Source organism: Bactrocera latifrons, unplaced genomic scaffold (genome assembly GCF_001853355.1).
Source record: "Bactrocera latifrons isolate USDA-ARS-PBARC rearing strain unplaced genomic scaffold, ASM185335v1 scaffold_233, whole genome shotgun sequence".
Classification (NCBI taxonomy): Eukaryota; Metazoa; Arthropoda; class Insecta; order Diptera; family Tephritidae; genus Bactrocera; species Bactrocera latifrons.
The window spans coordinates 234075-294504 of record NW_017535886.1 but is presented as its reverse complement, the minus strand read 5'-3'; the positions used below and the strand labels follow the sequence as shown (position 1 = coordinate 294504).

The following is a 60430-nucleotide window of genomic DNA, read 5'->3' as shown; positions in this document are numbered from 1 at the left end:
ACTATAAGTACAATAAAGTTTAAGTACTTTCTTTTAATTTTGTGAAACTTTTTTTTCCGATTTATCAATAAAATTCAACTTTTATGAATTTGTACACCATARCGTTTATGTGGCTTAATTGTGTGAGCACAAGTGTACATACATACAACAAAAAAATTAAAATAATTAATTTTTATCAACCAACCACTTCAACGGCAATTTTTGGAGTTTACATGAATTGATGGTAGCACTTGAAAAAAAACTTCAATTCTTACATATACAGATACACACAAATGTGCGTTCACTTCATCTTACTAAAATATTTTATACATACACATATACGTATATGGTGTAAAGTCAACCAGAAGTTTGAAAATCCTTACTTTCGAAAATGAAAGGATAAATACGGGACCTATTATATCTATTTTTAATATACATATCTTTAATACGAGGAATGCAAGCTGAAAACTTAATTTCATTAAGATACAGATTGATGCATTTATATTCGTAAACTGAAAGAACCAGAATTTAATTTGGTTGAAATGAGTCGAGTACTTGCTGAGGATTCACTATTGTCATTGTCTTGTCGTGTCATCTTCATTGTAAAATCGACTATAATATTATATTTTGATATACATACATATGTACACATGTATGTTTATACTTAGAAAAATACAAAGAATAATAGTTCTGAAAAGATAAATAAAATTAGTTCTCAGCGCAATTCTAATGTTACGGGTAATATGTGGAGATTTTAGAAACTCCCCTACGTTCATATGTTACAAAACTATATTACTCTATTGCGACATGTTGCAGGAGTATAAAAAGTCTGGATTGAAGGAGTTTAGACCTCATCTAAAACGTAACTTTAGTTGAAACCACTCAAGCTCTTCTTTCTCGTTGGGTGGTAGATTTGACTTTCATGATGTAATTCACTGGTAGAGAATTAAAGAATCTATAAGTTTGTATGTACATATATTATCGTTTTAGAAATCTGGAAACTGAAGTTTGTTCGCGTTTTCAAGAAGCTTTTAGATATACATACATATCTATAACTTTTTTCTTTAAGAAAACTCGTCGGCTTAACTGCATTAAATTATCACACATTTTGACCAACCTAAACTGTTTAAAGTCAGATAGAAAGCCGGAAATCATTATATAGGTTTTATTTACATAGGCAGGAGAAGATTAATTCGAAATTTCTCAGGTATACTTGAGAACTTATTTTCATGTAATTTTTCTTCACTGGCGCAAACACCGCTTATACGGTTTTAAATTCCCTTCCGAGGCTTCCGAGACGCCTTCTCACTTTAACTCGCCTTCAAACGAATGTTCTTTGGCTACCCAGAGGAAACTTGGTCTAATATCGGAAGTTGTGAGCTGCTTGAGCCACGAGTCTTAAATAATCGTATCTGGCCACTCCCAAGTGAATGGCAATCAGAGAATTTTCCTCACTTGCGTTGAACTTCTACACATGACTCCATCCTCCTATATTCATATTAATGAAGTGAATTCAGCGGGATTCAGTTCAATGGGGCCAAGGCGAGTTTTCGACTGATTTTATGAATTTTAGGTATACATGTGGTATAAAGTGAACAGGAAGTTCGAAAATCTTTTTATTATTATATGGATCCAGATTCAACCCATTTTTGACACAATTTTATTATTATTATCCCTTCGTTGCATGATTTAATTTCCGTGAGATTTTTAATGTGGGCTATTATAAGATGACAAATTTGCAATTTTATGATTGTCGTGTTTCTAGCAACAGAGTTACGTAACATTGCACATATGCAATATCATGCAGCACATATGTATATGCAATGCTATGCAACGAAGGGTTATAAGAAACATTTTATCCGAATTTCAATAATATAGTAATCTCACAAATTGGCCGATCTTTTTGGCAAAAGTCAACTAAATTCACTGCGTTTCAAATATTCGGACAGTTATGGCATACTTGTACTTCAAAGGTACTATTTGTTCATAGTCTTATCCGAATATATTCTTTGATGCTTGATTTCTGTTCGACTTTATCCATTGCCACACTGTCAACTGCAGTTCTCATAAAATTTGTCCTATGTGAATTCGGTTATTTTAGCTTTAATTGTTTAGTAGATATGTACATTAAACCTATTAAGCAGGAACACGCCCATTTTTTCAAAATTGATTGCCTACAGGTGCTATCCATTTTACCAATTTACAGTCTTAGGTATAAATTTAGTACTTAGTTGCGACATTTTACAAGTTTTCAATGAATGGCCTTTTGTGGGCGTGGCAGTGATCTGATCCCGCGTGTTAAAAATGGTAAAACTTAGGTTAAATAGCCTAAATTGTCTAAAAATATAAAAAATTTTGAATTGCGATGTGATACAAAAGCTGCTAACATTATGGTTGCCTCTGTAAGTGACACCTAAGTTCATAATATTGTACGAGCAGTTAAGAAAACGCCGAAGAGTAGTGCTGTTAAAATACCAGTTTTTCTCAAAAATGAAGTAGAACCGTGTCTCCGCTATATAGTGCGCTGGAACAGTAGTATGTTTAGTAACAAAAATAAGTTATACATATTTAGCACATAAAGCCGTGGTAAGTTCTGAAGAACACAAAACTGCTTCCACAAAATCTTGTTTCAACAATTAGCATAAGTGAGGCACCATAGGTATTTCATCAAGACAACGACACGAAGCATATACATATGTAGCTAAAGTTTTCAAAGATTGGCTTATGTATAACACCACAAATTCTTTAAATGTACATCTGAATCAATAATACAAGAATTTCATACTCTGTAGTCCGTTACAATTAAATTATATGAGAATGATTTGTTTAGGAAACGACACATCTTGTCTGAAGACGAGCCGGAAAACAGAACAATTAGCAGCGGGATAAGAGTTGCTCAAGATACATTGGCTGCATTGCATAGGGTATATGTCAAAAGTCTTAACAGGTAACAAGATGCCACCATTCAATTTATTTATTACATATAACTACTTTTTTTGTACGAGAACTTACCATAAGAAATACTCTTTTAAGATTTAAAATCCCTAAAAGCGTATAATAAAAGAAATTTTAAGTATATATGTTTTAACATTTTATTAAAATTCTAATACAAATTTTAATTATATTCAGACTACATAACTTAATTCTAAAAACCTGCTGAAAGATTATCAACGATCTTCTGATTTCCACTTTTTTCCATATGTAACTTTAATCTCTCATTTCACCCTCCTCATCCTCATCGTCTACGCCTTTTATATATAATACGTTATTACAACGTATAAGAACTTCCCCTAGATTTCCTGCAATAAAAAATTATAATCTGCATTAATATGCATATATGTATACTTTAATAAGTGTTTCATGTAATTATAAAAATAGAAAACAAAAAATTGAATAGTTTATTATATACATATGTACATATTCTAAAACTTCTTTTTCCTTAGAACAATTCTGAAGTAACAACTTTTTTGTGGAACTTTTGGATATTTTCTCTAACTTTTTTCATACTTTCTATTGCGGCTATTCTATTTTCAAAAGCAATGTGGATATATACATACATTTACTTTTGGTATTTTAGTAAACAAATTTTAAGCTCCGTACGTTTAGCTGCAACCGAAACCATTGGTTTTCGGAAAAAGCAAAAGAACAGCTAGTACGACCAAGAGTGCCGTGTAGCAGCGGAGAGAAAACAGACTGCTTACCTCGCAACGTTACGATCGAATACACCCATCCCGTGCGTTGAAGAGGGCAGCGAGACGCATTTGCAGACTGAAAAAGATACGAGGACAAAATGCATGAGTGAGAAGAAAATGAATGCTGGCCGACCAGGGTAATGCTCGAAAAAATGCGGCGACTAACAGAAGGTTTCAAGACAGGAGCATACTCTTGTGATCTGCCCAATCCACAAAAAGGGAGACACCACAAATGCGCCAACCGCCGTGGGATAAGTCTCCTCAACATCGCATGTAAGGTATTGTGTGAAAGATTAAAGCCCACCGTCAACAAACTGATTGGATCTTATCAGTGTGGACTTGGAAAATCAACAACCGACCAGTTATGCACCATGCTCCAAATTTTGGAAAAGACCCGTGAAAAGAGAATCGACACACATCACCTTCTCCTTCGATTTCAAAGCTGCTTTTGACAGCACGAAAAGGAATTGCYTTTATGMYGCGATGTCYGAATTYGGTATCCTCGCAAAACTAATACGGTTGTGTAAGCTGACGTTGAACAATACCAAAAGCTGCGTCAGGACGGGAAGAAGCTCTCCGAACCATTCGATACCAAACGAGGTTTTAGGCAAGGTGTCTCCCTTGGCTCTCAAATCACTGTTGACAGTCACAACCTTGAAGTCGTAGATAATTTCAGAATAACTCTTGCCAACAGGTGCTACTTCTATAAGTCACTCATTATTCCCGTCTTGCTATACGTTGCAGAGATATGAGGCGAAAGATTTGTGCTCCTTTGCGCGTTGTAGACGGCGAATATCGCATTCGATGAAATGATGAGCTGTATGAGATATAAGACGACATTGGCAAAGTTCACCAAATTAAAAGGCAGCGCATACGCTGGCTTGGACCTAGCTTTGCTTGTAATCTCCAATTGGATTCACGTAGCCAAAGGAAGAAAGGTTGTTAACTCGGTAAGCGGTGTCTACGCCAGTAAAGAATAAGTATCATTAAAAAATAAAGCATTCATTTCAGTGCATAGCTAGTTTTACAATTAAAATAATTTGTCGTTTTTAAGTTGAAAAAATGCTTCGCGTAATGATCAAGTCTATAAAACTGCAGTCATAAAATTGCAACAAATTATTTAAGGAAATAGCTGCGATTTAGAATAGCATCCCCGGATTTCGGCGTTAAAATGGGTACGTACGGATAGAGGAGGTCTTCCAGATCAAGAATATATATAAATTGCCGCTGACTTATGGTTTTTGAGATATTTGCATTTAAAATTAAAAAAATCAACTTTTTAAAATGCGTGTTTCTCCAATTTGTAATGCTTTTTACACTTATATTTTTTATTTTTATATCCACTAACACTACACTATTTCGGGCACGATTCCGATTACTTTGGCGGAGGGGTAAAAAAAACCGAATTTCCGTATAAATGGGGTATGTCCGGATAGGGGAGCTTCTCCAGAGGAAGAATATTAAAAAATAATATAAAAATTACTTATATTTTTTAAAATATTCACGATTAAAAGTTCAAAAATATGAACTAATAACACAAGGTATTTCTCTATCTGCCATTAAATTTAGTCACATTTTTCACTTTGTATATTTAAATAAACATTCTCTTTATTGAAATAAGTTCACATTTCAATTTACTTTGTAATATTTCCGCTAAATTTATTAATTTAAAAATCACTTAGCGAACTCGGCTTTGCAAAGGTTAGATTGTTTACAATTATGAGGAAAACGAGCGTTGCCACATCTTAAACACCAAATATGTAGGATTCTTAACGATTTTTCTTTATTTTTTCTACATTAATTATATTAAAAAATACTTTCTAACATTTTTTAAGTTATAAATGAGTTGTGAAAACTTTTTCCACATATTATACATTTTACATATATATGTACATATATGTATAATATGTGATTTATATTTAATAAACACATATAATTAAAACTCTATGATAATATAGTATTATAAAATTTATATAATATCATGTCGGGATGACTGAAGTACTTTCGCGGAGTACTCCTTTCTGCGTTAAAAATAAAAAAATATATTGAGTTTTTGTTATAAAGTGGTTAAAGTGGTTATATTTGTAGGTTACCATGCACTCATATTGAAATAAAATTTTAATTTTCGCTATAAAATGGATAAAATGTAGTTATTATATCTGACAGCGATTTCCATTTATTGTTGATTATACATTGTTTTGTATTTTAGGTGACGATACATCAATTTTTATATTTAAAATATGAGTTTCGGATATAAAGTGGTAATATTTGTTGGTTACCATGCACTCATATTAAAATAAAAAAGAAAATATCCATATGCATGAATAGAGGAATTTTTGCGAAAAAGAGGAATTTCAGCGAATTGCCTTATCATCACATGGCAGCGCTCCATTTCATCGTAACTTTTGGTAAACAAATGGGGTTAAAACGAGTGTAAAATGTAATTTTTAAAATGCAGATTTTTTAGGAAAAAAAACCTGCTAAAAGTGTAAGATATGGAGTTATTTACAAGTTTATAGAGTAATTTAATTCATTTGAAGTGAAAAACGTGAATAAAGTGTGTTTAATGTGGTGAAATAGCGTCTTGAAATGTACGAATTTTGCGAATTTTTGAACTTTRAGGTCGAATATCTCCTAAACTAAGCGTTTGCGGTACCTATAACCCTTTTTTTAATCAGAAAGACTTCCTCTTTCCAACGGTACCTTCARATCGCGGCGCCAAAGAAATCGGAATTGTGCCCTATTTCGTTTCTAATAATTTATTTTATATTAAATAGTGCAAAAATAACTTTAATTCCATATCAAACTTTAGTTAAAATCCATTTATTCATAAAATAAGAAAGTGGTTGTAAACAAGCAAAAAATTAGTGTTAGCGTATTTTGTAAAGGAATAGAAATAAGAAAAAAAAGATAATGACGTCATAACTAAATTCATTATCGTGTGATGAGTAATGTAAAATCTTTCAGAATTCTCATTATCTTGATAAATCCCGGTGTTAGAGCGGGCAAAAAGAAGTTCAACGCAAAAAAACTGAGCACGCCCAGGTGTTGGTCCAACCGTGGGTTATTTTTTTGAAGCGCGGCTGAAGGCCGCCAAAGCAGAAAGGAATTCTAATAACTAATATGTTATATATTTCCTGTCATTGGGGTATTATTTGCTTTCTTTATTTCTTTTGGGCGCTCTGTAAAATATGAACGTAAGGTAGCACGGATTATTAGTTAGAATGCAACCCTTTTGTTAATGTACAAACAAAAATAAACGAACAAAAGTTAAATGTTGAATAAAAGTTATTTTTGCTCTATTTAATATAAAATAAATGGTTAGAATCGATTTAGTGAAGTGTTAGTGGACATAAAAGTTAAATATATAACCATAAAATTCTTTATAAATAAGAAACACAAGCATTTTAAATAGCTGAATTTTTTAACTTTAAATGCACATATCTCAAAAACCATAAATCAGCGGCAACTATATGTATATATATATTTTCTTAATCTAGAGAACCTCCTCTATCCATACATACCCATTTTAACCCCTAAAACCGGGGATGCTATTCTAAAATTTACTCAAGCAAATTAACAGCTTAAAATTTTCAAACACAGATCCGAGATTAAATATTACAATATACACATTTGGTATATGTATTCATTACTCTGGGATAGAAACTTTTCAAATAATCTTGAGGTACCCTACATAGTTGTTAGACCGTTCCGATTCAGTAAAAGTTCGAAACGCTTGTTTTAAGAAATTATTACCTGTCACTTGACCATCCGCGGTATGTTCTTCGGTATTGGCCAACTGCATATTCATGTAGCCATCTACGGAAACCAAATATCCTTTATATTCGTGACCCCATTTTAATTTTATTATGACCGCTTTACCAGTCAAACCATTTAGAAATGGTTTTGGATTAATTGGCATAGCAGCTGACATGACTAAATTTTATATATACTTCTCAGTACAACAAAACACCGGTAATAAACACTCCACACGTTTATCAATAAGCATATGCTATGCTACACATTTACGAAAAGCGATTTGCTAATATTCAAGTTTATCGAGAAACTCAATTACAAATATAATTTATCGATAAGGTGTAAAAAGTTAAGCCTTAGGCCGTGTACCAAGCCGGTTCCTCTATGTAATGGTAGGGTGAAATTATTTCCTATTAGGGGTATTCACTTGCTCTTGGAAAACCCTTGCACGGTGCAAGAATTGCATATATTTCCTCATGATGCACCGGCACAACAACAAACACACGCAGAATTAATTGCAACGGCTGTAAAATATGTCAGACCACAAGCAATGTATATTTGCGCGCAATGTCAACCAAAAATTTAATTACAACCCTGTTTTACATGAAGACATATTAAGCTTAGTTAGCAGCTCTCAAGAAATGTAAAAACTTCATATATAAAAAAAGCTTAAGAAACGATCAAGAAACTTTCCTGCGATAAATTTACTTGTGCTAGTATACAGCTCTAAAGTAATCTAGTTCTTTTTTTTTTAATACTTGGCGAATGGCCGGCATGTACACAAAACAACGCAGTTGTGAATTTTGCATGTAAGTGAAAAAAAATGAAATTTTTAAGCAAAATATAAATAAATGAGTAAATTTATTTCTTTTAAATTATCAATTGTTATTGTAAATGATGTAACAGAGCAATTTTATGCTTTTATGTGTAAAATAACGTCGGGTTTGTTAGAGCTCTGAGTAATCTTACATTTTACATATAAGTGGCATCACCACTCTACCTCATCTCTCATTCTACTGTCGTCATACTGTCGTTGGCAAATATAGGATAAAATTGAAGTTAGCGAGAACGACAACTGTCGGCCTGCCGTCGTGTAGTCGTGCAGCTGTCAAAATAGGTCCGTCCATAAGAACGTGTGTATTTTAATATTTGACAGATGTCGTTTGCAGACTGTCGCGAGCATTGTGTTCCCCACATAATGTATTTTTTTCTTGAGCAATTACTTGAGAGCTGGATGCCAACCTTTACGTCGTTAAATTGTTTAGGAAGGTAAGTTTTAAATAGATTTTATAATTTCTACTTAAATTATAAGATTTTTTACAGTTTTTTTGTTAAAAATGTATGCAGAATTTGCGCCAATTCACAATAGCCTAGCATAATAGTCATTCACAATAAATTGATCGAATCAGCCGTTCATATACCACTATATTCTGCACTGCATGCTGCCCTCGTCCCCTGTTTATTTCGGTATAGTATTTTTGCAATCTGCAATCGTGCAAGAGCAAGAAAATACCCCTATTGTGTTAACAAGTTTTACATTTTGCTTGCCTAATGTAATATAAAATTTTGGCATTTGATATTAAAAAAAAATTAAATTGTTAAATATATTCGTAAGATTAAATTACGAACATTTACCATGCGATTCTGTACTGTACTGTATTTGAAATTTGACAGAGACAATTTTTGAGACTTGAGACGATTTTGCTATTCTGTAAGTGATAGTCACAAACTCTATTACATTTCATTATTCAGAGATGTTTTTATACTTGAAAGGAAATAAATATGTCGATAACAAATATTAAATTTTCTATAACATAGTCAAAAAACATAATTATCAGTAAAAACATAAATATATGTTCACTTTGTTTCATAATATTAACGAAATTTATGTAAAATTTATTTATTTTTAACTTTTTCGTGTTTGAGTTGCTTACAAAATATGGTTTTGTGACTTGCTAACTACCAGGTCTCAAATTTGAGGCAATATTTGAGACTAAAGCTAGAGACTATTTAGTGAATAGTAACTAGTCACAAATTGAGATTTTACCACAAAATGTCTCAAATAGAGACTAGAGACTTATTACAGGATCCCGCTATAAAAATAAATACTTTGATTTGCTACTGATAAATTTATATTAATATTTGCACAAAATCTTTTGCAAAATGCTTAAGGTTTAAATCATTAAAGTATATATTTCAGCAAACAGACAGAACAGAATTTTGCAAGTTCATCTCTTTTGAAAAGAAAAATTCAAACTTTTGATATTTTTATATAATAAAATTTGGAATTGCGTACTTCTCTTCACTGTGAATTTGATTGAATAGGTAATTTATAACATATATACATATGTATGTCTTAAAGTTGAGGTCACTGACTCCGAATTTCTGTAGAAAATGTTAACGTTTTTGGATCGTATATTCTTCCTCGATTAAATTGCAAACTTTACTAAAGAGAAATGTGAAAAGAGCGAGAAAAAATATTACGTCATTTGTTATCCCTATCGGTAGTTTTGTAGAGCCCTATTAAGTATAATAGGGTTAAAAAACCCTATATAAATATAATATATATGTACATATTGCATACAAATTTATGCAACGAAAAAATACTTTCGTTATTAAAATGTTATTAATTTTTGGTATTACTATTATATTCTTAAAAAAAAATTAAAATAGAAGACGTGGCAATCCTACTGTAGTGCAATCGTGCTGTGGTCTAAATAACTGTCCCCATAGATCGTGTATAATTAACGTTTGTCAAATGCCGCCTGTCGCTTGTCGTCAGCTTGAGGGCTACTTTAACGTCAAGTACGGAAAAGTATGGGAATGAAGTGGACTACGTAACGTAAAATTACGCTACAACAAAGCGTTGCGTAAGTAAACATAGATCAGCTGTTATTTACAACCGCCAATTATTGCGCTACATAATTCTAAGATTTTTGTTTGCCCAATAGATTTTGGTATTCTATTATACTTTTGCCTTTTGGCATTTGAATTGCCTCAGTTATAATCATACATTTAACTCAGTTGTCAGTTGCATACTTCTCCGTTACGAAATAAACGTACCCGTTTTGATTCGGCATAAGAAAACCCAGCATTTACCCCGTTTCATATATTTCGTTGCGCAAACCATAATCTGGTAACGTTTCTTGTGCTTTGAGAAGGATGAAGCTTTTATATCAGATGTTACTTTCGTTATTCACTTATTTTTAAACAGGCGCGAATTGCTACAAGGAATCTTGGAAATTTTAAAAAACTATAAATTTGTTAGAGACAATTCGACATAGCTTTGTAAAACAAATATGTCCTCTCAACTGCAACAAATAGCGGCGTTATGTCCAGAACTACGTTCTGATAAAACAGCTACTAGAAACAAAGCAATGGAACGCTTGGAGATAATTTTGGTGAATTCTAAGGATGACCTGATCCAAAGACTCCGTGGTAAACATATGGAAGACTTTACTTTGAATGAAATATTTTCCAGTGCTATTGATGCTGTTCTGAAGGTTTGTATAGACGTACTCATACAGCATTAATTTCATAGTTTTTTTTAGCATGCTTCTAAAGTTGTGGAGTTAACAGACCAAAAAAGCATTCAAGCTATGCTCAACAAAAATCATATATATCGTTCAGTTATTCATAAAATAATTGATTACAATTTGGAAAGTAAGTTTTTTATATTTATATTACAATAATTCTTAAATTAATGAATATTGTTTTATTTTTTATAGATGAAAATAACTTTCTAACAAAATCTTTAATCTACCATGCATTTTGTAGTGGATTTAGCACTACAAGTGCAGTAAAAATTTTTGGTAGCTTGTTCATTCAGATTGTGGAACGTGGAATATATAAATGTCCTTTATATGTTCGCGAATTGAAAATTGATGAATATAGCAGTAAGTGAATTATCTTATAGACCTTACAAATGTTAATATTCCTTACATCAGATATTCTTTCCAATTTGTTTGAAATAACAATTCCTGGTGATGAGATTCTTCATTTTGAAGTACTCTCCTGCATAGTTAAAACTATAGAATTAGCAGTTCAACATGTACATATACAAGACGAAATTGTAGATTACTTTCCAGAAATAATGCCTTTTGCCCGAAAAGCCAACGATGATCGCAAAAAGTCAGATGTTATCAAATTGTATTATTTTTTTATTTCACAGGTAATTAAAAACATTTCGATAAATTTTTTCGAATTGCTATTTTGTTGTCCAATTATTCCTCAGTTATCTATAGATTATCATCATACGATTTGCGAGTCCCTACAGGATGTATTACCAGTTTTGTGTGATATGTATAATTTACAGTTGAAGCCAGAAGTTAAAGTAAATGATTATAATTATCGCAATCTTTATAATTGTTAATATGTCCACTTATTTATATTTTGGTTTTTAGGAAAAATTTTGCGTATCAGTATACTTATCTGTACATGCTATATACCCAAATATTAATAATGGCAGTTTTAAAACGTTGAAAATTAACATTAAAGATAGTTGGCCGAAGACTCTGAACAAATTAAAATCTATAGTGGAATTGGAAATTAGAGAAAGAAGGGCAACGATTCAAAGGGCAAATCAATGTGGGCGTGAAAAATATATGGAGAACTTCATTGAAATGGCCAGTGATATTGTATATGTGGTATGTTTTATGTATAATAATTTAAGCTTGTTTAACTTTGTTCTTGTATTCTTAGATATTTTGGCATATTAATTCTAATGCCGACCTTGCGAAGTTGGATGAACCTTTGAAAAAAGTCTCAAAAGTTTCGGACAATTTAGATATTGTGTTGCGGCTTATTCAGAATGACAATACTATTAATGAAACTTGGTACGTATTGCATGTCAAATATATGAAAGTATCCTTATTTTGTTTGTATGTACAGTTTTATTAAGCCTCTCGTCGGCAGAAATCAAATCAGTTCATGTTTGTAGAACTAAATGTCTAAGTTGGATTGATTGCAAATATGAAAACAGGTCATTAAAAAAATAATTTAAAAGAAATAATTAAAAGGGTTTTAAGAAAAGAAAAAAGTCAAAATTAGAGAAAATAAGCGATTAAGGTTTGCACACGTCACGTTTTCCTCCTTTTAGGACGGGAATCAAATTTTGACTACTCTTGCAGTATCTATTCTATCAGTATTTTGTAGTATCACGAATGATCGTGATTCCTTAGGTCGCTGTCGCTGAATATACATATGTATATTGTATGTATAACACTTTTATATTGCTAGATTTAGAATTACTTATGTTTTAAATAGTTAGTATAACCTTCCAATTCGATTCTAACATGTTATAAGGATATAAAACACAGTTCATTTATTTAGATGTGAATCTGGATGAGATTTTAACCAAAAACTTTGTATCTCTCACTTTACTTTCTAAATTTTTTATATTATTCAATTAGATTATCAAACAACTAAATAAATTACTCACATTTAAAAAATTTCAGGTTTGCAATAATGGCTGCCCTCCTTAGTAATCAAAGAAATGTTATAAACATATCAAATTACCAAGAACTGCTTCAATTTATTTCAAACGTGTTAAATATTTCAGCAAATGCGGTGATTTGGCGTAGTATACGACGTAGTCTGATAGCAATCTTAAAATTCGAAGACTATATGTCGTCAATTAACGACAAAATCTACATAAGTTATAGTGAGGGAACATGGAAAAAAATAACAAATGTCTTAATATCTGAGTCCTCCGAAAATAATGATATTATAACAGAGAAACAAATATTGTTACAAGAATTAATAAAATGCGGAAAACTCTCATTCGAATCAAGTAACAATCTGATTCAATCTATTATTAGTAATAGTATTTTAAGGCGATCTGAAGCATTTGAAACCATTCGTCAAATTTTAATACATTCAGATATTTGTGGTATAGATAAAAATTCCAACATTGTTGAAAAAATTGTAATATGGGCTTATGAAGTAAACGAGAAAATAAATGCTAGAAGTATGCTTTTAAATATTTCTCCCGTCGATATTACCCTTATAAATGATACATGCGCTATTGCGGTCATAAATTTCTTAAATGAAAATCAAATATTTCCAAAAACATGCGAAGTTGAAAATCAAATGAATTTTACTAATTTAAACATGCTCCAATACAAATACAATATGAAATTTGTGTGCTTGGAGGAACATGGTAGACCCCTAAAATCAAGCCAAAATGCGACCGATGCAGATGCCGTTTCTTCAAAAGAACTCGGAAATTGCCTATTTCAGAATACTTATGAGCTGCTGATGCGTACTCTCAATATAGAAATTTCAAAACAAACGACTTGTGTTAGTATCGTTTCGGATATGACATCACTAAATAAATTGGCAGATCTAATGAAAACATTCCTGCATTATGGAGTATTTACTAATCAAAATTTAGTGCAGTGCCCGCTAATAAAACGCATTGGATTTTATCTTAGTCATATGGAGGTATACTTTCTCACTTATAATGTTCTAAAATACTTACTTACATTTTAAAATGTTTACTAATATTTCTTCCACAGTTTCAACTAAAAAGTAATGATCCCAGAAATATAGAGCGAACAGAATTATTAGAAATTTTGCAGTATTTGGAATCATTTATAACAACTTTTACATCCAGTGTGGCACTAACTCAGTTTTTGGAAGCGCAACCATTGGAGGAGTTGATAAACTTTTTAGGAACAAGTTTGTCACATAGCGGTAAATTTAATAAAATAAAAGTTTGGCAATTATTGTCAATAAAAATTCTATAACTTTGTAGCTTCCCAACATTTACAAAGTAAGGCCAGGGACTGGGCGGAAATTCGCTTAATATCGCTTCGTATTCTGGCTGAACTATGTGCCAGTAACACTTACCAAAAAGATGCGTTTCATCATATATCACGATATGTTTTCAATATTCGCCATGATTTAGACATTCTTCTTCCACTGATAAAAGTATGTATATACATATTAATTAATTATATACAATGTCGATTGTAATTTCAATATTTTGTSTTTTGAAAAGCTTTTAAACGAATTGTAAACGTTGATGAAAAATAGAAACACCACATTTAGTTCACATATTAACAAAATCAAAAACAATTAAAATAATTTTGGCAATCAATATCATAATAATTGAGACATAATTTGTCGCGACGCCGATGATGGCGGAAGGCCACCGAGTTGCAAAGATTATGTGAAGTTGCATAATTTATTAATATAGAATACTGTTTACAAACATTGGCCATTTCGTTCCGTGTCGTGGGAACGAAATTTATTAAAATTGTCAAAATTGGTTGCTTCGCTTTAAGGGGCATAATGTTTAAATATATAACTATAAACCCTAAAAATTTCACTTTAATAAATTATTTCTTTCTCTCCCAAAGAACGCAAACAACTTCTCAAAAAAAAAAAAAAAAGATTTTTAAAGCCTCTAAATACCTGTAACTTTTGGTTGATAAGTTCGATAAATCGATATAAATCATATTCGTTTTTATTAAAATGACCTAAGTTAATGGCCGAAACATTTTAAACTAAATACTGTGCCGCACATCAATGCTGGCACAGCAACCAGTTAGCGTTTTACGGCTATTTTATAAGCAAAGTAATATTTTTCCCTTGTTAAATCAATTAATTAATTACCACATAAACTAATTTTTTATAACAATTAATTTTTAATTTTACTTTTTAATGCACATCCATAAAAAATGGAATCATCTACGAACATTGTCCCCGACATATATGTACATTATATAAATTACTGGATTATTTTTATTAAAAATTGATCTTATAATAGAAAAAGTATAAAGAAAATATAAGTTTTGTGTTTGAAAATTGACATGATTATCTAAAGAAGGATTTTAAAACTTTCAATGGAAGTAGGACTAAACTGCAACGTGATTTGTGTGCAAAGTGTCGTTGACGGCTGGAAACATACAATGTAGAAAAAATAATATGACAAATTAAAGCTGCTTCAGAGCATATGAACCTTTAGTAGATTCCATTAACTAAAAATGCCATAAAAACCCCATAAAAATCCAAATATATCTATATTATAAGCACATTATTTCATCTAAAATTAAATTCATTATGAAATATACATAGGTGTTTTATGGGATATTTTTACTTTATTAAAAATTAAATGTTTGAGTTGCTAAATGCAATAGCAGCTTAGCTCTTTCAAAAATTCAATATCCCATTTAAATAACACAGGTCAACTTTTCTATCGGTTTCAATTCAATTTTTCAACATAACAATTTTTTGGTGGAAAAAAATTTTTGTAGGAAACAAAAAGATAAAATATGGAAAGCTACAGTACCCTCAGAAATACAAAAATTTCCCATTTTAACTAAAGCTCTCGCTTGTGCGGACGTAATTCAACATGACTTGTTCTTTATGAATATATAACTCCATCCAGGCCAGAAACATTCAAAAGTAATTTCGAGGAATAGAGCCAAGTTGACAGTCCTTTATTAAATATTGTTGATATTTGTTCTAAATTTTAGAGTGGTTTCTTAAATATAAAATTCAATAGGTTTTATGTTTATAATAAAAATTATTATATTTGATTTTACATACATTTGATATGAAATATATTTAATATTATTCTTTCCAGCTCTATAACTAAAGAAACGACGTTGGGGGTTGATATTAGCCAAAAATTATGCTTTTTAATACACATGCTAAATTCATTTAAAATTAATTTTTATATATGTACATACATGCAAATATATGAAAACTTGTGAATGAATATGTTACAATGAAGAGTCTTAATCAAATAATTTTTCCGTTTACTTTTTCCATAATAAGATCACTTTTATAGGTACCTTTGTCTAGTGCTATGTAAAACCTTAATTATATGAGCATACACACATATATACTTACATAAATAATACAAACAAAATATTAATTATATGTTAACTATTGTCGATTTTTAGATATTTTGTAAGAGGAAAAGCGGCAATGTAGCAGAAAACTTACCTATTGGCGAATGGTTCGTAGATAAATTAAAATTAATTTTTAGATTATATTATATGGATCTTAAAATCATCGGGAGATTAGTTGCCATGCTTCCAGGTACACTAACTGTCTCTTATACACATCTAGATGACATATTTTAATGAATCTTAGAGATTTTCGAATATGTCTACGCAATCAATGAATTATTGGATAACATGTTCGTGGCATTAACATCATTATTGAAAATAGCATATAAAAAAAATTATCCCGAAAAAATAACAAGCAATTTAATAGACAGTGTTCGCCTGATTTCACGAAATTGTGAAGGGATTTGGATGAAGGATGGTTTCATTTGCATTTGCATATCTTTGATGAAGTTTTTATCTTTCCCGTCGCTTCGAATTCAGTTCGCATTGATTCGCACGATAACCTCATTAATGGATACTGGTTGGCTGAAAAGTTCATCCACAACATTTCATATTAATGAGCACTATAATATGTGTGAACAGTTGTTTTCTGCAATAAATTGGAAACTTTTATTAGTACGTGTGATACAAAAATGTGTTTGATGATCAAATACCCCGATTATTTATGTATAGTTTTATATTATAGGACACGTCAACAGATCTGGCACAAAATCGTAACTCAGTAGTGACGCAACTCTTAGTGGCTCTATTTGCTTTCAGTTCATATTACCAGAAAAATGCGTTAATTGAATTGGGGAACTTCTATGCCGCAAGGAAATTAACGGAAGGTATGTATGTGTATCTATTTGGTTCTACAGATACAGTTAATGCATAATTCTTCTCTATTTCATAATATAAAATTTTAGCGGACTTCGACGAGTTTGTACAGGTTTCTTATTTTTTCGGATGTTCGCAGGCCCAGTTAATAAAACCTTATATGAATAGTTTAATCTCATCATGGATATCTAAAGAATGGCCTATTTCAAAGTAAATTTTTATTGGTATATTTATTTTCGATCCATACATATGTATATTCTTATAAAATTTTCCTTAGATTTCCGTATTTCCTTTGTTATTCAAACAAAGATGAATTCATGATGGATAATATTTCAATAATTTCGGCATGTATGCTACTATATATTCCCAATGGAGATTTAAAAAAACTAAATAAATACGCAACTGACGAGGAACTTATAAAGGTATTTGATATAATAATATATGTCTTGTATTAAAATATATGGGTATATGGAATATATAATTATACCAAATTTAAAGTGATAATAAGTAGAACCTTAAAACTTTGGTATGGTAACCTAACTTTAAAATAACAATTAATGTTATAGGGAAATAAAAGAATGAGGGTTAATATTTTTATTTATTGATAAATTTCCAGAATGCACTTCCAATTTTAGAGGCATACATGTTGCCGCATAAGGCGTTATGTCCGGAGTCTCAAACCCAAAGCTACAGGAAATATATCAACGTGTTAAATGGAAATATGCAGCGATTGGGGTGGAAATTACCACCGTCAAGAATTATTCATTGGAAACCAATATATTTTTGCTGTAGCATTTTAAAAGTTGATAATCTCTCTGCGGCATCTTTTGAGTTTCCAACGTTATATGGCACATCATCTTGGTATCACTTAAATTACGAATCTCTTAAACAATCTTTAAAATTATATTTGGTAAGTCAAGCTCATAGTAAAAAAGAATAGATATTAAGAAGAAAGCTCCCGGTTCCTGTGCATCCAAACATTTATACTCGCAATTTGGGCGAAAACGGATAAAATTAGGTGATGGTCATGCTCATTCCCTATATAACGATTATGTTTAAACTACTTAAAGAGCTATAATTCACTAAATAAATATGTGAGAAGCATTAAATTTCACATAAAGCATAGTACGGAGGGCCTTCTTAGGAATCGGTGTAGTAGAACGATTGGCGCGACATGTTAACGAAATCTGGTGAATAATACTACAGTAACCAGCCAACCCATTTGAAACCGGGACAATCATTGTTATAGTTTTGCGTTCAGAGTCAAATAAACCAAAAGTTATTAGGATATGGGAATGCAATTTTTTTTTATAACCAGGGGTATTGTGGAATCTGATAGTTGTCGGAATCAGAATTGAAACCGATCAAAAAAAGCAGTAGGTGTCATGAATTCAGATATTATTGGATTGATATTCGAAACAGAATTTGTATTGGGTTTGGGTGTCACGGATACCAATTTCATCGGTTTTGCTGTCAGAAACAAATCAAGAAGATAGTCGCACACAGATTTGAAATGTAAGTTAAGAAATGAAGTTATTTTATTGTTACGAATTAATTTACCTTTATTTCTATAGGAAAATACGTAAGAATAAAACAAGAAATGTCTTAATTACTGAGTTTTGGAAAAAAATGCGGATGTTTAAGAGGGAGTACCTGCTTTAGAGTTTTTTTCCAGGAAAATAAATAATTGGTTAAAGAGAAATTTCTAGGGTTTATAGTTATATATTTAAACATCATCAGCAAATTTCTTTGATACGAAATATTTTACATTTTACCTTTGGGAAGCAATTGTCAGATGCTTCTCGCATGTGCACATGCCAGACGGCGGGCAGGATGCAGGTCGATATTTCTTTCCGAAACAAAAAATTCAAAAAGATTCATATTCTTTAAGAACTTATGTTCAAATTAAACTGAAAATGAGAAAAAAATGTAAAATTATAAAATATTTTAAAATTTGAAAAAAAAATATTTTGGTCTAAAAAATTTTTACTTTTAAATATGTATTTTAAATATCTTTTAGTTTCATTAGAAGATAATTTAATGCCAAAGATAATAAACTTTGCTCCAATTCCATATGACGTTCAGTTTTTCTTCTATCCTGCCCGCCAATTAAGAAAAAAAATACTTAAGTCATTTAAACAATGAAAAACGAAATTTAACACCCAAATGCGTCTTTATTCATTCAATAAATTTTATCTCTTAAATTCTTTCTTTAATTCGGAACTCATTAAAAACTGTAAAAGGATTGCTTCCAAATGTATTCATTTGCAAGTTTTGTCACATTAGTAAACAGTAGCATATGTTCGAAAAGACAAAGATCCGATTCTGTGACACCATTGAAAATCAGAATTGGTTTGCAATTCTGACAGCTAAGCAATTCTGTCTTGGGTTCCACAACACCTCTGATAATTTATTTGAAATATCATATTTTCATAAAATTAGGAAAAACTTAAATTTTTTTAGTATTAGGTTTGTCAACCTTTGTTTTACAGCCTTCGCTATTTGAGGCATACTATTTAAAGAAATATCACCATTATTTTTAAATCTGGATCATTTAGGCACACATCCTTTATGTTATCTTTGAGTGGGGCTATTGTGGGATTTTTTCGGGAATATACCTTTGATTTAAGGAACGTTCAACAGTTTTCGGTGAGGCTTAGGTCGGTTGAATTTCCCGCCTAAGGTAATATATTGATATCCAAGTTGTGAAGGATATCTGTCGATTCGTCGGGAGGTGTGGCAAGGCACTTCACTAGGCGTATAAGTGTTCTGAGCTGCTGAAGGGTTCAATGATACCAAATAAGGTACAAAACCATCTTGAAGTACATTGGTGTATTGCTCACTAGTCATCGTTCCCTCAACAAAATAAATTGGTCCAGGACCTTCCACCAATATCCGACCAAAACCATTACGTTGGGGGGATATTTTTCCGTTTTTTGAAAGCAGTTCTCTACATAACGTTCACGCAGTCTACGACGCTCCAATTGAATGGTTTCTGCCACTGCTTCTAGCCGGCCTTCGTCGCTAAAGTTAATCTTTGTTAAGGAGAAAGTCATGTTAAATAACTTTGAATGGGGAACTTTTAGGGGACTTACATAACTTTTTGTTTACCTTGTTTCAATCCACCTTTGTTTAGTTCTGATGAAGTTTGACCCTTCTTTGCTTGGTCAATTTTGATTTCTTTGCTGTACGGCGGTTTTTAGTTTTTTTTTTTTGAAAAGATGCGTTCAAAATTTCATTTAGCTTCTTTTGAATTTCTTTAGCTGTTTTGTTGCGCAATTACAGAGTGAACCTCATTATATTTCCCCATTTTGGGCAGCATTTTGCCGCCGCTTGTGCGACCAACGGTGCAATATTTGAATGTGTGCACAATTTTCGGTACTCGAGGATCAGTAACTGCACTCATTCTAATTTTTTTTTTTATTATTTTTCTGTAGGATGTACTTTTATCTTTTAAAAGTGCAGCAATAGCACTTTGGGTTTTCTTTGAAATGTCCGATTTTTTACCTATTTCCTAAAAAGTACATTTTTTATTGCTTATATTATAATGCTTCAGAAAACTTAAAAAATACATACCTAATACATAAAACTCTGGAATCTCTGAAATAAAAGTCAAACACTTATAAAAAAAATTCGATTCCTTCCACATTTATCTCTGATGAGTCAGAAATCACAAATGCTAACTCCAAGTGAAGAAAATATTTCAATATAATTTCGTATTTAAGTCCCCCTAATTGCAACGGTACATTTTTTTTTTTTTTTTTGAATATTTGACTGATGGTAACATGTGGTGTATAGTAATAGTACTTAATGCTTAGGCAGTGGAAAAAAATCAAACTTTTCGCCTAGCAAACTGTCCACGAATGTTATTCGTAAATTTTTACATATGTTTACCCTGTTTGTAATGGGTTGGCAGGGTACTGTATATACGGGAGTATCTGTATCTGATCGTAGATCGTGATGCCAAAAACTAATATACTTAATATAGGAGATTTTATGTTCCCTTAACTTTTTACCGTATATATCGATCAATATGTATGATATCTTAATTTAATTGAACATTTAATATTGGGTACACTGTAGTTAATGCCAAAAAATTCTGAAATCGGTTCACAAATAGTCCAGTTTCCATATATTATTTTAGTAGACTTATTCTCTGGTTAATGCTATCCTCATATGTATATCAAATATGATTGAAATCCAGTCATAATCAATTACCTGAAAGAATTTCTTCGGCTTAGATCCTTGTATATTGCGAGAGTATATAATGTTCGGTTACACCAGAACTTATGCCTTCCTTACTTTTAAACTCTAAAGTTATTTACATATGTATGTACATTTTGACAATTTTTTTTTCTTGTAGATTGATGAAGACGAAACGAAAACGTGGTTTTCTTCACTTTGTAGTTATCCCCTTCAGTTTTTAAAGGTTATTGGTGCTCTTAAAGCAGATGTATCCGCTTGTATATTTTCTAATGAGAGAAGCTCCTGCTTTTATAAATATTGTACAGCAGTTGATATGATTATTGATTCGATTCCAACACATATTACTTCGACAAGAGGGAAAAATATTGCTGAGTATTTTGTTCGTGATACGATTTTATTTTTATCTCAATGTTTTCAAACAGGTAAAAGGAAGATTTTATATTTTGATAACAGACTAAATTGTTTATTGCAGTTCAATACCTGGAGTTGCAAATGATGGGACTTCTTTTTTTGCAATGGCTTTTCCGAAAGTCTTTTATAACAATTGGTGGAGGTAAAGAAGTCATTAGTAATCACTTGAATGTGATAACAAAATGCTTGGTAGCCATTGCTGAAAATGATTCCTTTGAAAAATCAAAATTATCTTTGAAATTATTACATCATTTAATTACCGATTTTGGCGAGAATACTATGATTTTCACTCAACTACCGGCTTCAGAGAGCTTTATGGAACTATGTGAAATCCAAAGCAAAAAATCCGCTTTTCCCAAAAATATTAGGGATTTGCTGGATATTTTGGAATCCTCAATTTTAATCCAAAAATGCAGTAACAACACTTTAGGAACATTAAGAAAATATGCAAGTTTCGAAACATTTTTATTTGTAGTATTTTTTAAATGATATAATATTTACTTTTTTTAGATAACCAAATTTAAAGATAATATAAGCACAAATGATCATACTTTTTGTGATTTGATCCGTCGATTATTGGAAGTAGTCTGTAACGCTCACAATAAATATTTACGCCTGGAGGCAGCGAAATGTCTTGGGGAAATTGGCTCCCTTGAAATAGCAAATACTTCATTCTATTTTCAAAAGAATTCATCCTTTTATGACAACGTAAGTATACGCAGAGAAAATGATTTTGTCGGTAGACTCATATGCTTAATAGAATAACGCTTAGATTTTAGGATTACAATACAGCTTTTGAAATTGAAATTTTAATGAAAGACACAATTTCTATAGGTAATTTAGTCAAGTGACATGACTTTAACTTCATTCTTGCAATTGATCTTATTAAAAGTATATTAATAATAATTAACGTGTGTTTAAATTACCTTATATTCATTCCTTTTTAGATCACAAGTTCAATGGATGGTAACGAACTCTTTTCGATAAACGTTGCAAGAATATTGGACAAAATATTGATGCAATTCAATACAATTACCTACGAAGCATTGTTTAGAGTATCTACTGAGTTAATTGATTCGAAATGCGCAAAATCTATTTTAGGTACGTAACTGTTGAAACTTTTCCATTTCAAGGTTGATAATTAAAATGATTGTGAATCTAGAACTGTATCCATATTTGGCAATTTTTCAAAGCGATAAGAAGGCAAATCAAGATTGGGATCCAAGTTTTGTCATCGAACCTGCGGATTGGTTATGTATTTTAAATTCGACAGAGACACTAGAGTATGAGACATGGATCTGTGTGTTTGTTAGTAAAGTGCTTAAAAGCTGCGGTTGGACAGCACTCTGTAACTTGGCTTCTAAAGATATGTATGTGGCGAATGAAATACTTTTGCCTTTTATTACGCTTTTAATGTCCAATAAAGGGCGACATATAGATAGTATTATGTCAATGCTCGCTCATTATTTCAAAACATTGAATATGGTTCTTGGAAAAATCGAAACTGATCAGATTGGAGCTCAAGAGATTTATAAAGACAAGCGAATAATACAAATATTTCTAAAAATGTGTGAATGCATTCGTTTAAATAATGAGTGGTAAATTATTTCAAGGATTTTTGTAGCATTTTTTCTTAAATCGGGTCTTCCAATTTCAGTTCTGTGCCAATGAATTTGCTGTATGTTGCTAAAGCTAGTAACCATTGCCAAGCATTCTTTATGACAATTATGTATACTGAATTATGGGCATTGTCAGAGACTGCATCTAATGAGAAGCAGTCCAAAGTAGAGGAGTATTTAAAAAATCCATCATTTCAGGAAGTAGCAATAAAGGTGATATTCATTAATAATATTACGTTGTGAAAATATAAGTCGAATAATATAATGTAAAATATAATTGATCAACTATAATATAAATTGTTTATTTCTAGGCTTATAAATCCATTGGTTGTTACGATGCCATTTCTGGGTTTCTTTCGCCTTTAAATTCTCGTTTGGAATTTCTTAATTTAAACAACGACTGGTCCGAAATGATACTTCAAAACTCATTTAAGAATACATCGTCTAATACACTTTGTACTACAGCATTAAAACGAAATGGTATTTTATGTCTCGATGATCTGGGCAATAAAGACACCGCAAATTCAGTCGACTACGAAGTATGTTGGAGATTATGTCAATGGGATACTCCCGTAGAAGGGCATTTGAAAGTAAATGTGGAAAATGATCCTGAATCGGAGTTTAAGAAGCATCACTTCAATGCTTTAAAATGTCTATATAATCGTGAACAGCACAATTGTTTAGCGGCCATCGCAAACGCTCGACAATGCGTAATTTACAATTTGATGGGAATAAGCACCGAATGTCTACAAAGTGTTTACAAATATCTAACATGGTTGCACATACTTCAGCAGACTGAGGATTTTTGTCAAGTAATTTCATTTCATTAATTAAAAGTATGGTGACAAAATTTGCTGACTATTATAACTATAAATTATAGGTCCAGTTTATTTCTGATGTAGATATTAAATCGATATTTTCAAAGTGGCAATTGCAAAATAATCTAAAATATGGAAACTTTTATTGCAAAGAACTTATACTGTCGCACCAGATAACTCTGTTTAATACAGCAGGAGTCCGTGGGCAAAGAAGGATAATTGATTTTTTCAAAGTAAGTATATACATATGTGAACATGAATTTTTATAACTTTATTTTATACACTTATTTTAATATAGTATAGCCCGACCGAAACTGGTTTGCTAAATATCATTAAAGAATGCAAAAAATCGGGTGAAATTAATTTGGCGAAACGTAATATATTAGCTCTTAGAGAAGCAGATATTACAAACGAATACGTTAAGGTAGGTATTTCAACAAAATAACGACATTAAAAAACACTAACAACAAATAATCAATATTTCTAAATTAAAATAATTATTGCAGATTAATTTATTACTTGAAGATGCAGAAATTTCTTTTCGATGCGGAAGTATTGAAATAACAGAATCATTGTTAAAGCACATATTAACACACAAAGAACTGGGCGCTTGCCCACAACAAGCACGTGCTCTGCGAATGTACGGAGAATTTCTCTTGGAGACTAATTCGCAAAGTTTTGAATACGTTCTAGAAAAAATGTTTAATAGATCTATGCTTTACCTGGAGAAGATATTAAAATCTCAAAAATACAGTGATAATGATGAATTAAGTTTTTTATATTTAGGAAATCTAAAACCAGCTGAATTTGAAAAGGAAAACCAAAAAGAAGCATACGAATTAATAGCGAAATATGCCGATCGTGAATATGTTCAAGTATGACTTTCTCCACACGAGGACTCTTTTGTCGCCCAAAACGGTTTTTTTTTTAATTGGCGTTCACCGCTATGTTATTCGACATTTGTTTTAATTTTGAAATTATTTCCATGGTTACACTTGATTTCATATGAATATTTATATCAAGGGAATTTTGCAAATATGTATAATATATTAGATATATTTGAAAAGGGTAGGAAATAAAGAAAAATTGTCAAAGTTGACAACACAAAAAGAGAGTTTTCCAATAATGAGCGGCAAAAGAGTTCGTTTGGAAACCCAGTCAATGTAAATTATATGTCTGCCTCAATTCCAATGATTTGACAATTACAATCAATTTATTTGTAGTCTAATGCGTACATCAATTCTGATGAATTTAAACTGAAATGTCAAATCATTCAACAAAACAGACAAACAGCGGATTCAATTGGTCGACAACACAGAGATCGTGATATTAACCATGGTGTAATCATAATGAAAAAGTATGCAAATTTGGATGAGACGGAGATAAAATTTATTGAGGAAAAACGCTCAAATAACTTGTGCATTGCTGTTAAGAATTATATGAAATTTTGTCAAATTGATTCTGGATTTTCTGATGCTGCAATATACAGGATAATAGCATTGTGGTTTGCCAATAAGCAAGATGAAGCATTATATAAAGAAATAAAGGATAATGTGAACATAATTCCTTCCTATAAATTTATTTGCGCTTTGAATCAGATTACCGCTAGATTAAATACGAAACAAGTGGATTTTATTACCATCATTAAAGAAATATTAGTTAACTGCATACAAGATCATCCACATCACACACTTTATCAGTTGTATCCGTTAATTTTTGATGATACAGGAGGAAAATCAAGTAATAGTCGTTCGACCATTGCTGCCGAAATAATTACAAAGGGTCGAAACTCGTCAAATGCACAATCTGCAAAACAGTTGGCAATGCTATTTCCTGGTGCGCAAACTGTTAAAACCATTACACCCAGTAAATTATAAATAATTAATTGATTTTGTTTCAGCTTTAATTAAGTTCGCAGATGCTGATTGTGGAAAGAGTTCTACTATGGCATTATGTGACAAATTAAAAAGAATGAAATGCTTAGACGCTGTTCATTGCCCAACAATTGAACTTCCAGTATTACCTAATAAGGCATACGCAATAATAAGTAAGTATAATTATTCCAAATTAACTTATTTACTTGTTTTGTTAACCTAGCGGTTGTGTCACCTAAAATTAATCGAGTTAGATATATATATATATATATATTAATAATCAGGATGATGAGCCGAGTTGAAATCCGAAAGGACTGTTTGTCTGTCCGTTCAAGAAAACTTATCCAGTGCCATAACTAAGCACTTAATTAAGCTATAGAACTGTAATGTGGTACAAAGAATTTTAATAGCAAGAGGCCCCTTTGGGGTAAAAATTTGGAAAAAAATGGGCGTGGCCAAGCCTTCTAATAGGTTTAACGTACATATCTAAATCCTATAAAAACCTGTACTGTCTACTGGATAATTTGGAAAATCAATAATTAAATACGCCAGAGACATAACATTTTGCCCCTCTAATGTCTTTAGGACGAACAATTGTTCAAATCAAACAACGGTTCAAGGCACTAGGTACCGAATATTTGAACCTAACCTACCTAAAGTTGACTATTTACCGCAGATATCGTTCGATATGTGAGATTTATAATTGAAATTCAGGGATAATCCTCATTATCAATGAGAATATGTCAAAAATGGATTGAATCGGGTCAATACTTCCCTTAACTCACATATATTCAATACAACTATTTCCGAACTTTCAGGTGACGTTATTTCGTACATATCGGCCAACATGTGAGTTATCTAAATGAAAATGAGAAATCATGTTTTTCAATGTATCTTTGTGCTTAAAATGGATTGAACTAGTATAACTAGTATCAGAATTTTCGAGCATCATATGATTGATGATGGTACGTACCTTAATGCAACTTGGGGATTTTTATATAATATAACATAATGGATTTGATACCTTTGCTTTAATTCTTTCAAATTGCAAGAGTATAAAATATTCGGTTGCACCCGAACTTAGCCCTTTCTTACTTTTTACTTTTGTAAGCATATCATATATATACATATATATCTACGAAAAAACTGGCAAGAGGCTATTTTTGAAATAAATTTAATTAATATGATTACATTGAATTCAACGAAGTTTTTCTGTCGTCTGTTACCACAACAGAAGAAAATATCGTTTTATATCCTTATCCTTGATTCCCATACTAAATCAACGAACCAATTCGCATTTGTACGGTTAATTAAGTTAACAACACGGCAGGACCCAAAATTCGTTGGAATATGTCGCTCGTATATCGGAAGTTTATATTTGAAAGCACAATGCCGACTGCGCTGCTTCACTTAACTTGATTTTATCACATATTAAGTCCATCTTATGGTATTTTCATATATATTTTAGGTATCGTACGGTGGGAAGAAAGCGTGTCACTAGTAGGAGGTATAAATGCTCCAAAAAAACTCAACTGTTTATGTTCTGATGGAAAATCGCGGCCTCAACTTTTAAAAGGTCGAGATGATTTGCGTCAAGATGCTGTAATGCAGCAATATTTTTCCCTAATGAACACACTATTGTCCCACGATCCGAAAACGAGTGAACGGAAAATTAATATTCGCACTTATAAAGTTGTACCGCTCTCAAGGAGAAGTGGAATATTAGAGTGGTGTGAAAGTACTATACCGATCGGTATGTATTTGGGTAGTGGAAGCGACAAGGCTGGCGCACATCGGAAATATCGGCCTGCTGATATCACACCCTATAAGTGCCGTCAAATATGTATGGTAAGAGTTTTTTTCATAAATGTACAAGTTACATCAGTTTACATAAATCATTTTTTATAACTGATTAATATTTTAATATTTATGACTTCTTATTTCTATTCAGCAACATCTTAAATCCGACATACAAAAGCGACTGTCGATTTACGAGCAAATATGCTCACAAATAAAGCCCGTTTTCCATTATTTTCTGATGGAAAAATTTGTAGTTCCAGGAATTTGGTTTGAACGACGCCTAGCTTACACCAACAGGTAACTTATTATTGATAATAAAATTATAATTGTACTAATTTTTATATATTTTAAATATAGTGTGGCTGTGAATTCCATGGTTGGCTTTGTTGTGGGTCTAGGCGATCGACATACTCAGAATATACTGATTGATGAGAAATCTGCTGAATTAATTCATATCGATTTCGGTATTGAAAATTGCGAGCAATAACTTAGAAAATGTCTTAAACATGTATTTAATTGGTTGCAGGAATTGCTTTTGAGCAAGGAAAAATAATGCCTACCCCAGAAACCGTACCATTTCGTCTAACCAGAGATATGATTGCGCCAATGGGCATTTGTGAAACAGGTGGGGTATTTAAGAAAGCATGCCAATCAACATTGGAAGTTTTGCGAAAAAATCATTCCGTAATAATTACAATTCTTGAAGTTTTACTATATGATCCGCTATATATTTGGAATGTAGTGCCAACACCCGCTGGATCTAAAGGTAAAATTTTATGAGTGTTGAGTTTTATTTCCACTTAAATAAAAATAGTTCAATACACCTCTTATATAGATGATGAGAAAAATTTAACTGCACAACGTGCTCTTTTATGTGTACAGCATAAGTTGGAAGGAAGGTTAAGTAACATCACAGGAACCGTCAATACTGACATTCAAGTGCAAAGGTTAATAAATGATGCTATTTCCAAACAAAATCTTTGTCGTCTATACCCTGGATGGGATCCGTATTTATAGATACAATCACATGTATTATTATTTCATCATTATTATTATTGTTTGCTTACACATTTTTTAATAAAAAAAGTAGAATTGTTGACTTGCAGGACGATGAGGTTATTATTCATCAGGATTGCAAATAGTGTATTAAGATATCTTGAAACTTGGAATGCTTGTTCTTGGCAAAAAAGGAAGAACGAGTACGATTGCAGTATTGCAGCAAAGTATCCGCTGAACATCAGCAACAGAGTATCAAGTTAAGCAGCTCGAACACAGCCATAAAACTCTAATTTGACACCGGGCATTGTAGTAGCACCTGTGGGCAATTCAATGTATATATCTCCTAAACCACCAATTCTACAGCTAAATTTACTCAGCGCAAATATTGTAAGGACTCCTACCGACAGTGTCAGAAAATAACCCTACTCACACCCGATATAACGGTAAACTAATGAAAGCGCAATAAATAAATACATAACTAATTAAATTTTACCTGCGAGATGGTATGAGAGATATTTATGAGAACGATGCACGTGGCACCGCTCATTTTTTGATGAACGCCATATATTGTAAGTTCATTATTTTCATATTCCTATGTCAAAATGTGAAAATGGGCGAAACCATGCCTACTCATATACAACAATATTAAATTCCACTTGATTCTTTCACTTTCATCCTTTAAAGTACTCCACTTTATAACCAAAACATGTTGAAATCCAACCAAAACTGTTCAAACCCCTAGAGCTCCCATATACCTAATATGCAGTTTTTCGAACTTCCGAGTGACTTTATTCCGGATATAGCGGCCAATATGTGAGTTATGATGGTAATGAGAGAACGTGTTGTTTGCATAAAAGTGTATCTTTGTACCTAAAATAGATGGAAATAGTTGAAAACTTGACCTATCTCCTATATAACATCCGGATTTTCGAACATCCGGCTGACTTGACTCCACATGATTGGAGATTGCATGCGAGGTACTTTATGAAACCCAAAGATCATCTTTTTTAGTATGTAGCACGTTAATAGTATGTGGTTCTGGCAAAAATAGATAAAATCGGGTCGATACTACATATAATGATTTTAATTTTTCTAACAAACCTTATGTTAAATATGTTGGTCAGTATACGATTTCAATATACATATAAAAATGATTGGATTATGACTCCTCTCGTTGATGTTTTACACCTTAAGGCATTTCCTTGGCTTTGATTCGTGCAAGTTGCAAAAGTACAAATTGCCGGTTGCCCCCGAACTTACTTGTTTGCTTTACTTTCAATTTGTAAAGAAAATTGTGCACGTAATTTTTATGTTCTGTAGGCGATTTTTACTGATAATCAGTCATTCATTAAATTAATTAATTTTTTTATGTGTAGTGTCTTCGATGGGGACACATCTATTTCATCACGCCATACCGTAAATCGCTTACAGAGAGAGTACAGGAGCAAAGAAATAGAGAAAATATGTAATTGTGTAGAACACGAAATGTAATTAATGCTACAATCTTAGATTCCTTCACTATGTGTTGTCATAAGGGTAAAGTCCATCTTTCACTATTAGCTGAAAATTATTTTTCAAATTATTAAAAACTTCTCAGGATCCGCCTCCAAATAACTCGAAGTTTGGTAATAAAAGTTTAGTTGTAATACACAGAAAAAATTAATTTCATATCAAGATTTGGTGCGGATACCACAGTTGACGACATAAAGTTTTATATTTTGCCAAATAAAAACGGACGATACACCCGTCCGTAAAACTTAACTTCAACTACGACAGGAATATTTCGTCTTTTAAGATCGACATATCCGCTGACAATTTTCTATTGGTTCTTGACAGCTCATTCTGGCCATCTGGGGTCTGTGCGTGAACTCGAGCAAAACCGTGATAAACTCACGGTAGTTGTTCCTAAAATGCCAAGAAAAAAACTGATTAACAATAATTCCTTGAGTATTTATTATAAAAATGTTAGAGGTCTTAATAAAAAACTTACTGATCTCTATTTAAATAGCATTAATTGTAATTTTAAAATTATTGCTTTCACAGAAACTTGGCTAAAGGCACACATTTTTGATAATGAGATATTCAATAGCGAATTTGAAATCTTTAGATATGACCGGCTGAGCAGAATGCAGACTTCATTGAGTTTAGGTGCATTCGAATTTGCGCCAATAGTGGTCATATTTACTTAACTTTATCTTATATACCGCCTCAATCGGACTTATCTGTATATATGCTTCTTTAATAAATAATGTTTTCTCCATGGCTAATAATACTGATACCATGATTGTTTTAAGAGATTTCAATTTAACTTGTGTATCATGAGATCTAAACATCATTACATCATTCTTGTTAGTGCTCGCTTATGTTTTAACGAGTTCTTAGATGAAATGTCAAAGTCGGGTTCTAATAAAATTAATTTAATTTCAAACCAGTTTGGTAAGATCTTAGATCCGGTTTACGTTAATAACACTTCAATATTTTTTTTGTCCGATGTAATCCTTTGGTTCTGCCAGAGGACTCGTATCATCCTGCTTTGGAAATTATTATCGAAATCATAGCCAACTTAGTTAATAATAATAGACAAGACCTTTGTTCTCGGTTCAACTTTGAAAAAGCAAATTTTCTAACTTTCAGGGCAGATTACAGTGCAATATTGAATTTAGTGTCTCCCATTTCAATGAAATTATTTAAATTTATTTGAAAGATATGTTCCGAAATGTGTTGTTACTCGAAGAATAAGTTCCAATTTATGGTTTTCGAGAGAGTTATGTAAATTAAAAAATAGAAAATCTCGTGCTTATAAACTTTTTAAAAAAGCTGTTTAGCGGTTGACTATTCAAAATATTCTAAATTGCGTCGGCAATTTGCTGAACTTAGTAAAATATGTTATAATAGATATATAAACTAAATATAAAATCATATTAAACGTAATCCAAAATTGTTTTATGGTTCCGTCAACTCCAAACGTAAGATTTCTAATTTTCCGTCCACGATGAAATATAAGTATACTATGTACAATGACAATCACACAATTTCCAATATGTCTCCTGAATTCTTTTAGTCCAATTACTCTTCGAACTTTCGAAAAAATCTTCCGCATCAGCACAAGTTATGTCCGATTTCTAGAAGTAATGCACCCACCATTTCCGAAGTAGACGTCTTATATCAGCTGAATATTTTAAAACAATCATTTAATTGTATCTCAGATATGATTTCTTAAAAAAAGCCAAATATACATGTATATAAACCCTTAAAAAACTATTTAATGCATCTCTTAAGTAATGCTTTGCTTTTTCGCAAAGGGCTCCAGCCCAATTCGTCTTTCAAAGTCGCCTGCACCGATCCTAATGATATGCCCAAACTATCAGCAATGTTTCTAATTGATCATCGAAGATTTTCAAGCACCATTTCTTTGACTTGTTTGACGAGATGTTCATCAGTCGATGTTTTTGGCCGATTTGACACCACATTTTTGTCAACACTCTCACGACCGGCTTAGAACTCGTTATACCACTAGGAAACACTTTTAGAAGGCAGAGTTTCAACATCCTCGACGTTTTTGCAGGCGAAATTTCATTCATTTTTAGAGCCTCATAAACCGACGCGTATCTCAACAATAACATAGTTTGAAGAGCAATTTTTCACTTCAAAATTCCCGACATTTGCAATAGGAATCATGTTAACATTTTGCTTAAATCTCAAAAACTATTTTTGCAGTATAGATCAACGTATGTGAGAATAGAAGGATGTCGATTACATTTTATCAATATTAATTACAATATTTGACCAATTCAGATTGTAATCTATTGTAACTCTGTATTTAAATCGAAGTTAAGAGAACTCATATCTGACATTTGAAATAAAGATATTTTTGCCAAAGTTGATATCTTATATATAATATGTACATAAACAATCGAATTTCAAAAGAGGTTTGCCTCATGCTCACATTTTGATAACTTTATGTGAAAAAATTACAAAAGTGTCGGGCCGTCGGATATTCATAAATTTGTTTGTGTAGAGATACCGAATAAAAATTTACAACCAAAATTACATGAATATGTTGTCAAACTCATGATCTAGGGTCCAAGCAGTGTTTTGAATCCAAGCACTGTATGTAATTTAACACCATAAACATAAATATTGCACTTGCAGAATAGCCAGGTAAGTGGACAAAAATCTGCTATTTCATTAGAAAAATCATACAAGTATTAAGACAAATTCGACAAAATTACACAAAAACATAGCTATAAAAGAAGGAAAAAATGTACTGAGTATCACAAACCGTGTGAAGAACAACACAAAAGCATCAGGAAATCAATTGATAAAAACAAACAAAAACTAAGTACAATAAACAAAGAACAAAAAAAAAAAAACAAAAAAACGACAACAAACAGCACAGCAGCACAACACCAACGATTCAGTATAACGAGTAGCAGTATCAAAAGAAAAGTCAGTGAGTGGGATTAATTGGGGAAAGTTCCAGTTCTGAGTTCTGAAAACAGCACCAGAAAGCACCATTTTCAGAGGCGTGAAGCTGTAAGTGAAGCCATATGTGTAAAACATATTGATTATATAACTTAGAAATATATATTTAGTATATATTTCCGAACAATGCGTTGCTGTGGTGTATACCAGCTAAATTACAACGAGATTACAACATCGCGCCAGCGGTTCTTCCTTTTTGAAGTTTAGTGTTTTTCTCCACATGGTCTTTCCAACGGAGTGGAGGTCTTCCTCAGCATCTGCTTCCCTCGGCGGGTACTGCGTCGAAAACTTTCGGAGATAGAATGTTTTCATCTATCGGACGACATGACTTACCCAGCGTACCCGCTGTCTCTTAATTCAACTCATCGTTCCATACGCCTTCCGCAGAACTTTTGTTTTGTAAACTCGTAACGCCGACTCATAAGATACTAAAATAAAAATACTATTATAATAAAATACATTGAAAATATTATTTACCAATAAAGGTGAAAACTCTAAAACCGATATAAGAATCCAAATAATTATACAGTGGACTCGCGATAATATGAACTAATTAAAAACGGGACTGTTGATTTTTGCGAGATTGTTCATAATTACGAAAGGTGCAAAAACGATAAAATGTAGTATTAAATTAAATTTTTTTTTTATTTTAAACTTCAAAATAAACTTGTTTTATTAATTTTTTTCGTTACACAGTAAAACAATGTTGCATGTAAACAAAACAGTTTAGATATAATTTCATATTATACATATTTTAATTTTATAAAAAGTTGAAGCTCATTTGCAAAAATCGGTAATCCTCTTTTGCTGTTTCTTTTGTTCAACCATTTCACTTTCAGCCGTTTCCAAAGCATTATTAAATATGTCAATAGCTTCTCTTGCTGTAATCGTCTTTTGCGACTGTACAGTATAGTCGTCATTTCATTTCATTTTCATTGAATTCAATAGCATCCTCGTTCCATTCTCTAACGTTGCAAGCAGTGATTCCAATCTGCAGTGAATATAAACAGTAAATAAAACTTTTTTGAGTTTACGTTTCTGATAAAACAAACCTCAGGTCTCAAGTTTTGTAAAAGATTGGCTGCGCTCTCCTCCCCCACATTCATATTCAAGTTCCTTCGAAGGATATTCAAAGGAATTTCATCTTCAGGATCTTCTTGATTTTCAAGCATACTCAAAACATTGTTCCAGCATTTTGATAGCACAGCCTCATCCACTTTATTCCATGCAGATTCAAGGGTAATAATAACGCCCTTAAGTGAAATTTGCTTCATAGACTCTAGCAAGTCACATCCTGTTGCAGCAACGGAAGCCAAAAGATTGTTTCTGTAATAAAGTTTTGTAATCCTGATTGCATTTTGGACCATGAGTTGTATAAGGGGGGTGACGTTGGGTGGCATAAACATTGCTAAAATAGAGCCGTCTTCACTTTTAAGTTCATTCTCAGGTGGATGCGATGGAGCGTTATCAATTCAAAGGACAGCCTTAACTGGTAGACCCTTTTTTGTCAAAAATTCGTTACCTACATAAGTTGTAAGCTACTGAAATACGAGTTAAAACTTACCTCAGGTATGAATGAACGATGGAACCAATCTTTGAAGATAGCGACAGTCATCCAAGCGGACTTTGAATGTCTATAATGAACAGGGCAGTCAAACCCCTTAAAACAACGGAGGTTTCTGGCCTTGCCTATCACAAGGAGCTTGAGTAGAGCTTTTTTGAATGGATCGACCAACTGGGGCTGTGAAGATAGTTTTCCCCCAGAAACTTGGGGCAACCGAACGCCATATCTATTTTTGAAATTTTGAAAATCAAGGCAATTTTCTTTAATTGTACAATGTAGCACCCTCGCCTTTTCTTTTAACATCAAACCGCTCACCGGGAGTTTTTTGTCCCTCATATGCAAAAACCATCTATACAACGATTTTTCCAATTTTGGATACTCTAATGGACGCATAGTTTTCCTTTTTCCAGAACCCATAAATGTATTGTTAACACATTTAAGGATAGCATTTTTATTTTTCTTTATTCCACATACTGTAGACTTTGCCACTCCGTATTTAGTTGTTAAATTTGTAACACTTGCACCTTTTCGTAAGCTTTAAAGTCAGAAACGTATGCTTTTTTGTGTGCATGTTTAAAAATTATTTACATTTGATTATTTCTTAAGAAAATAAAGAGGCACTTATGCTTGCGTGCAATCACCAACCAAAAACACTTAAAAATTCTTACAGACGACTGACGTAGACAAAATCAAACCCTGTAATGAACACATGTAAGCATTTTCGAGCGATGGGTAAATACATATGTATGTATGTACATGCATATTGAATGCGGAAAACTAGGGAATTCCCCAAATTTCAAAGCGCTTTATTGACAACAATATTGTTCATATTTTAGAGCTTTTGTCCAAAGTTCATATTTTAGAGTAGTCAACGGTAGCCAAAAAGTGTTCATATTTTGGGGTGGTTCATAATTTAGGGTGTTCATATTATCGCGAGTCCACTATATTTGAGGTTTAATTGCGAAAATGAAGCAAACAAATATTGTCAATTGAAAAAATAATGAGATTTCCATTGGATATTTTACTGAAAACTAATTGTATTGAGTATTGAAAAAATCACATTAGGTTCAAGTGTACAAAAGTGTTAGAAAAAAACTTATTAAATAAGAATGAAAGCTGGAAAGCTTAATATGCAGTTTTTTCATAATGTCTATAACAAATATTAGTAGCAATAACGTTTCCAATATATTGTATTATCATATATATAAATATACATACATACATATGTATATAAAACACTCAAACATTTACATACATGTAATGGGTAAAGACAAGTCATAAAGTTACAGATCAGATAACATTAAAGACACACACACACATATATTAAATTGTACACTTGAAAACAACCCCATGTCAAGCAGCAATATACAATATGCTGCAATACATACAAACATACACACATCCACATACATATATTTAGTAATTTAAGATAGTTTTAAACATTGTATATAAACAATGAAAATATCAAATATAAATTATAATGAATATATGCTCAGCTCAGATAAAGTCTTTTTTTCCCCCACCAGATGTAAGAACTTAAAGATTCTTATTAGAGTTTAACCGTTTGATCTTTCAAATCAAACATGGTGCAAATAATTTTACAGAATATAAATTTGCGAATAAAGTCTAGACGTTATTAAAGCACTACTCGAATTTAGATCTAAACCTGATAATTATGTTAGGTGGCGCGAGGATGCAAATGATATCCTGACAAATCATGGAATTGTTTTAAATTTATAGTATACGCGATCCTAAATCGACTAGATTTCGCATTCGCAGAAAAACGACCTTGTTATATAATTGAACAAGATATTGGATTGAGGCAGGGACCTTGAACTCTAATAGAATTTTATAATTAAGTATGTTAATAAGAAATTAACATTATTAATTAGAAACGGCTCTTAGAACTTTTATAACGGGATTAAACACCCAAAAGATAAGATACTTTCTACAAGGGTGGTACACGACTTACCAAATGTTCTTGCGAAGGTTATTCTAACCAAACGCGAGCACAATTTCTATTGCGTTTTTTTTTTTTCAAAAAGTTATAGAGATGTTTCTCGAAATTACCCAGATATTAAGAATTACCCCCTTCCAATATTTCCATAATATCAACTTATTTGACGGTCAAGAACGATTTTTTTTGAAAATTTATAGAGCGACCTCTTAACAGGAATATATTTTTCAAACCAAATCGGAAACCAAATTGATATTACATATCGAATGATAATTTATGTATAATACAAATAAAACAGAAAAATACATTTTCTAAGTGATTTAATTATTGTATGGAAATCGTAAGGCGCGAGCAAAAAAAAATAAAAGCATTAAAATAACAAAAGACAAGATTGAACAAAAAAGTCATACAGCTCTATCTGATGGAAAAACTGACAGCAAAACAAAGAAAGTCTAATCGATTTAAAAAGCATATGCGAGAATAGATATCCAATGTCAAGCTCGGAGGTAATACTTACATTACTCACCACACCTGTACGCCAAGCCACTAGCATGGAACATCACCACATCACCTTTGGATTCAACGTAAAAATCCTGTCCGCGGCATTCAAACCGACATAAATGTAATACGACGAGCTTGCGTGATAAATCTCTTGGGCACTCAAAACGATTTTAACATCGGCATCAGTAATATTCAGTTTACTTCTGTAAAGCAATATATGTACGTAGGTTAATTACATTAAATGAAATAAAGTGTAAATATACCAGGCCGAGATACGGAATTTTATTTTAATCAACTATATTTTACATGTTTGGTGCGGTGCTTTGCATTACATTGGGTTCAAGTTTAAACACTTACAAATTTAGGAAAATTAAAACATTTAAACCTAGAGTCTGGGTTTTGAAAAATATTTTTGGGCAACGTATTAAGGGACTATATAGGAAAGTATTGTCATATTTATGTTGATCATGTTATAACAACAAGTTTAGTAGAACAGGAAAAGCACTTTAATAATTAAAATATTAAAGGATGAATGAAAATATCTCCCGCAAAGTTAAAATTTTACCAGCAGGAGGTAGAATTTTTACGATATATAATATCTAAGGATGGATTCATGTGTAGAAGTAGTTCTCTGATAGCTATTCACTTGGGAGCCAGAAACGATTCTTTTACATATCGCTCAAGCAGCTCACGACTTCCGGTCCTTATTCGGTCAAGTATTCTCAGGGTAGCTTAAGAACATCCGTTTGAAGGCGAGCTAAAGAGAGAAGGCGAAACATCCCCTACATAGGATTTTGAGCTGGGTTTGGGACCCGTCACGTAAAAATCGCACGAAATGAAAAGGAACAACAAGCCTAGGAGTGACCCCTTTTGATGACGACCATGGCAAATGAATTAAGGACTATGACACGAGGGCATGCACCTGGAATGTCCGGTCCCTTAATTGGGAAGGTGCCGCTGCCCAGCTGGTTGATGTTCTCGTTAGAGTGAAGGCTGACATCACCGCCGTCTAAGGAATGCGATGGACTGAACGAGGACAAAGACGAGTAGGTGCTTGTGGCAGTTACTACAGTGGCTATATAAAGGAGTGCAAGTTTGGTGTGGGATTCGTGGTGGGAGAGAGACTCCTCCGCCGAGTACTATCATTCACTCTGGTGAATGAACGTCTAGCCATAATCTGCATCAAAGCGAGGTTCTTCAGAGGACGATGTGACCAAAGATGCCTTCTATGAGCGCTTGGAGCGCACCTATGAGAACTGCCCCCGCCACGATGTCAAAATCGTGCTTGACGACTTTAACGCCAGGGTGGGCAAAGAAGGTATCTTTGACACTACGGTCGGTAAATTCAGCCTCCACGACGAAACATCCCCAAATGGGTTGAGGCTGATCGACTTCTCCGGTACCCGAAATATGGTTATCTGTCTCCTTATCGTGCGACTTCTTCAAAATGCTTCTGGAGAGAATAATTCGAGCTGCAGAACTTAATCGAGCAGATACAATCWTTTATAAAAGTGTACAGCTGCTGGCATATGCCGATTATATTGATACCATTATTGTCAACACCCGCGCCGTTAGTTCTGCTTTCTCCAGACAGGACAAGGAGCAAAGCAGATGGTTCTGGCAGTGAACGAGGGCAAAATCCTGCCATCAAACAAACAGTCGTCGCGCTCGCGACTTGGCACTCACGTCACTGTTGACAGTCATAACTTTGAAGTTGTAGATAGTTTCGTTTAATTGGGAACCAGTGTAAACACCGCCAACAATGTCAGCCTTGAAATCCAACGCAGGATTACTCTTGCCAACAGGTGCTAATTTCGACTGAGTAGGCAATTGAGAAGTAAAGTCCTCTCTCGACGAACAACAACTAAACTCTATTACTCATAATTCCCGTCCTGATATATGGTGCAGAGGCTTGGACGATGACAACAACTGATGAGTCGACCGTGCGAGTTTTCGAGAGAAAAGTTTACCACGGGGAATATCGCATTCGATGGAACGATGAGCTGTACGAGATATACGACGACATTGACATAGTTCAGAGAATCAAAAGACAGCGGCTACGCTGGCTAGGTCATGTTGTCCGAATGGACGAAAACACTCCAGCTTTGAAAGTATTCGACGCTGTATTTATTGAAAACTATGCCGCTGTTTCAAAACAATTAAAAAAACATTTGCAAGGGAAAACGGAAAACATTTCCAATATCTATCAAAAAAGAAAATTATACGTTTATTTTCTCAATAGGTAGAAGTAACACAATCTGACTATAGTAATTTATTTTGACTATCGATGAATCAAATCTAGCTTTGGGTACTGTGTTACCACAAGCAGGTAAAACCAATTATATTTATTTAAAAAACATTTAATTTTACTAAATTAAATTATGCAACTAATGAGAAAGAAATTGTTCCACATAGTGGGGGCTTTAAAAGCTTTACGTAATTATTTATATGGTGTTAGTGATTTGGAAATACGCACTGACCAATCAACCAATGACACAGGTTCCATTCTGAAGAAAATCCAAATATAAAAATTAAAAGATGAAAAGCATTTATTGAAACTTTTTCGCCAAAAATAATTTACAAACCAGAGGCAACAAGTGTAGTTGCTAACGCATTAGTTAGACAAAATCTAAATAATTTAGCCAGTTCTGTAGAGTAAAACGACTCAAGCGATTCATTAATAATTACGCAGAATTCTGCAGAAAGTAGTGATGAATATCAGATTCATGTGCAAAGAACCATTAAAACAAATTGTAACAGAAAATGGAGCACAAATAACCGTCCTTGAGACAATTTCTTATTTTAGCGATAAACGCTTTCTAATTGAATATGACAAGCCAAAAAACATAATAGAACTGTGTTCTGAAATAATATCTTATATATGTATAATATAAAAATTAACTCAACAACGCCTGGACGAATTTGACCACTTCTTTTTTCTAAATGTTCGCTGAGGCTCAAGGATGGTTTTTACGGCAAGAAAAATTCGAATAGTTGCCGGAAACCCCTAAAAACAGGCCTTTTCTTCTTCCCATACAAGCGAATGAATGTTTGTTTGTTAGTAACGGCTCGAGAACGGCTGACCAATCTTAATGACATTTTCAGAGGTTGTTCGCTGTGGATCAGGGAAGACAATTCCCAAAAATAACTTTTTTACATATACAATTTTTTTTTAATTTTTTGTTTTGTTTTTCAATTATTTCAATCGTTCAAATTTGTTATCTGCTTTCTTTATTCTGGCTTTTCCAAAAAAAAAAAAAATATTCAGTGAAAACGTTGAAGCAACGTATGGTATACTCGTGTATGGTGCTGCTAGATCTGGATGTACTCTGTTGAGTTGCAAAAAAGAGGTTTGCCGCTCGCATACATTCTTCTTTGGATGATGGATTGTGGTTACACCAGATCAAATTGATGAAATCATTTCTGCGGAAATTTATGATGCAGAGAAAGATCCAGTATTATATGAAGTGATGAAAACCAATATGGTTCATGGACCTTGCGGACATCACAATCCCACTTCGGTTTGTATGCCTGACAATAAATGCACGAAACACTATTAAGGTACTTTTCTTTCGGAAACACAAACTGGAAATGATGGATATCCACTCTATCGGCGGCGCTCACCAGATAACCATGGCAGAACATTCAGCATTCAAAGTTGATCGTACTATATTCACCACTAATATCTAATTCACATTCAAAACTCATATCAATGTTGAGAATTGCTGTTTGAAGCAACATGGTGGTTATTGKCCTTGAACGATACGGTCGATACGTGAACTGCAATAAAGTGCTTTGTAGGACGWTTACTTTTGCAATTCATGAACGTTTTTCGAYTGTCTCGAAGTTAATTTGGAGAATGGCTAAAGTTTGTATTTCAACCCAGAGAATACAGTACTGCCAGTGGAAACACCAACAGAAACAAACTTAACATTTTCGACTTTTTTCTCAACTTTAGTCAGTGCTCCATTGCTCTATTCGGATATCTTGATTGGCGTAGACACCGCTTACGCGATTATAGCCGAGTTAACAACAGCGCGCCAGTTGTTTCCTCTTTTCGCTACGTGGCGCCAATTAGATATTCCAAGTGAAGCCAGGTCCTTCTCCACTTGGTCCTTCCTACGGAGTGGAGGTCTTCCTCTTCCTCTGCTTCCTCCGGCGGGTACTGCGTCGAATAATTTCAGAGCTGGAGCGTTTTCGTCCATCCGGACATCTATTCGGATATACCTTGATATTATACTATACATGTAATGCATCGTCGAGGAAATAGTTAAGCAGAAAGCAAGCCCAACGAGCAGATGGGCATCCAGAGTGTTCTGAACTAATCCATTATGGCGAATTTACACAATCCACCCGAAAAACGACGGTTGCTTCTACCTTCGGTTGCTATTGATTAAAGCGCGCGGTTCAACTTCATCTGAGTCAATGCTTACTGTGAATAGTACGGTATGTCCAACTTTTTGAGAAGCAAGCCAGCAATTTCAATTGCTGGAACATGATAATCACTGAAATCAAACAATGGACGATTCGATAAATACTTCGAATGCAAATGAAGTTCGCTCACTTTTCGCGATGATCATTTTGACATATCAGCCTTCAAATCCGCTTCAATTATGGGACATGAACAAAAACGACTTTGTCAAAGACATTCGCAAAGAATTGAAAATGGGTCAATTCCGGTTGATACTTCCCGTGGTTTGATATCAATTTTATCTAACGTTTATCGTTTTTCACGAAAGATAAACTCATCAGGAATGTTCGGACATTGGCCAAATTATCGTAACTAAGATAGCTGCCAAAAATACCGATGTTGTTGACTTAAACTGGAATTCCGGGAGGTTTGCGCTCATAAAAATYGATCGATCGKCTTGGCAATGAAGACGACGCCATGAATTATCCAGTGGAATTTCTAAATTCTTTGGAGATGCTTGGTATAGCACCACATTATTTGCGTCTCAAAGTTAGATCTGTCACTGGAACACTACTTATTATGACGCACCTATCAAATATAAGAATGCTTGATTCTACGAATTCCTTTGAGTTCTAACGATTTGCCATTCTAGTTCAAACGTATTCCGTTTCCAGTGAAAAGTGCATTTGAGATGACAATCAACTGGATACAAGGACAGTCGCACAGTGAGTGGCATAGATTTGGAAATGCTATGTTTTTCACACGGCCAGATATATGTACGTGGCGTGTTCGCGAGTTGAAAAACCATCTTTTCTGTACACCGGAACAGAAACCAAAAATGTTGTTTAGCAAGCGCCGTTACATTCACTATTCAGCAAATTCACATGACCACTCCGAGCAGTGGCCAGTACGGCAGGCACACACTCCGGGACAAAAGAACGTTACCTGTAAACCATTAGTTGATTCCAAAAAGGTATTACTACCACCTTTGTATATTTTATTTTATTTATTTATTTACAAGATAGTTAATTATAAATAATTAATTCACTAAGTTAAAGCGCTGGCTACTGAGGCCTTCGGCTCTTATATTACAATATTATAAGTGTCTATAAGTATCTAACATTGGTTTAATTACAATTAAATTAAGTTTGATATCTTACATATTTTTAGGAAATTGTTGATTGCCCTGATGTTGTCAGTATTTGGTGTCTTTAAAAGATTTGATGGTTTCGTTTTACCAAAAGTGGTTGTCCTAGATGTGTTTAAAGCGGTGCATTCATTTAGGATGTGATTTACTGATATATTATATTTGGCTGCTTACAATATGAACAGCTTGTTTAGCCGTTTTGTTTAAAAGATGACTGTGAGTTTTGAAAGTGTGGCCTATTCTCAGGCGAACAAACGTTTTTATATCTTCGCAGGAGCAATCAGTTGGGTAGTTTGGCTTGTTTCCAGAGAGATTATGTTCCTTGTAATGGTGTTGAAAATTTGATCAATCTCTCGATGCTGACTCGTGGACAACTTTTTTTACCACGTTGCGAATGTCATTCAGCGTACAGCGATCGAATGACAGTAGTGGTTCTTTTCCAGCCTTTTTTGCACGGTCATCTGCAAGTTGGTTTCCTCTAATACCAGTATGCCCAGGGATCCACATTATCTTAATTCTATTTTTGTGTTGACACAAAATTTCTTTTATATTGTTGATCAGCACTGAGTTTGTCTCATTCAAAATAGCGTTAATTGTCGATTTGCTATCCGTACATAAGATATATTGGTTGTCAAAAAAGTCTTGCGGTTTCAACGTTTTCGTTCTGGTGTAGAGGTGGTCGAAGATGCGTCACGCTCCGGAAGGCCTGTCGTCGAAAATTGCGATAAAATCGCTGAATTTGTCGAAAGAGACCGGCATAGTAGCAGCCGTAGCATCGGTCAAGAGCTGGGCATGAGTCATCAAAAAAAAATTTTATGAACCATTGAAAATTCAATAAAAATACCGCAAGAAATACTGCAAGACTTTTTTGACAACCTATTATTTTTTTCCTGTTTGTGCGACAAATAGAACCGCTTCATATATTGTGTTCACTTTTAAGAGTTGCGGTATCGAACTCATATGAAACTGATTGATAATATTCAAGCATTTTATGATAGTAGATGGCTTGTTGGTTTTAGGATTTGTTTTCAGTAGATTAAACAAAATCGAGTTTTTACATTGCATGAACTTTGGTATGAGCATCATTGTGTTGAATTTTGTTCTATGATGAATGTTTGGGAGACCTGCTTCAGTTAGGACTACTTTGGTTGGTGAGGTGGGGAATGCGCGAATGCTTCTTCTTGCCGCTATGTGGTAAGGGGTTTCAATGAGGGTGAGGTGCTTTTTTGCACAATGTCTGTAAATTGCGAGACCATAATCTATTTTTGACAACATCAGTGCTTTTGTGATATTTACAAGTGTTGAAATGTACTTGTGGCAGTGTTTTGATGAAAGAAACTTAATAATGTTTAATCTATTGAATAAGCTTAATCTAACATATTTACAATGTTCCTTAAATTTTAGCTTTTTATCAAATAATATACCAAGTATTCTTGGGATGTTAGTATGTGGGATTTGAGTATTTTCAAGGGAAAGGTTAGGGAAGTGCAATTTATTTTTCTGCAGATGTGAAATGTTGAACTTTTGCTTGCAGAAACTTTGGTTCCTGTCGCTTTAGACCATTTAATTATGTCGATCAGAATATTAGTAAAATTGATTTCGGCTTCGTTCTCAAGTAAAGCCGAGAATATTAATACATCGTCAGCGTAGATAAGTTGCTGAGTTGATTAAAGGCTATAATAAATAACGTTGCTGAGAAAGGAGATCCTTGTGGTATTCCGTTATGAAGGGGAAAAATATTAGAGTTGAAGTTGCTAACACTTACTGCAAATTTACGATTTGAAAGAAATGCCTTTATAAAATTATACATTTTGTTTCCAATGTCCCATTTTTGTAGCTCTTGTAGTACTGTATGGGCTCCGATTCTATCGAAAGCCTTTTCAAAGTTTAGGCTGAGGACGGATAAGTGGTTTTTTGCACACATTGGTGACGAGGCGCAACGTTCTAAGTAAAGTAGGGGGTCAATGACACCAAGACCACTTTGAAAAGCGAACTGATTGGGGCTTACTAAATTCTTTTGTTTGGCATACCACATTATCCTCTTTGAAATGTTTTTTTGCCAGAACTTTTGTCATACAAGAAATCAAAGAAATTGGTCTGAAGTCAGTGATTGAGGTATTTGATTTGTTAGGTTTGGGGAGAGGGATAATAACAGCTTTTTTCCACTCCTGCGGCAGTATGCCTTGTTGTAATATGTTATTGTATAAAGTTATCAATCTGACTTTTAAGGAGTGTGGGAGGTTTTTTAATAGGGGTAAGAAATTTTGTCCGATCCAGGTCTTTTTCCGGACATTTTGCTGATAGTAAAATCAAATTCTTCAATTGTAATGAGAGATTCTATCAATGTGGCTTCAAAAAACGGTGATGAGTTGCAGTAATTTTGTGAAATTACTTCGTTTGAAAGAGTGATAAAATTAGAGTGGAAGTTTGAGTTTTCGGAATTGCTTGACCATACTTTGGCAAAATTTTCAGCGATTTTTTGTGGATCATAAATAGGACCTAACGAGGATTGGAACGATGATTAAAGTCAATTTTGTTTTGATAGTGTCCACCTGAAAGAGCTTTTATGTCACTAGTGCTTGAAATGGGGTTTTATACTAGCTGTTAATTTTTCAAAGGTTTTTCTGTTTGCGGATTTAAGTTCTCTCCTGAAATTGGAATTTGCTTTTTTATATTTAATTAAATTGTCTGTTGTTCTATTTTGTTTAAATGTAGTACAAAGTGATTGCTTTGTGCTCCTTAGAGCAGTTAAGAGCTTGGACCAATACGGGAGTTTGGTGGTAAATATTTTTGTGTTTGTTTGAGGAATGGCTAGATGGGCAGGGGAGCGTATAATTTTTTTTATATTCTACGCTTCTGCATTTATATTCTTTGACGTTATTCTAGTGTTGGTAATTGTGTTAATCAGGGAGCAGTATTTAAGCCAATCGGCTTTTTCTATAAGAAATTTTGATCGCGGTTTAATCGTATATTGCATCGGCGTAATGAAAGACCGCTGTTGTGGAGATCTTCTAATGTGTATGAAGAGAGTTTATGGGCTATGTATGCTAAACAAAGCGCAATGTCTACAAGAGTGAACGATTTGTGTGTAGAGAAGTGAGTTGGTGATCTATCGTTAAGAACTACGAGATTTATTGCTAGTATAATGTCTTCTATTATTTGACCTCTTACCTTAGAGGAAGTGGATCCCCAAAGTGGACTCCAAGCATTGAAATCTCCGATGATTATGCTGGGTGGAGAAACAGCGTTTGTGATATTTATAAGATCACCAGCGTTGAACTTTTGATGCGGAGGGATATAGCATGAGCTTATAGAAAATTTGAAACCAACGTTAAATTCTATCGTAATTACGGAGATGTTTGATAATATTGGGATAATTTTATGTTTGATTTGTTTTTTAATAAATAACGCAATGCCTTGTTTAGATGTTTTATTTTGTGGTAAATTATGAAAATGTCCGATGTGTTTGTGAGGCGTATACGCCGTTTTGTTTAGGTGAGGTGAGTTTCCTGTAATGCAATAATTTCTAGTGAATATTCGTTTATGAGTAAATTTAAGTCTGGGTAATAGTTGAATAGACCTATCATATTCCACTGAAGAATTCTCATGATCTATTCTGTGGTGGGGTTTTTGGTAGGTAACAGAGTGCCGAGTGTATTACTGAGTTGGCTTATCAAGCTGGAGTGAGGTTGTTGTAGAGTAATCAAAGGGAGTTGTGGATGAGTCATCGACTGCACTTGTTGTTGAGAGAGAGTACGTTGAATTTTTTGCGTTTACTATGGTTGTTTTATTTTCAATATTTGTGCTATATGTTTTAGAGTGAGAATTTGCTGAATTTTCTGTGGGGGTTTTATTTTCGTTGCTTCGTTGTTCGTGTATTATTTTAGAGTTAGATGGTGAAGATGAAATAGAAGTAGAAGGAGAGATTTGCGCTCCTCTTTGGGTATTTTGTTTATTATTAGAGAGTTCTATGTTTGTCGGATTGTTAGGTATGTTAGCGAATGAAGGAGATGTAGAATTAAAATGATGTGGTATATGTGCTTTTTGAATATTTACTGCTTCGCGAAAACGGCATTTATTATCTGTTTGAATTGTTATTATTTTTTTTATTTCGCTGAACTTTGGACACAATTTAATTGAGGCGGTGTGTTCAGCAGAACAATTTACACAGAGAGTGCGGGGTTGTGTGTTGGAAATGCACATGTCTCGCAGATAGGGATCTTATTGCAGCGTTTTTTTGCATGGCCAAGAAGTTGGCAGTTTTTGGATCTCATTGGGTTTGGGTAGTAGTGTCCTACTTTGGTTGTATACCATGATACATCAATTTTTTCGGGTAAGTAGTAGCGATCGAAGGTTAAAAGACGCCACTTGGTGTGCGTAGACCATTTATATATTTTAAAAATTTGTTAGTGGATGTAACACCCTGATCTTTGAAAATTTCAATTATTTCATTATCAGAGACTTGATTTAAACACGGAGCGTAGATAGTGCCTTTTGAGGAGTTTAAATTTTTATGTAGTTCAATTTTTACATCACAAATACCAATGAGGTGTTTTGTTACTGTGAATTTTTTTGCGATATTGCTATTTTTTTTACTAGGAGTAGTAAATTGCCGTCTTTTAATTCACTAATTTTTATTATGTCAGAACTAATATGTTTTACGGCTTTATGCACAGCGAAGCATGAAAATTTATTTAAAGGTTTGCTTGTTTCACTTGAACTTACCAAAACATACTTAGGGCTATCTTTTTTTGTTGTTGGTAAAGTAGGAAATAATTCATCCTTCGATAATTGCTCCATTTTTTTCTTTCTTTTTGGTTGGGGGCTAGAAGATAATAGGGCGAACCTATTATATTCTAAAGGGGGCACTAAAATTCACTAAAAAATTTGAGAGAATAGAGTGAGATGAGGAATGAGATAGTAAACTATTCTGAATTCGCAGACAATACAATTGAGAGCACAACCGTTTGCGTTGAGTGTCAGTCGATGACCTTTGTATATTAAATTGGGCTTAATGAAGGCTTTTTTTAAGGCAATGGACAGAAATGGAAGAGGGTTCTTGTATCTGAAACAAAAATTTCCAAGAGTCAGTGAAGCAAAAATTAAGGAGGGCATATTTGTGGGTCGGGATATAAGAGAACTAATGCAAGAAAAAACATTTGAGAAAATGCGCAATGAAACTGAAGTGCCTTTAAACGTGTTGTTTAAAATTTTCTTGGAAATGTGAAAGCTGGCAATTACAAAGATCTTGTGACTGAACTACTTACAGCATGTAAGAAAATGTGTTGCAACATGTCCCTTAAGATTCCCTTTCTGGATTTTTTCCCCGAAAATTTAGGGACTCTTTCGACTGCTTCTTAAAGAATGCATTAAGCTAAAAACAGAAACAGAAGAAATGACTTTGTACGAGAATAAATTATAAATTAATTTTTTTTTATTTGGCTTTGTAAACTATTTTCTACAATTTGTTTTAGATTTTGTTCAAATTCTTCAACTATATAGTAAAACATTGTTTAAAACTCAACAAAGATTTTTTTCAACCGTGGGGGGAATTCAAACAGTCTTTCGTCGAGTGAAAAATCTTTCATTCTATGAGAAGTGTTTCATTCTACAAGAACTATTTTAGTCTGATTTAATTTAGAGTTTTCACGTATTTATATATAATTTTAAGAATGTATGTATGTATGCATGTTCATATGTATTATATGTAGCACATTGTTTATGCTACATGGTATAGGGTTGTTTTCAAGTGCACATGCACATTTGTATTCAATTGCCTAAATGCATATCTTAGGTCAATATCTTATCTTAAGTAAATATGTTTGCTTATTAATTATTGAGTGCATACATGTTACATATAAATGCATACGTTCCTCATATAAATATATGTATCCTTATGCGTTTGTTTATATATTTGCTTTGTACTGCCTCAGCATTGGCGAAGATAAGCCTGTTCAATATATTTGAGCATATTGCCGAGGGAAAAGGTAATTATTCAATATTAATGGAGTGCTTTTAAAATAGTGAGAATTACACACTTTCATACATGTGATTCTTGACAAAAAAGTGAGTACGAGTTCGTAAATGCTATTAATCGAAAACGTATAAACTGTCATAACTAAGTACTAACTTATAGTTTGGTACAGAGAATTGCGAAGACAAGGCGCACCGGTGAACTGAAAGTTTTGAAAAATGGGGCTGCTAATAAGTTTAATCTATGTACATACATATCTCCTACACCACCAATTCGCTTAGAGCAAATATCATAAGAGCTCAGCTATCAGTCTGAGAATGTATGATCTCGGAGTTTATCCCTAACTCCCCATATAACGATTTTGTTAAAAACTACTAAAAGAGCGATAAATCACTCAGGATAATACAAAAAGGCTTTATGGGAGTCGGGGTCAAAATCGGTCGATGGTCGTTGTACCACCCACATTTATGAGAAAATACATACCTCGGGACCTACTGCTCGGATTTCATATAGCCGTGTTAAAATTGGCGAAATCAGATAAAAATTATACCTATTTCCTGCATAACAAAACTTTAAACTCCATATGATTATTCCATTTTTCCATATTCCATATTCGGATAAAACATTGTACAATAATGCCTATGGCTGACTTCTTGTCATATATGTGAGATATATTTGTGAAGTATAGAAAAATAATAACATACTCTCCGAAAATAGGGCTGAATCGGATCAATACTTCCCTTATCCCTCATGTAGTATATCTAATATAAATATATCTAATATAAATTTTCGAACTTTTACTTTATACCGTATTTATCGGCTAATATGTAAGTTATCTTAGTGAAATCGAGAGAGCATGTTATACTAATAATAATATATCTTTGTCCTCACAATTTATCGAATCGGGTTAAAACAGCCTTAATCGCCATATAACTGATATTCAGGACTTTGAAAGTCCAGCTGACTTTACTCCATATATTCATATATTTTCAGATTTATATATATATATATAAAATTACTTGAAAATAAGTTCTCAAGAATACCTGAGCAATCAAACATTTTTGCAATCAGACCTTCCATTTCTATGCTCCAAATGATTTTAGTAAAACTTCCGCTGACGGGAAGTAAAATATTGTATAATAATAAAACTTAGTGATTGTAATCCATTCACCATTTCGTCGAACAACGCTACAATTTTAACATTGCCAACACCGGAAGGTATTTAGACACTCCCTTGATCCTGAAAGTTGCAAGAGTATAAAATGTTCGGTTACACCCGAATTTAGCATGATTTGTTAATTCTTATATTTAGCGTTCGAAAATAATTAACATTCTTGAAATGATAAGCTTAACAATTAAACGGTTTTCGAAGATGTTCTTATATCTGCCAACTGCCGCCCATATAGACCTTTAGAATCACATAGAATACTACACACACTCATAAAGCTTGTGAATGACTTGTTATCCATTCGATATTTTCAACCATTTTAATTCCTTACTAACTCATACACATAAGTTTCATTAACACAGAAGTAAGCAAAGCAATAAATTGCTGTATTATACTGTTAATTTAATCTTGAAACTATGGAATTCTGTACTCATTCTATTGACGTCTAAATTGTTTTATCATTAGGCTTTGCAATAAAATCGGTCGCCTCAAGTTTCACGTTTTATTTTATAACTTTCGCGGTATCTGTCTTATGACACACTCTATGCGGACAGCAAAAGCAAGCCATTTTGGAATAAACGCAATATTAGTTTAATTTAACGTTTCAAGCAGCATAGTCGCATTTCACTTGGAATTAAAATTAAAATGGATAAAAAAAATACGGCCCCCATCGATGCTGAAGTTAAAAATGATCGTAAAAATTGGTCTGGAAAATTGGATTTTTTAATGTCTTGCATATCCGTATCAGTTGGTTTGGGTAATATATGGAGGTTCCCATTCATCGCATATGAAAATGGCGGAGGAGTTTTCCTGATACCATACATAATTATACTGTTTCTTATTGGTAAGCAGTGAAAACCCTTAACAATTAGTCTGATAAATTCATTTTTGCAAGTGCCCCACTTATTCTTGAAGAGACTTCAGCAAAAACTTTGATTAGATCAAGTGTTAAAATTTTTTGTTTTACGAGAAAAAATTGAAAGTGATCAAAACGGTGTGAAAAATCTGTAAATGTAATTTCGAGAATAAAACTGATATCATTCGCTCTTTTATCGTATCTCCTCGTCTCAACTTATTAAACAAGACATTTTGGTTAAGTCCGACATCGGCATCTTTGAAATTTAAAACCCAATAATTCCACACATAGTCGGTTTATTATTAAACATTTGTTTTTGCTAAATCACGTATTTCATTGAAGCTATCTGTAAATGTAACGCGTCACGTTTTCTCCGGGGTAAAATTCCTAATCTACTCAACCGATTTCAGTAAAATTTAACACAGTTTGTCCAGTTGATCCAACTTAACAGATATCTTAGGGGGGAAGGGCTAAGTTCAGGTTTAACCGAACATTTTATACTTTTGTAATTTTTTAGGATCAAAGTTAACGAAATACCTGAAGATGCAAAACTCAGAGGATACTTGGTCAAGGACCGGAAGTCGTGAACTGATTGAGCCATATGTAAAATAATAATTTCTGGCTACTCCCAAGTGAATGGCAATCAGAGATCCTTCCTCACTTGACCTTCTATACATGACTCCATCGACTACGCTGGCAAGGTCATGTCGTACATTGGATGAAACACTCCAACGATTGTCGCGCTGTTGTTAACTCGGCTATAATCTCCTAAGCGGTGCCTACGACAGTAAAGAAGAAGAAGAATATATACATATGTAATTCATACACACTTCGACATATTCGACATAATGTTTGTTAGAAAACGAAAATTATTTGGCGTGAGCTTTATTACGGTGCTTCTCATACTATCTCCAATCACATGGAGTAAAGTTACCCCGATGTTATATATTTTAACATAGGGGACAGGTCGAGTTTTTATGCGGTATAAAGTCACTTGGAAATTTGAAAATCGTATCTAGGTATATCTATATATACTATCAGGAAAGGATTATCTGAATTTTAATTATGTATCTCACACATTGACCAATATTTGCGGGATAAAGTCGTCTATAGGTACTGGGGTTGAAATATTGGATTCCTAGGGGCTTCAACAGTTTTATCTGAATTTGGACAATTTTAGATCATAATTTTTATTTCATTCTCCATTGAGTTATAAAATGTATAAGAAATAAAAAATGTTCCCAAAAATAATCAAATTTCAACCGTTAAAAACGGTTGGGTTTACGAAAAAATCGTATGAGACCTTTTTTGTAGAGCATTCAATTTCCTACAAAATCTAAGGAACAAAATATTTTTTGAAGTGGTTGGAAGCGAGATATAAATTTTTCTATCTTATAATAAGAAAAAATAGAAAACTGTAAGTAGTTCCCGTTACAATTAAGAACTCATTCTTAGAGAGGCTTCCTTAGAAGTGTCTAGGAGCCTATTTTTCAGAGTACCAAACGAAAAAAAAATTTTTTTTTGAATCACCCTACTATATATATTTATAAACATTTGAAATATATACATATGTAAAAATTAAGAATGTGCACAAACATAATATAAATACGCCAAATAGAATATTCGTTATTTTTGCCACTAACAAATATTTATATCAATAATTTTAAAAAATGAAACCACAAGTATACTCCTTTAAATTCTAATGCAGGCAATAACGTTATTGCCTTAATTCGGAAATAAATTTTTTTCTGTAATCCAACTATTCAATAATAGTTTATTGTAATAGTATTTAATGTGGTATACAGCAACGCGAGGTCGAATCAATTTAATATACATATGTTTAAATTATTAATAGGTAAACCTATGTACTACATGGAAGCTCTTTTGGGCCAATTTGCCAGTAAAAGTTCCGTGAAGATGTGGTCTGCTTGTCCAATATTTATGGGTGCGTATTCAAAAATTTTCCATAAATTATTCATTGTGGAACCTAATACTGATGCACCTTTAGGAGTGGGCATTGGGCAGGCAATAGCAACGTTTGCCGTATTGACATACTATTCGGCTTTAATAGCCGTAACTATTTATTATTTCATCGCATCTTTTCAATCGCCCTTGCCATGGGCGTATTGTAGGGAAGACTGGCTAAACTGCGTCGGCGCTAGTCTCTCAAACAGTGAAAATGTTAGCTCAAGTGAAAAATTACAAAGCAGCTCCGAGTTGTATTTCAGGTAAATAATATTTTGTTGGTATATTTTTTAATTACTTAAATATTTAAAATTAAAATAAAGAAGATTGAGTAAATGAAAATACTTTTAGTAAAACTGTTTTGAGAGAATTTGACGATATATCTGAAGGGATTGGAATTCCTAGCTGGCGACTTATATTAACTCTTTTGCTTTCTTGGATAGTTACATATTTAATTTTAATAAAAGGCATGAGAAGTTTGGGAAAGGTTGCATACTTTTTGGCGATATTCCCCTACGTAATCTTAATAACATTGCTAATAAGGGCAGTGACTTTAGAGGGGTCTGTTGACGGAATTATATATTTTCTAAAACCTGAATGGAATAAATTGCTTAATATGAAGGTATGAAAATTGTTATGTATGGTAAGCATACTAAGTGTTAGTATGATTTGTAAATATTTCAATAGTATTTCAAACATTTCATTATATCTATGTGATTAGAATCATAAAATAGTTTGTAATGTTAATTTGTTAAATACATGCACATACATATATATACAATATATAAATAGGTTTTCGACATCTTTCTCAAGTATGTATTACTGTTCAAAGGAATTTCATAATTTAATGATTGTATAATTATTCTTGATAAATTTCAGGTGTGGAAAGAAGCAGTAGTTCAGTGTTTCTTTTCTTTAGCTGTTTCTTTTGGACCGATTGTTGCCTTTTCGTCACATAATCAATTTCGTTACAAGGTGTACAGGTAAAAACTGATATTGATTGATAATACTTTTTGATAGTATACCCTATAAAAATGTTCCTTTTAGAGATGCTATGATTGTTACAACGTTGGACACCATTACATCTCTTGTGGCTGGCATTACTATTTTTGGAATATTAGGAAATTTAGCACTTAACCTGAATGCACCAAATATTAGAGAGGTGGTGCGTAGTGGCACTGGATTGGCATTTATTTCATATCCTGATGCAATTGCTAAATTCAATTTTGTACCTCAAGTGAGTTTAAACACTGATTTCTAAACAAATCGATTGCATGTATATATACATTCAAACTTATAAACTCATTCTTGGCTGATCTTTAGTTTTAGTGCGAAACACAATTAGTGTCAGAGAGTTATTATGGAATATAAATTACAATTTAAAAATGTAGTAATTTTATATCATAATTTTGTAGAGGGATACGCCGTTAAATAGATTTAATGTCCATGTCTCGCAATACACAAAATTTTGGCACCTCTTTATATATTGTAAAAATAGATCAAATCTGAAAATAAATACGCCCACTTCTAATACAATGGCTATGTAGGAAACGAGTTGATGCGAAGAGGCTTCATAGGACACGGTATAAAAATTGAAAAATGGGATCTTTAGAAGAAATCCAAGTTTAATTTGTAACTTTATTTCCCTAGCATACAATTCTATCTGTTATATCACTCAATAGTAAGATATCTTAGCAAAGTCAACAAGTTATATTATATTGATGGTATCTAAGATGTGTGAACTTGGTTCACGAAATATCCCAGCTTCTATATATCATAAGTGACTGTCACATTTATACAATTGCGCGAAAACGTGAGTCGACGTAATCAGCTTTTATCTTCAGCTAATCCCAATATACCAATGCAATATAGTGATTTCCAACCCTATCGACTTTCCGTTGAATTGTTTGTGTTAGTTGATTTGATAAAATTAAGAGGATTTCATAATTTGCGATAACACTGTATATTGTAATCTCAATCTGATATAAGCTACTCGATTGCTTTCAACATGTTGCTACAGAGTATAATAGTTTTGTTTACCTTGTTTGTATCACCTAAAACTAATCAAAATAGATACAGCACCTGCGTTCTGAAAAATTTGATGCTTCTCTATTCTTTCACTTAAGAGTATACAATTCAAGAAGCTATTAATATAATGGGAAGAAACGTGCAAGAATATTACTTTCAAAGCATGTCACTTTATGATCAAAAATTATCTAAATCCAACTAAAATTCTTCACTCCAGTACCTATAGTTGACTTTTGACCGTAAATACGAGTATCGGTCAAAATGTGAGATATGTATATTATAATTGAAATTCAGGGACTATGCTTTTCTGTTAACAGTATCTCGAACGTCAAAAATGGGTTGAATCGAGTTAGGAAGTATTGTCTCATATACCCAATACAATGATTTCCGAATTTCTAGGTGACTGCATATATCGGCCAATATGAAAATGAGAGAGCGTGTTTTACTCATAACACTGTATCTTCATGCCTAAAATGGATAAAATTTGCAAAAACGTAACCTAGCCAATAATCAGGATTTTCGAACATCAGAATGGTAATTACATGTGAGGTATTTTATTTTTTTTTTCACACAAATTTCAAGAAGGTGGGCTGCTCGATAAGCGTTCTCACTTGTTAAATTTGTGCACTCTAAATATACTGCAAGTATATACGTACATATTTCAGATGTAGTTAAGCATGCTAACTAGAACAAAGCAAATAATTCTACTTTAAAACGATTAAAACGAACGAAAAATTATTTTGCAAGCATTCATTGAAATATTGCGAATTATTTCACAGGTTTTAATATCATACAAATTTGTTCGTTAGTGTTCTTACTTGCAATACTCTCGCCATACATACATACATATATTGCACTAGATTTGTATTGTACTCGAACTTAAGATCACAATTCAACTTCAGTTATCCGTATAGTAATACGTACTTAAATTTATTATCTGCAAAATATACCTTCTTCCATTTCATAAATTAAGAAAATATAAATTTTTAATGCCGAAAAGCTTTTTTCGGTATTATTTTTTTTCATGCTTTTTGTTCTCGGGATCGGCACCTTAGCGGCACTACAAAGTGCTTTAGTGACAATTATCTGTGACCAATTCAAATTAAAAAGGTTCTGGCTTGCTTCATTGATAGCAACAATAATCGAATTTGGCATTAGTATATTATATGTGACGCCGGTGAGTTGCACTTTAATCATATCTAATAAACCAATTATAATTAGATAATTTGTGTGTGTGGATTTCAATTTATTAGGGTGGACAATGGATTCTTAATCTTGTGGACTATTTCGCTGGAACTTACATAGTATTCTCTCTAGCAGTTTTTGAAATAGTCGGTATAACATGGTTCTATGGTACGAAAAGTATTCGTTTTGAATAGATTTATCTTTTAACATGTATGTAACATTAGACCTACAATTATTTTCCGCATATACAAATCTTCAAACTTGTACAAATATACATACGTACTTGTATAATTTCATTAAAATAAGTATATATGGATGTATATGTAGGTTTGCGTAACTTCTGTGATGACGTGGAATTCATGACCAACCGAAAAGTGTCCATTTACTGGCGACTTTGTTGGGGCATAATAACTCCATTACTATTGGCGGTCATTTTTATATATTCACTTGCGGTCATGGAACCTTTAACATATGCAGGGTGGTCATACCCCACTTCTGCCGAAAGTAAGTGACTTATATGTATGTTTAATGTAGTAGAACTTTTTCTGATTTTTTATGTTTTTACCATAATCATGCCTTTCAAATGAAAAGATATACACTTATAATGTCTCGTACATGAAGAATGCATTCATATTTATCATTGCAGTTGTCGGCTGGATATTACTCTTAATTGGATTTCTTCAATTTCCCTTGTGGGGTATTTGGTACTTATATATTCATAAAGAAGCTACCTTTAAAAGAGTAATTATATAAAATTAAATTGTTTTATATATAAACATTCACGTTAATGTAAGAATTGTTTACATTTTAGACAATAACAATATCGATATCTCCGAGTCAGAAGTGGGGCCCAACAGATCCAGAAATATATGTGGAATGGCTGCAGCACAAGGAATCTCTAAAGAGGTTGCGGGAAGCAGAGAGAAATGAAAAGGAGCTTAGCAAGTTTAAACAAAATATTTATTATCTAATAGGCATATCGAAATAAAGTTGATAAATGGCAATATAATGAGTAATCTTCGATATGCATATATATGCATGGTTTTTCAAATAAGGTTGGTATGATTTATTTAAAACAAAACAAAAACACTAATTGTTAAGGAAATTCAAATGTTGTTTTTTTTTTTTTTTGTTCAGTACAATCGATACAATTATGTTTTGAATATAACATCACTCAAATGGGCTTCACGATTTCTTTTGCAGGAACGAATTCGATGAATCAAATTTTTGAGTACTTTTTCCACTAAATCAAACCGTCTGTCATAATATCACGTTCAATATCGACTCCTAAAGCTTGAAGAGAATCTGGTATATTGCTAAAGACCAATAACTTAAAAAAATCGAGTAATGAAGTGTCTAATGGTGTTTAATCACAACACTATCACAATTTCTTGAAATAATCGAAGCTCCAAACTTTTCTCGCAATCGGACCTAAATAGTTATCATCGATTAATACCGCTCTTCATTGACAGCAACGGTCTAACCAGCTTCATTTCGAAAGAAGAGTGGATCGATGATTCCACCAGACCAAAAAATACAACAAACTGTCAATTTAAGTGAATGTAATGATTGTTCATGAATAATTGTTTGGATCCCTTCTCGAACTCGGCCAGGTGTTGCGTTAAGACAGTCCCAATTCTTCAGATTATTACCTACCACTTATTCTATTAATTTATGCCTTTTTAAAATTAATCTGCTTGCCTGCTAGTCTGACCTGTGCTGAAAGTGAGGGAGGGGAGATAAATATCCATTTTAGTCACTGTTAATTTAATATGTTTATTTACCATACTACGATTTGAAAAAACTAAACATCAAGGTATCGTTATACAAATATTGTGTCATGTTATCTTGTTTACTATGATGACTTAATTAAATTGAAAATTTTTTGGCATAACTGTTTTATTTTTCCTTCGTTGTTTCGTGTTGCTCTCTCTTGTGCACATTTTTCTTTGAATGCAATCCAATCCCGTCTATTTTTTTCTTTAGAAGGACCCCATTTAGGACTTGATCTGATAGATGAACGAATTGACTAGAATTTTAAAATATAAAATTTGTTCCTTGTATGTTTTAATAATATGCATACATATATGATTGTGCTCGAAAACTTACATTCCATATTCCTTCATTCCTATGAGTAGAAATACTCCATATAGCCCAGAGAGGAAATTGAGCCATTCCAATCGTAAATAGAATCCATCCAGAAACTAAAATATAACAAGAAAATCTATAACCAAAGTATTGTGCTGGGTTCATGTTAAGTGTTAAAGTTTAAGATGTACTCATAGGTATATTACAATATATTGGGTAGTTTTTTTTTATTTTGCCAATAGATGTCGTTGCAGTTATAAAAGGTTACAGTTGTTCAAAAATTGGTGAAAAGAATAAAGAAATTCGCTATAGAGTATTGTAATTTTTGTATAACAACGCAATCAATCGAAAAAAATGGCCAGAACAACAGAATCAACAGAAAAGACTTGGTCTTCCATCAGGATAACTCTAGATGACTTGGCAAAAATTCGGAGAGCTTGGCTGGGAAGTTTTGATGCATCCACAATATAGCCCTGACGTTGCACCATTGGACTACCATTTGTTCCGGTCAATGCAGAACTCCCTTAATGAAGTAATGTTGGCTTCAAAAGAAGCCTGTGAAAATTACTTGTCGCAGTTTTTCGCCGAGAAACCAAAAAATGGCAAAAAGTGGTCGGTCAAAATGGTTACTATTCGAAATTGTAATTAATCACTGAAATGAAAACAAAACAAACTCGAAAATTGGAGTTATGGTTTGATGTACCATGGTTGTTCAAATATCTTTAAACAGGCTTGTCGTAGATAATATTGAGTCAGTACAAAACGTACTTAGCGTACAAAATATAAACAATCGTTATTATGTGTTTACATGCAATACTCATTAATTTAACAATCATGAATACAAATAGTATTGTTAGCTAAATGTATGTATGTATGTATGTAAAAATAAATTCATATACCTGTAGTCTCATCACACATATGTATGTATGTGTACGCACATGCATTGAGTTGTACAATTAAAAACAACCCTATGTCGTGTGTCACTATATACATATACACAAGCATACATATATTTGATTGAATAAGTAGAATTAAAAATTATATAAAAACAAGAAAAAATGTTAACTTCGGTTGCACCGAAGCTAAATACCCTTCACAGTTGCATTTCTGTTAATAACTATGTGTTCAGTTTGTATGGAAGATATATGCTATAGTAATCCGTTCTGAACAATTTTTTTGGAGACTATATTGTTGCCTTAAGCAGTAATCCATGCCAAATTTAGTGAAGAGATGAAGTCAAATGCGAAAGTTTTCCATACAAGAACTTGATTTCGATCGTTCCGTTTGTATGGCAGCTATATACTATAGTGAGCTGATCTGAACAATTTATTCTGATATTACATTATTTCTATAAACAATAACTCATACCGAATTTCGTGAAGATATATCGTCAAGTGAGAAAGTTTCCCATTCAAGCATGTGATTCTGATCATTAAGTTTGTATGGCTATGTTATAGTAATCCGATCTTTCCAATTTCTTCGGATATCACATTGTTGGCTTAAAAAATAATCTACACCAAATTATGTGAATATATCTTTTCAAATACAAAAGTTCTCCATATAACAACTTGGTTCCGATCGTTCAGTTTGTATGGCAGCTAAATGTTATAGTGGTCCGATATCGGCAGATCCGACAAATGAGCAGCTTCTTGAAGATAAAATGATGTTTACAAAAGCGATATCTTAAAAACTGAGGGACTAGTTCGTATATATACAGACAGACGGACATGGCTAAATCGACTCAGCTCGACATACTGATCATTTATATATAGTATATACTTAATAGGGTCTCCGACGCTTCCATCTGGATATTATAAACTTCGTGACGAACTTAATATACCCTGTGCAGGGTATAATTAGAATGAAAATATTTTCATTTAATATTAGTCTTTTTTATCTCCCACTAGGGGTAAGTTATTAAAGAAACTGTATTTAGTTATTAACAATGGCTTTATCTGGATTCAGATTACAGAAGGTTCTATGGACCAATCTATATACATATGTATGTATATAAAAGGTAATGTTTTCGTTGTAATTTTATAACCTAAGAACGATCTCACCTAACCAAACCAAATGCACTATTTAGTAGATGATTTATGTGAAGTTTAAGTTATCCCTTTTTTTGTAACAAATGAATCGAAAATCTATACATAAGTAGATGCTATATATCTTCTTCTTCTTGATTGGCGTAGACACCGCTTACGCGATTATAGCCGAGTTAACAACAGCGCGCCAGTCGTTTCTTCTTTTCGCTACGTGGCGCCAAT

General features: G+C 32.8%; 5 protein-coding genes across 9 annotated transcripts in view; 2 read left to right on the top strand and 3 right to left on the bottom strand.

Moving 5' to 3' along the window:
• Positions 1-3053: 3053 nt before the first annotated feature.
• LOC108968920 (small nuclear ribonucleoprotein F) lies at positions 3054-7605 on the bottom strand. Its single transcript, XM_018933277.1, has 2 exons — positions 7428-7605; positions 3054-3278 (listed from the first exon to the last, which is right to left on the bottom strand). The coding sequence occupies exons 1-2, from the start codon at positions 7603-7605 to the stop codon at positions 3187-3189; spliced, it is 270 nt and encodes an 89-aa protein (XP_018788822.1). The 3' UTR covers positions 3054-3186.
• A 2640-nt stretch (positions 7606-10245) lies between these two features.
• On the top strand, positions 10246-28926 carry LOC108968927 (serine/threonine-protein kinase ATM). 2 transcript variants are annotated; one of them, XM_018933289.1, is made up of 35 exons: positions 10246-10297; positions 10379-10563; positions 10642-10930; positions 10979-11090; positions 11156-11323; positions 11375-11598; positions 11662-11760; positions 11831-12073; positions 12129-12262; positions 12884-13871; positions 13946-14123; positions 14185-14360; positions 16343-16481; positions 16536-16906; positions 16977-17118; positions 17197-17317; positions 17385-17529; positions 17724-18017; positions 21471-21735; positions 21786-22171; positions 22235-22432; positions 22672-22825; positions 22887-23322; positions 23382-23556; positions 23655-24155; positions 24224-24394; positions 24460-24585; positions 24668-25036; positions 25385-25997; positions 26062-26208; positions 27504-27883; positions 27987-28132; positions 28193-28299; positions 28362-28601; positions 28671-28926. In XM_018933289.1, the coding sequence occupies exons 3-35, from the start codon at positions 10727-10729 to the stop codon at positions 28850-28852; spliced, it is 8334 nt and encodes a 2777-aa protein (XP_018788834.1). In that variant the 5' UTR covers positions 10246-10297; positions 10379-10563; positions 10642-10726; the 3' UTR covers positions 28853-28926. The 2 variants fall into 2 exon arrangements, with proteins under 2 accessions (XP_018788834.1, XP_018788835.1); XM_018933290.1 differs by lacking the exons at positions 10246-10297; positions 10379-10563; positions 10642-10930; ... (3 more) ...; positions 11662-11760; positions 11831-12073 and having other exon boundaries at positions 12154-12262; positions 12988-13871.
• Positions 28927-34235: 5309 nt separating this feature from the next.
• Positions 34236-35203, bottom strand: LOC108968918. Its single transcript, XM_018933274.1, has 3 exons — positions 34884-35203; positions 34372-34818; positions 34236-34310 (listed from the first exon to the last, which is right to left on the bottom strand). The coding sequence occupies exons 2-3, from the start codon at positions 34723-34725 to the stop codon at positions 34236-34238; spliced, it is 429 nt and encodes a 142-aa protein (XP_018788819.1). The 5' UTR covers positions 34726-34818; positions 34884-35203.
• A 15444-nt stretch (positions 35204-50647) lies between these two features.
• On the top strand, positions 50648-57084 carry LOC108968931 (sodium-dependent nutrient amino acid transporter 1-like). Its single transcript, XM_018933295.1, has 11 exons — positions 50648-50885; positions 52753-52842; positions 52906-53125; positions 53214-53484; positions 53742-53845; positions 53910-54099; positions 55891-56067; positions 56144-56243; positions 56403-56579; positions 56722-56816; positions 56887-57084. The coding sequence occupies exons 1-11, from the start codon at positions 50687-50689 to the stop codon at positions 57061-57063; spliced, it is 1800 nt and encodes a 599-aa protein (XP_018788840.1). The 5' UTR covers positions 50648-50686; the 3' UTR covers positions 57064-57084.
• Positions 57085-57168: 84 nt separating this feature from the next.
• The window catches only part of LOC108968930 (sodium-dependent nutrient amino acid transporter 1), a 38550-nt gene continuing 35288 nt past the window's right edge, over positions 57169-60430 (bottom strand). For 2 of the 4 annotated variants that reach the window (XR_001993362.1, XR_001993364.1), the window contains 3 exons: positions 58185-58279; positions 57860-58104; positions 57169-57794 (listed from right to left, as the gene is read on the bottom strand). Coding sequence is in view for 1 of the 4 variants with exons in the window: in XM_018933294.1 (XP_018788839.1) it covers positions 57931-58104; positions 58185-58279 (269 nt within the window). In the remaining 3 variants the exon portion in view is untranslated. Of the gene's footprint in view, positions 57795-57831; positions 58105-58184; positions 58280-60430 lie in introns of those variants that run through there. The other 2 variants (XR_001993363.1, XM_018933294.1) reach the window with 2 other exon arrangements.

Bases quoted from the DNA above. Each gene is read 5' to 3' on its own strand.
- LOC108968920 (XM_018933277.1), bottom strand. From the start codon at position 7,605: ATGTCAGCTGCTATGCCAATTAATCCAAAACCATTTCTAAATGGTTTG. The intron at 3,279-7,427 runs GTAATAATTTCT...TTTTTATTGCAG, and splicing joins CGCGGATGGTCAAGTGACAG to GAAATCTAGGGGAAGTTCTT.
- LOC108968927 (XM_018933289.1), top strand. From the start codon at position 10,727: ATGTCCTCTCAACTGCAACAAATAGCGGCGTTATGTCCAGAACTACGT. The intron at 17,119-17,196 runs GTATGTATGTGT...ATAAAATTTTAG, and splicing joins CGCAAGGAAATTAACGGAAG to CGGACTTCGACGAGTTTGTA. The intron at 28,133-28,192 runs GTAACTTATTAT...TTTTAAATATAG, and splicing joins CGCCTAGCTTACACCAACAG to TGTGGCTGTGAATTCCATGG.
- LOC108968918 (XM_018933274.1), bottom strand. From the start codon at position 34,725: ATGTTTATGCCACCCAACGTCACCCCCCTTATACAACTCATGGTCCAA. The intron at 34,311-34,371 runs GTTTGTTTTATC...TATTCACTGCAG, and splicing joins TACAAAACTTGAGACCTGAG to ATTGGAATCACTGCTTGCAA.
- LOC108968931 (XM_018933295.1), top strand. From the start codon at position 50,687: ATGGATAAAAAAAATACGGCCCCCATCGATGCTGAAGTTAAAAATGAT. The intron at 53,126-53,213 runs GTAAATAATATT...AAATACTTTTAG, and splicing joins AGCTCCGAGTTGTATTTCAG to TAAAACTGTTTTGAGAGAAT. The intron at 56,244-56,402 runs GTACGAAAAGTA...ATGTATATGTAG, and splicing joins CGGTATAACATGGTTCTATG to GTTTGCGTAACTTCTGTGAT.